A 72089-nucleotide genomic window follows, 5' to 3' on the forward strand; every position below is an offset into this window, starting at 1 on the left:
CTTGTTTTGGAATGAGCAGTGTAGAAGTGTGCCTGCTCAGGTGAATTTGGTGCAAGAAAAGGGGCCATCAGCCGTGGTGGCAGTGGATAGGCAATGTCTCCTAATATTATGCCTACTGGTTGGTGGGCATGGAGTCTTTTGTATAAAGCACTTTCCTTCAAGATACGTGCATCATGAAAATACCCAGGGCTCCTCATCAAAACAGTTTGTGATGAGGAGGTCAGGATCACCCACAAGTTGAATGTTTATGCTGTGTCTTCCCTTCCTGTTGATGTACTCCCACTCGCTCTCTCATGAGGGGCTTATAAACATACAAATGCAATTGATGACCCCAATCGTATTGGGTATGTTCCCCAAAAGTTAGAACCTGTGCTTGGTCTGGTTAAATCTGGTCATCCACAAGTCAAGACCCAGATGTATAGATTTATGCATAGAAGCATAGAGGCACAGACCATTGAGGACCTGTTGTTCCACAGACTGTGACTCCTTTTGGGTCTGCATTGAAACTCTGGCCTGACAAGGTCAAGAATGTATTTAATTTCAGCATTCCGAAAAAGACCATAAAGCTCCTAATTGGTTGTATTCTTCTAGTGGTTTATGCTCAATGTACACCCTTCTTATGTACAAAGAGAGGGGAACTGACCAACAAGAAGAAAAAAGATGTTTGGGCAGAAATCACACAGAATGTAAATGTCACAGAATTAGGCAGAAGAGGACCAATAATTAAAGCAACAAAGAACCAGGCAGAGCCAAAAAAAAAAAAACCCATACAGGCAACAAGCCCTTCAAAAGAAGTGAAAACATTGACTAGGTTCTTTCAGACCAAACTGCCCACGCTGAGGACTGACACCTGGTAAAACCTTCTGCCACTGTAGCTCATCTTCCTCTTTGCTGTCCTGTGCGTTCAAAAATAGAATTCTGCATACCTTGGTTAACAGTGATCATTTGAACTACTGTTGCCTTTCTGCCTTCTCAAACTGGTCTACACCATTTATTTCTAACCTCTGACACCAACCAGGCATTTTTATACACATACAGGTGCTTGCTGGATGTTTTTTCCTTTTCAGTAAACCTAAGGGATGTTTGCACGTTAAAATGAAAGCAGATGAGCAGTTTCTGAAATTCTCAGACCAGCCTGTCTGACACCAACAAAGATGCCATGTTCAAATTCACTCAAATGTCCATTCTGTTGCTTGGTTTGAACTACAGCAAGTCATTTTCATTATGTCTAGATGCCCAAATAAGGTTGATGACATGTTATCTCTGTTGGATTTAACAGACAACTGAACCAGTGTATCTCAAAATTGCCTGTGAAAGTGTATATATTTATTTATTCAAATTAAGTTATACACCTTGTTGAGAATTAAAATCATTTAATTTCATATATGTGTTTAGTTTACATGTGGGAACATTAAACTGAGATTTAACATGTGTGAGCCTTGAAGAGAGAAATCACAGGGTCACAGCAGGAGTCAGGATGGAACAAGGGTGAAACAGAGGTTAGGAAGTTCTCTGCAAGCAGTAAATGCTGGCTGTATGGACGATAAAGCAATAAATGTTGACTTTTGGGCATGGTATAGATAATAAACTACCCACACGGGGCTTGTCTGATTTACAGTGCCAGTCTGCATAAGGGGGAGGCACAGTCAGTAAGCTTTGAAGTAGATGGTATAAAGATGTTCTGGCAACTGTGATGAGGCAGACATCTGGGTAAAGACAGCCATGCTTTGCTGAAACCTGAGATCTCTCCGTAAGGCCTTACGTAATTTTCTTTCTTTGTGTTATTCTGTATGTATTCATTTTGCATTGGAAATCATTGGACTTATTGTCTTCCAAATTAAATTTGTGTTAATCTTAATTTCCTGCTCTTCATCTGTTCTTTCTCACGACATCCGGACTGGGTGATGTTGAGGCCGCAAGAATATCAGTGATAGCATTATTTTACCTCAACAACCTTACCAGTTTATCATAAATCCCTTACATTATTATATTCTTAGTTTAATATTTAAGCACACATATTTTCAACACATAGCTTTAAGGATCTTTAATATAAAGAATGCATAAAATACAAGCTTTAAATGTCTCTTAAGGTTTTTTATCATAGTGTTTCCTGAGAAAGTAGGTTTACAGTCATAATATTAGCACCTGATCAGATGACCACAGGCAACTTAAACTCATCAGAAGACATATGTAGCCTTACACAGTAAAGCAACATTATTAAGTACTGCTTAAGAACTACAACTTCTAAATCGTACATACAGTGACTTTACTGTAAAGACAAACTCATTAACAACACATTTTGGAGCATTCTTATTCCACATGGTTAAATCTATGTGGTTCAATATAAATGATTAAGCCATGATTTAAATACAGTGCCTTGTGAAAGTATTCGGCCCCTTGAACTGGTCAACCTCTTGCCACATTTCAGGCTTCAAACATAAAGATATAAAATTATAATTTTTTGTGAAGAATCAACAACAAGTGGGACACAATCGTGAAGTGGAATGAAATGTATTGGATGTGTCAATCTTTTTTAACAAATAAAAAACTGAAAACGTGCAATATTATTCAGCCCCTTTACTTTCAGTGCAGCTAACTCACTCCAGAAGTTCAGTGAGGATCTCTGAATGATCCAATGTTGTCCCAAATGACTGATGATGATAAATAGAATCCACCTGTGTGTAATCAAGTCTCCGTATAAATGCACCTGCTCTGTGATAGTCTCAGGGTTCTGTTCAAAGCGCAGAGAGCATCGTGAAGACCAAGGAACACACCAGGCAGGTCCGAGATACTGTTGTGGAGAAGTTTAAAGCCAGATTTGGATAGAAAAATATTTCTCAAGCTTTAAACATCCCAAGGAGCACTGTGCAAGCAATCATATTGAAATGGAAGGAGAATCAGACCACTGCACATCTACCAAGACCCGGCCATCCCTCTAAACTTTCATCTCGAACAAGGAGAAGACTGATCAGAGATGCAGCCAAGAGGCTCATGATCACTATGGATGAACTGCAGAGATCTACAGCTGAGGTGGGAGAGTCTGTCCATAGGACAACAATCAGTCGTACACTGCACAAATCTGGCCTTTATGGAAGAGTGGCAAGAAGAAATCCATTTCTCAAAGATATCCATAAAAAGTCTCGTTTAAAGTTTGCCACAAGCCACCTGGGAGACACACCAAACATGTGGAAGAAGGTGCTCTGGTCAGATGAAACCAAAATCGAACTGTTTGGCTACAATGCAAAACGATATGTTTGGTGTAAAAGCAACACAGCTCATCACCCTGAACACACAATCCCCACTGTCAAACATGGTGGTGGCAGCATCATGGTTTGGGCCTGCTTTTCATCAGCAGGGACAGGGAAGATGGTCAAAATTGATGGGAAGATGGATGGGGCCAAATACAGGACCATTCTGGAAGAAAACCTGTTGGAGTCTGCAAGAGACCTGAGACTGGGACGGAGATTTATCTTCCAACAAGACAATGATCCAAAACATAAAGCCAAATCTACAATGGAATGGTTCACAAATAAACGTATCCAGGTGTTGGAATGGCCAAGTCAAAGTCCAGACCTGAATCCAATCGAGAATCTGTGGAAAGAGCTGAAGACTGCTGTTCACAAACGCTCTCCATCCAACCTCACTGAGCTCGAGCTGTTTTGCAAGGAAGAATGGGCAAGAATTTCAGTCTCTCGATGTGCAAAACTGATAGAGACATACCCCAAGTGACTTGCAGCTGTAAGTGCAGCAAAGGGTGGCGCTACAAAGTATTAACTCAAGGGGGCTGAATAATATTGCATGCCCCACTTTTCAGTTTTTTATTTGTTAAAAAAGTTTGACACATCCAATAAATTTCATTCCACTTCATGATTGTGTCCAACTTGTTGTTGATTCTTTGTAAAAAAATTGAATTTTATATCTTTATGTTTGAAGCCTGAAATGAAGCCTGGCAAGAGGTTGAAAAGTTCAAGGGGGCCGAGTACTTTCGCAAGACACTGTATGTTGTTATTTAGTATCAGATTTTTCCAGAGAAGGAGATGGGAAGAGCAATGTATATGCTGGGGGAACATCATTCGTCTGAGACAGAAAGTCTGCATTCAGGTCTGGAGCAGAAGGATTTGGATTGAAAGTGGGAGCTGAAGGAGACACAGAGGAAAAAGGTGGCTGGATCTGAAGGCCCGAAGGAGGCATGTAGAATGCTGGGGCAGCCGGTGGGGGATGAAGCACGGAAGAGGAGGATGAATATGGAGATCCATATGGAGGACATATGGATGTCCACAATTAAACTGTGGGTAATTTGGGTATACAGGGGGTGGTGCTGAAGGACTTTGGGTGCCTGGGTACCCATATGGACCTGAAGGTGGTGTGGCAGGATAAGGACCAATAGCCATAGCAGGGGGAGGGAAGTCGCTGTTAGTTGGACCACCAAAAGCCCCAACAGGATAAGGATCCCCGGCCCCTTTGTTTTGAGTACCAAACATGCATGCCTGATGAAAAGATAATGATTCACCTTTTTAAAACAGCATCAAAAGAACACCACACTTAAAACATACAAATGTTCCAGTAAAAATGCTTTAAATAAAAGGTTTTGTGGTTGTAACATTACATACCTTTAATTGGTGTGTCACTGAGATAATATCACAGTTTTCAATCGAAGCCATCTCATCAGTGGGGATCTTTATCTCACACTTGACCTCGTGCTTGGTGTAGGAACTGATTACCTTATCAACCACTTTGTGGACAATGTATCCCACTCTTTTGCTGTGTCCTTGGGCTCGAAAATAAAAAATCCTCGTCAAACTAAATTTAGGAGTCATGTCTCGAGAAGAAGCGTTGTTGACTTTTTCAAATATCTGCATAGTTTCACCTGTAAGAAAGAATATCTTAATATTTCAAATTCAATCATTACACAAAACCTAAGCCTAGAATTTTTGTCATATAAGAAATAGTAAATGGACTGAACTTATATAGCTCTTTTCCAGTCATGCAGACCACTCAAAGCAACTTGAGGTGAATTGCCTTGAACAGGGGCACATTGACATATGGCAGGACAAAGCTGGAATTGAACCCACAACCTTCTGATAGCAAGACAACTACGCTTCCTACTGAGCCACAGTCACCTCTAATAGTAATAGCCTCTAACAGTAACAAGCTTCATTAAATAGTACGAAATGTTAGCCTTTTATTGACCGCTGTTTTGAAAAATTCCGGCTGTGGCGACAATCACAAAATAAGTCTAGTCATCCTGCTGTTCTTAGAATAAGTCAACCATGATCCCAGGTATCAAATTTAATTCCAACTTAATTGTAGTCTTCCTTCAATTAATCATTTTTTAAGATTAAACTAGCGGTAACATCTGCCCTGCGATGGACTGGCGACCTGTCCAGGGTGTGCCCTCCCTCTCGCCCGTAGACTGCTGGAGATAGGCACCAGCTCACCCATGACCCACTATAGAATAAGCGGTTATAGAAAATGAATAAATGAATAGCAGGAACATTTTGATTGCTGTTAACCTACCTATAGGCCATGGCTTTAGCCAATAAGAAGAAATAGCAACCTGTCAGCTTTATATAACTCATATATGCCTTTTTCTCTTTTATGACAGGATGACAGGATGATCTCACAGTGCAGCACCTAGAACTGTAGCCTCACTGCAAGGTTTTTAGAAATGATCTCAGATTTGACCTTTCTCTGTGGAGTTTTTCCTATTTACCTACTATGTATTGGTACCGGTGTAGGTTTGTGCAAATGGTTAAACCTCTGATGTTATGGTGTGATTACCAACATTTTAACGATAACAGACACACTCATACAACACACAGTATAACTATTGGTGTATGCTCATTTATATTTTCACTAGTGAACACATTAGATTTAAATTTCTAAAACATCTTAGGACTTGTGAAAGACTGCTACATCTGTTATGTCTATTCTTTACTATGCCACATGCTCTTTAGCTTTCTAGCAGACACTTGAAGGAAAAACTGACAGATGGAACACTTCATAGCTTATCAACCTTGAGGAAAACCTCAGATACATCTGAAAAAAATAACCATGGAGCATGATACTGCCATCACTATTTTTCTCTGTGGTTGTGGTGTTCTTTTGTTGATGTGCAGTATCGTTTTTGCACCAAACATAGTATTCGGTATTATGGTCCAAAAGTTCGAGTTTGGTTTCATCAAAACATTCTGCCACAAGATTTCAGATTTTAGCCAGGTCTGAGGATCTTCTGACCCTACTCCTTAACCCAGACAGAGAATACAGCTGTTTTCATATGTAGAACACAAGTTCTTGTAAGAAAAACCTGCAGCTTGTTCTGTGTTGCTGTTGGCCTCCTGGCCAACCTGACCGGCCCTGTTTAAATCTCATCATTTTGGAGAAATGTTTTTAGTGTTGTCTCATATTTTCGTAGATTTTCCTTTGAAACAATTACATTTTTTTAATTCTTTGCAACTTCTCTGCAAGCTGAACTTTTTTTCTAGTTGAGCAGATTCACTATAATCGATGCCAGGTACTATACTCAAGAAGACCAAAGTCTAAAACTGAATTAAAGGCTGCTGTAGCAAACTATTAGCTTAAGGCTGTGCACCATTCAACCTGGTTAATGTGGCATTTTATGTATTAGAGTTTTTCTTTTATTAAACTTGTTTTCACCTAAATTGTAATGAATGTAATTGACATTTAAGATTGAAAAGCTTCATCATCATCCAATTTTTCTTACATCACAATCACTTTCAGGAGCAAATAAATGTCCTTATAACATATGTCATGCAATTTCTGTTTAAGTGAAAGATAACAAATCCATGCCAACCTCTATTCCGGCCAAAAATACTTTTAGCATTTGAACAATTAATAACTGAAAAGGAACCCGACTACCTGGGGCGTATGCCGTCTTGTTAACAGTGGCTTCCATATGCACTTGTCCTTTAGAGAAAAGCTTCATCTTCTTCTCTGTGGAATCAACCTGTTCTGACTGGAGGACAGAAAAAGAACACTAAGACAGTTGTAGCAAAAACAATGTTCTAATTTCAACAGCACAGCCTAAAATAGGGCCCCTGAGTTTTTATGAGAGAATACTCACTGAGGTATCACCTCAGTACCACTGTTAAAATACCACTGTTAAAACGGCATTCCATGTTTGGTTGATAGATGCATTTAAGGAAGGACTAAAGTTTTCCAAGGAAACAGCTGCAAAAATAAAGAGTATCCCTATAGTAAAAATCAAAGTGTCAAAATCCAAGTTTTATCAACAATGCAGCAGAACAAACATTTAAATGGTAGAGATACCTGCAGTCCTCCAGCTCCTGGAGGATTGATGCTCCTTTGAAAGACGATGGCATGTTTCTGTATAACAGAGAAATGATGATGAATGAATATTATGTCATATATTCATTGATATGCTCCAATCAGAGGTGGATAGAGTGGCCAAAAATGAAAGGAGTAGCTCTACTTCAATATACATTACTTCAGTAAAAAGTAGTCATCCAAAAAATTACTCGAGTAAAAAAGAACTGAGCATCCGCTTGATAATAACATCTGATTTAATTTGTGAAAATGACATTATCAGACAGACAAAAATATGAAGTAATGAGAAAATTCTGGTATTTTAAAGAATGAAATAAATATAAAAAAATAAACAACATTAGACAAAGTATGCCCTGGAGTGCAGCACATTATTTTCTCTCGCCCAATGACTGCTGATAAGCACCAGCCCCCTGCAACCCTGTGAGGATAAATGAGGAAAGAAAATAGATAGATGAGTAAAATAAAGTCAGACAGAAGAAACCCACATTTCCAAATTTCACTTTTCACAACATAAAGCTTGAGAAAAAAAAACAACAAGTCTCATTAATGTCGGAATCTCCGCCATGGTTACAAGATGAAACGCCAGTACGAACTTTCAAAATAAATTGCATTAACCTACTTCCAGCACAGCCAGGAACAGGGAATAACAGTGGACTTCCCGTGAAGTCACTGTCTGAATAAAAACCCCCTTTTGCAACAAACTGACCTCTTCCACGCAGGTCTCCATAGGAACTGGACGGAGGGACACAGCACGCTAATGTCGCTTTGCTGGCAAACTGACATAACTCTTCAAACTGGTTCCAAGAGTGTCAATCGATCACACGATCATATGCACTAAGTTAAGTAGGAATGACTTGCTGTTTGTGTATCCGGTATTCATTCATGAACAGGGGCAATTAAGGTACAAGCGCTTTCTGAGGTTGACAGAAGCAAACTGTGTTCCAGAGAGTTCCCAGCAGAGACTCTGTCTCTACAATGCCGAGGGGAGCAGTTTTCCCGGTCTGAAGGAAGGACAATGGGACCGCATCACCGTGGTTATAGCAGTAATGTGCAGTTTGGCCGGCCGACAGAACGAGCCGCCCCACCACCCACAACTATGGAGGTTAGCTGCAGTTAACCCTTTGTTCAGTGTGGATGCTTTCTTCAACTTCGTCTCCGGACAACTTTTCCTCAGCACGGTTCACGTAAAAGGTTGTGTTTTGGGCAGAGAGAAGTAGATTAGAATGAAATAATCTAAACATTTTTCGTTTTATGACGTTTGGATTTGTTTGTGTTGAAAACTCAGCCATCTTAGTGCTAGCAGATTATCTGCTAAGCACATGTGCTCAGTTTGTGTTCTGTGTTTGTATTCTTTTTTAAGTTAAGACAAACTTTATTTAAAGGTGATTTTAAACATAGAAGATCAGCCATAATGTGTGTGCCTTCCTTAATTTCCTTAATAATATTTCTTTAAATATTATTTTAATAAATAAAGGCAGCTAATTAAACACCGTTGAGAATTGATCATACAGAAAAAGTTGGTTTTATTCAGCAAATCATTCATTAAAATATTATTTTATCAAAATAATATTTTATCTGATCTTGAATTGTGATTGGTTGTTTAAAGACATGGGAATTATTGCCTAAGTTAGTTCCAAAACTAACTTAACTTCATTTCCAGATTCTTCAAGATAATTCTTGGTTCTCAAACATGAATAACATTGCATGGTAATGTTGCATCACTCTTTTAGTCATGGTTTTCAACCTTCTTTGATCAGGTTGTTTATATTGTACATAGCCCATTAGTCTTCCTTATTCTTTAATTCTGCTTGGTAGTTTAGTTGGATTGTTTTAGCATAGTAAAGAGTTTGTTGATAGAAATATGTTTGACTTGAAATTACTTATTTTTGTTAATAAATTCTTGTATTTTAAGAAATTGTGTGAATTTATTCCATATGTGTGCAGAGTGTTGCTGTTCAATAATGCCAGAGCTTGGCTCATCTCTTTCAATTTTGTCCTAATGCCATCCCCTTATTGGGCTGGTATTCACAGGACAACCCTTAACAGACTGAAATATAATTTAATAAAATATCAAAGTATTAACAATACATAATATATTTATATTCATAATTACAACATTAAGAAACATTGGTGTACGTCTGCTGCTTTTGTTGGTTAAACATTGTAATGTGGGTTATATTTCTAATTAATGGTTGAGGAGAAAAGGCAATAATATTCCACCGGAAGGTCAACATTTCACAACCACACAGGTACTGGAATTCCACAACACTTGCCGCCATTACAAAGTTATCTATGAACCGACCATCTGCTTTTCCTGAGACATCACCCAAAAGGAATGGGTTTTAACCATTAAACGTCTGATACTGGCTTTTACAGCTTCCTCCTCTATCACAGATGTTCTGAAGAAAGATAGGTAACCTAAAGGTCATACACTTTGGAACACCTTAGAGCACTTAATACAAGAATTTCCATTACAACTCCTTTCTTCTGATTACAAGGTAATCGCAATTAAAAGAAAAAAAAAATTTCTTCAAAACTATCACCCCTCTCAGCTAACAGATAATCCAAAGCCATTCTACTTTGCAAACTCATGTTCTAAGAGCTTGCTGCTCCTTGGTCAGAACAGTGAACCCTTCCTCTCTAATAATGGGCTGATTGAATAAGAAGTTGTGACTGTAAGTAGTAAAAGAGCTAGATAACATACTCCAGACCAATTAGCAGGCAGATACAGATATGATCTATTTCCACACATCCAAACCATGTTCTTAGGACATGAGTACCCATCTCTACTAGGAAAAGTAACAAAAACCCTGGTTAATTTACCTGCCAGGCCATACAACTTTACTTCCATTCGGTAAGGCTGTAAGATTAAGAGTTAACACAAAGGAATCTGGGACCAAAGATCCTGAAATGGTAGAAGCAGCAGTTCTGATAGGACATGACTCAAATTTATGTCTGTTGATTAAAGCACATTAAACAGATATAATAGTTTTGCAACCTTCAGTCTTTCCAAGGAAATAAGGTGTGTTTTCCTCCTGTGCGATACAAATATCTGTACCTATATCTGGATATCCAATTGATTCCTATTACTTATTCCTATGTGTTTCTCACTGTGATGTGTGTGCAGTGAGGCAAATGACCTTATGATTTCTAACTTTCAGGCAATGCGATGGCCTTAAATAGATTCTGAAATAACGTTGCACTGCCCAAGAGATTATTGTGCCCTTGTAAGAACAGTGTTCTTCAACCACCTCTTCAATCACGCGCCAGTGATCAGCTTACAGTTCTTTGTCTTGTGGTGGTCTGCTGTCCTCACACCTTTCAGGCCGTGGATGATCCAGTTGGAAGATGACTTTTGTCCTGGAAGCCAGATGAAGCTGGAGGAGCTGGAGCTTTCCTGCAGTTTTCCTGTGTGTCTAGTAGGATCTGACATGGGCAATTCCAGCGCCTGTGGCTTCCAATGTTTTCTCCTAGATTCTCTGACCAGAATCCAGTCGCCAGGAATAAAGGACTGGAGGGTGGAAGTGGCTGTTTCTGGTAATGCAGCCTTCACCGTCTGTGAAACATGAGAAAACACAGTGGACAGGTTTTGACAGTAAAACAACATCATACCTTCACACAAAGATGTGGAAGAAAATGATCTTGGCAATATCCCCATGCTACTTTATTCTGACATTCCCCTCTTCTGCGCAGGGTCCAACCCCTGCGACAATCCAGCAAAAGGTTTAAACAAGAATGTTCTAGTAACCAAGATCACATTACATAGAACCAAAGAAATGAATTCTGACATAACTATGTCTCACTATGAATTTAACGAAAACTAAAATCCAGATGTTTTTAACTGCAACTCAGTTCCACTAACAACAAAACACAAACTTCAGTTGTTGTACAGTTCATCAATATCTCACTTAGAAATAAGTCACATATCATCCTGATTTGTCTTGTATGAAGAGAAGTATTAGATTAATGGAAATCTAATGTAATTTTGATGCATACACTCTACAAATTTAATCTAATAAATAACTCACCAAATATGAAGTCATGACTCAAATTCTTTATCATTATAAAAAAACATGTTTTTAAGGCAACAATCACTACAAGCCTTTTGATTCTATTGTCTCTTAAACAGTGTTAAAACTCAGGAAGGGAGGTGCTGAGCGTTACCATGACAGCAAAGGCATGAACCAACCTGGTTGGTGGGCGGAGTCAGGCAGAACTAACCTCTGATTGGCAGCCTATGGGCGGACCCACAGTTTCTTCATTCCAACCCATCTTAGTGAACCTTAAACTGCAAAACTGTTAACATGCATCTACCTCAGAAACAAGCTGCTTCTTAACTCTCCTGAAAACTCAAGGTTTTAATCAATCTGGGATTTAGAAACATTATTCTAAACATGGATTATTTTGTCATGCAACATATAAACAAACATTCATTCCAACAAAACAAAGACAAAACATCAAAGACAGACAAATGGCCAAATTTGAAGCTTCAAGAATTCAAAAAAAATTTTAACAATCTCTTTTCAGAATATGTTTTCTCAGCCATATATTTTAATGCTGTAATTGATCAATTTTGTTATGACAATCTTCAAGATCCTTTTTAAGATGAGTACACATAGTCCAAAGAGATCTCAAACTAGTTAGAAGCACAGCAACAGTTTTCTCTTAAATTAATCCAATTGTACTGATGCTGAAACCTTTTGCCAATTCTTTGTACTGTAACTCTGTAATAATAATAACTACAATCCTGAGACATTTTGTTATAATTCTATTTTTGTTTGGCTCAATTTGATCGCAGCTGCATTCAAGAATTTCTCTGCTCAGGTTAAATGCAAAGAAGTATTTTAAGCCGGCATTGACATTTGTATGGTATACCCAAACAAAACAAAAACTGCAGTGTTTGACTTAATCAGAAATTAAGATAAGAAGCTTGACTCCAAACTGGACTTTGTTCCACATAGTGTTTCAAAGGGAGGACACATATAATTTTCCTTAATTTAGCTATTTAAATTTTGAGAGTTTGGGAGAAAATTATTACTAGAACCCCTCTTTAATAATCCAAATGCTGATAAATGTTCCAATATTTTATGATTTAGTAATCTGAAATTACCTTGTGTACCTTTGTACTCCTATGTATTCTTTTAATCTTTATACCCTAAGAAATCAAACAAGGAGACTGGAGTTTGAGCCGACCATCCTCTTTAGTGTTGAGAGAGCCTTTATTTCTTTTCTTTTCCTAAAATAAAGGATTTTACTTGTCTTTATTCCGTTATAAAAATCCTAACCTTGGTTCCAAAACAAATCTCTTCAACCCCAATCTGTGTTCCCCAGAGTAGAAATTTTAAGTATTATTGCATTTCAAAGCCACCAAATGACTGGAACCCATCATTGGCTTAGATCTGTTTTAATAGGTAATCGGTCTACCTTTAATTAAGTATTATAATTTTATGGACCCAAAATCTATGGCTTACGGGCTTCAGGAGTCCAGGAACCACAGGGTGAGTACTGCTGCATTGAACAATGATGTTAGCTCTCTGTAGAGATTGAAGGATTGGCTAAATATCCCCAGACCTGTTAGTATATTATTTCTGCTTGGACAATAATCAGATTTAAAAATCACTAGTTCACAGCTCCTAATTTACCTCAGATCATTTTTGCTCCTAACCCAGTTCATAAGATGCTTCAGACAACATTATGCTAAAAAGCCAAAAACAAAACAAAAACACGGATCTGTTTTAAAATAAAGAAAAAGCATGTTTAAAAAAATTGGTACCACGGTTCTAAAGGCCTTTCTCTGCAGAGTCTTTTAGGGAACATGAGATTAGTTTAATTTTTGTGTGGTACCACTGTCCAATCAGATTCTTTCTTACCTTCAAAAATAACCCAATTTTTCCCATTCTCATTTTAAAGATTTGTTTTACCAAGGAAAATGTGTTTAACAAAACCAATTACTCTCAAACGTTTAAAATGTTTTAGCTGGTGATATCTTAGAAAACAACAAGTGTTTCAATATTTCTGTGCAGCACAGAACTGATTAGGTTTCCTTTCCTTCCCCAAAGGGAGAAAAAAGAACCTGCAGAACCAAGACTTTCATAGTTTTTTGTCAGGACCTGATATAAGGTACAGTGTAAATCAACACACTGCATGAATCAGAAGAGGGAAGGAAAAAAAAACTAATATAACCTCTTCCCAGCAGCTGCTGTGAAAAACAATGAATTTGTACTTTCCATAAGCGTCAGTTAGCACTTGCGGACAAAAACTGCACCCCACTGTAAGTACTGTGTCAGAGACTGTATGAAGACCATCTGCAGTAAAACTAAGCCTGTTTTAATGAGGTTTCTACCCATTAGATTTATGGAATACAAACTCTGACAACAAAAAACAATGCCTGAAGGAGAAGCCCATCAGGTGTTACACATGCGCTGGGTTTCAAAAATGCTCCTTCATGAGATCTGTCCTGAGAATAACATAGAAACACATGGTTATTGCTGAGTTTTGGAAATGTAACTTCCACTGCTTTTTAATAACGTTTAATAACTAGAATAATTGACCCTGAATATTCCACGACGAAAGAGAGAACTTGTTTCTCTAAAAGAATTAACCGGAAAGTATCAAATGAGTTAAGTTATCACCCTTTTGACGATACTTTTCTAACCCTAAAATAATATTTTAACCTGCTATATCTGTCAACGTCAAGCAAGCGTGTCACATGAGCAGCGGTTATTAAGCGTTCTTCATTGCAGAAAATAGGAAAAGATTTATGCAATGTGTGTGTGTTTGTATGTTACCCCCATCTGTTTCTTAATCGCTCCAGAGTCAGACTGTCATGGCACACAGTCCTCTATCAGTCCAAAAACAACCCAGGCCCTTCTCAGGTCTGTTGGTGGGACATTCACTCCTTCTTTGTCCACTTTATGATCTCCAGGAGGGAGAAAGAACTTTGCTCCGGCCTGTTTCTCTTCTGCCCGCATAAGATGCGCTTTCAATATAAATCCAGTGTATCGCTGTTCTGGCTCTGGCAAACAGCATGGATCGTTGTCCATCTCAGTGGGTTTGGGGCCAGACATCTTCTGAGTTTCGTTCTGGTGGAAACTCACACTGTGATTTGCAGCAGACAGGCATGCAGGCGGGCTCCCTCTCTTTCAGGCTATGCTGAAGAAGCGTCTCTGGTGGAGTAGCCATGGGAAGGGCAGGTTTCTAAATCTAGACTCAAAAACGCAGATGTTGCACTCAAATCCCTTATATGTGTGTGTGTGTGTGAGAGAGGCAGAAGAAAAAGTTTAGTATAGGTTCAGATTTTGCACACAGAAATATTATCAGTCAGTCAGTTGTCCACCATAACATGCACTATACTCCTTTCTTTTCCGACTGATCGCAATATTTAAGACAAACGGAACTTCCTGCAGGAAAGTTTTAACTCTTTAACACATTAATTGATGCACTCTGTGCTTTTTAATCTTTTTCTTATGTTTTTTATTTTTCTCATCTCCATCTTTCAACTTGTTTTACTTGAAACTATTTAAACTATTTAACTTATTTACACTCAAACTTCCACTCTGTGAAAAACCAAACTTATCTTCCCAAATTAAAGCACATTTAACACAATCATCCCCACCTTTACCTTTCATTTTTTAGGAGATGATGGTTAATGTGTAATAAATAAAAAAAAATAATAATAATATACATTATATCATACAGAGCAACGTCTCACCCAGATAAATTTGTAGACAAATAGTTTGGATCCAATCGGCCAGAAGCAGCAGGCAGGCACTAGGACTCCCCTCCGTAAAATGGAGGTGGACTGAGAACAATGTCTCCAGGCTGGCCAGGCGTCCGTGTCCCCTCCTGCAGGTTTCCTCTGGCACGTTAGATCAATTATAGTATGAATGTCCCAGATAAAAGGTCACTGGCATGAGACCTATGGGGAGGACATTAATATGCCCTTCTACTGCGACTAGTTTGCAGCGGTGTTAATTTTCTGGAATGAAATCCGACCTGAATCCCCAAAGTCACCAGTACGTAGTTTTAATCTGGGCAAAAGAAAACACAGGACCAGCAGAATCTTGCTATGATTCTTCCAAAAATGCTTAGTCCTCCAAACACACACAACAGCACTCACACAGTTAGTATTTTGACATATGTATGTCCCTTCAGCAATATGTATGGTCGACCTAGCTTAGTTTATGAGCTCCCTTATTATGCAACATTTAATTTAATTTCCTTCCGGCAAAATGCTACCAACCAAATTATCCAGTTCCCTTGTGGCGGAAATACCTAGTCGTTTCTGATCTCCTTGCGGCGAGATCCTACCTAAATGTATCGCTATTTCCTTCCGGCGAAATAAAACCTATCCAATTGCGGTCTCCTTACGGCGAGACACTACCAACGACTTTTTCTTATCTTAGCGCTTATTCTATTTTAAAACTGTCTCACCTCGGAGTTGACTTCTTGGTGACTCTCTGGATCCTCTGAGAGTCACCGTTAAAGCAAAGAAAATAAGGTAATTGAAATCTCTCCGCTCGAAGGACCAAGTTAATGTTAGGTATTAATTAGTCAACTCAGAGGCAAGAACGATACAGAGTCAGTTTTACTTGCGGCACGGGTAGCTCACTTTGCAGTGCAGACTACAAAGTGTTGGCACCCTTCTCTCTTTATTTATACATGCTGGTTCACACACAGTTCAACAAACATTCAGGGTGTGTGTGTGTGTGTGTGTGTGTGTGTGTGTGTGTGTGTGCGTGGGGTCAGAAAGGTTAGGGTTCATGTGTCTTGATTTTAAACAGAGAGAGAGAGAGTGGGGACTTGGTACGAGCAGCCTGTAGATGCTGCTGATAAAAGCATAACTCACTCCTCTCCCCATCTCCCTTTCTGTGGGGCATGTGGGAGGGAAAAGCACTTAGAGCAGACATGAGTGATAAACAATACAAATGTTTTCAAACCCTAACACTTATATTCTATTTTCTTCAAAGTAGCCACCTTTTGCTTTGATTACTGCTCCACACACTCTTGGCATTCTGTTGATGAGCTTCAAGAGGTAGTCACCTGAAATGGTTTTCCAACAGTCTTGAAGGAGTTCCCAGAGATGCTTAGCCCTTGTTGGCCCTTTTGCCTTCACTCTGCGGTCCAGCTCACCCCAAACCATCTCGATTGGGTACAGGTCCGGTGACTGTGGAGGCCAGGTCATCTGGCGCAGCACCCCATCACTCTCCTTCTTGGTCAAATAGCCCTTACACAGCCTGGAGGTGTGTTTGGGGTCATTGTCCTGTTAAAAAATAATTGATAGTCCAACCAAATGCAAACCGGATGGAATAACATGCCGCTGCAAGATGCTGTGGTAGCCATGCTGGTTCAGTATGCCTTCAATTTTGAATAAATCCCCAACAGTGTCACCAGCAAAACACCCCCCACACCATCACACCATCACATGCTTCACGGTGGGAACCAGGCATGTAGAGTCCATCCGTTCACCTCTTCTGCGCCGCACAAAGACACAGTGGTTGGAACCAAAGATCTCAAACTTGGACTCATCAGACCAAAGAACAGATTTCCACTGGTCTGATGTCCATTCCTTGTGTTCTTTAGCCCAAACAAGTCTCTTCTGCTTGTTGCCTGTCCTCAGCAGTGGTTTCTTAGCAGCTATTTTACCATGAAGGCCTGATTCAAACAGTCTCCTCTTAACAGTTGTTCTAGAGATGTGTCTGCTGCTAGAACTCTGTGTGGCATTGACCTGTTCTCTAATCTGAGCTGCTGTTAACCTGCGATTTCTGAGGCTGGTGACTCGGATTAACTTATCGTCCGCATCAGAGGTGACTCTTGGTCTTCCTTTCCTGGGGCGGTCCTCATGTGAGCCAGTTTCTTTGTAGCGCTTGATGGTTTTTGCGACTGCACTTGGGGACACTTTCAAAGTTTTCCCAATTGTTCGCACTGACTGACCTTCATTTCTTAAAGTAATGATGGCCACTCGTTTTTCTTTACTTAGCTGCTTTTTCTTGCCATAATACAAATTCTAACAGTCTATTCAGTAGGACTATAAGCTGTGTACTGTATCCACCTCCTGCACAACACAACTGATGGTCCCAAGCCCATTTATAAGGCTTGAAATTCCACTTATTAAACCTGACAGGGAACACCTGTGAAATGAAAACCATTTCAGCTGACTACCTCTTGAAGCTCATCAACAGAATGCCAAGAGTGCGCGTAGCAGTAATCAAAGCAAAAGGTGGCTACTTTGAAGAACCTAGAATATAAGACATATTTTCAGTTGTTTCACACTTTTTTGTTCAGTATATAATTCCACATGTGTTAATTCATAGTTTTGATGCCTTCAGTGTGAAGCTACAATATTCATAGTCATGAAAATAAAGACAACTCTTTGAATGAGAAGGTGTGTCCAAACTTTTGGACTATACTGTATATACACATAAGTAATTAGCCTCCCTCCTTCAGTTGTCATGCATTAGCTCTGTTGGAAAATATTCACACTATGCTTATAGGATTGGTATGGCTATGCTTAAGTATGTTTAATAATGTGTGAAATAAAATGTATCGTGTAATTTAGAGGAGGTCTGCTAACAGGCTCCTGTGTGTGTTTGACTTAGATAACTTTTGCCCAGTGACAACAAGATATTTTTATATGCAAGACGTCTGCCCAGTGACAACAGATATTTTTTATATTTCTACATATGTAAATAAAGGTCAAAAGTAGAAAAACAGGAAGTGTCGAAAAGTCACTTCTCTTTCTCCTGAGCTCCAAAACGAGGGCGTCCAGGTGGATCCGTCTCCATCTCTAGATCATCTTCGACAATTCCACCGCAGATCTTCTGAGCTCCACTGCAGATCTTCTGAACTCCACCGCAGAGCTTATGGGCTCAACCACAGATCTTTCGGGCTCTGTCATGGGTTCCTCCAACACTCACTATGGCTTCTCCATGGTTTCCAGTGTCAATCCCCAGACCATCAAGGGTTTAACCGGTGCTCCCCAAGCCTCCGCCAAGGATTCCAGTGGTTTCTGCACCACTCTTTAAGGCTATGCCGAGGCTTCTCTCTGTGCTCCCTAAAGCTTCTCCATGGTTCCAAGTCTTCCAAACTCCTTCATGGTTCCAAGTGTCCCATGCACCTCCATGGTTTCAAGTCTCCCAAGCTCCTCTGCGGTTCCAAATCTCTCAGGCTCCTCCGTGGTTCAAAGTCTCTATCCCAACCTCTCAGCAGAATTCCTGTCGGGGTTCTTCGTGAAATATCTAGGTCCTCTAAGCTTCTCCATGGCCAACCTCCATTCAGGGTTCCAAGGGGGTCCTATACCCTATGCGGCCAACATCCAGACAGGTTTCTCAGATGGCCCTCTACGCTCTGCAGTCGACCTCCAGACAGGGTTCCCAGAAGGTCCACTACGTTTGGCCGACAACGTCCAAGGCACCTTCTCAGCCGCCATCGTGCTCCAAGGCACCTGCGCCTCTGCCACAGCCAGTCACCAGGATAATGCTATCAATAGTGCACACAACCAGTTTGCACTCTAATTTTTTTGTGTGTGTTTTCACAAATACAATACAGGATTCCTAAATCTTAAACTGTCTATTAATTAATCTTTGTTTAGTGTGCAGTAATCAATTTAAGACCTGTCTAGTCTAAATAGGCAACATGTTAAACTGGAGATGGTCACATGTAGTCAAGACTTTTTCAGAACATGGAAATGGCTTCACTGTCACTTTACTGGTGATGTCCAGCTATGGTGTACAGCAAGATTCTGTCATATGGTTTGTACTGTTACATAACAGGGCACACCTATTCCTACTGATCAAGCATAAAAATTATTTTCTGTGGACAGTTGACAGGGTAGAAAGCCATATTGTGCAAGTCAAAAACAACCACGTTAGGAATAACCTTTATTAATATGCTTATAGCTGTTTTTCCCATTTATACCATAGTGAAGTAAAGTATAAGTTCTAATGTTTCCCTTTTGTTACAATAGGATAAGAATGCTCATAGACATACAGTACAAGGATAAATGGCCCAAGGATTGTCATAAAATGACCTGAAGCTGGGGCACTGGGTTTGATAGTGGAGCAGCTGGTATAACTGGTTTGATTAGAAAGCTACAGCACACTTAGAGTAAGTATAGACACCCGTTACTACACAATCAAACAGATAGACACCACAATGGTGACACATAGTCGACCTTCTATTGAGGCTCTTTGTCGTGCTCTAGCAGACTGCGATGGTCCGAGACGGGAGCCTCAGCGCTGATCTCTGTAATCATTCCTCTGCCTTAATTTAAATTAAAGGAGCTAAAAGTTAGAAACTGTTTGAGAGTTGTTCCATTAATAGTCTTTAGATAGAGTGAGTGACTGTTTCCGGGGTTCCAAAGGACCGGAGGGGCTCCGAGGCGTCTGACCACCAGCAGGGTGTGGTAGCCAGGACAGACAGAAATGAGTGGATGGACGGAATAGGAGCTCTCACCTGACATGGTATGCATTGTATTTAATATCAGCATTCCCAAACCAAAACCAAGCATAAAGCTCCTCATCGGTGTATTCTTCTAGTGATTTTGTATGCTCCACGTACACCCTTTTTCTGTATCCGATCCTCCCAAAAGTAGTGGCGATGAATTATACCTGCCATATCAATGGCCCTGTCTTAGTTCTCTGAGAGAGACTGACTAAGATGGGTGTTTGACAAGCTGATTTGCTTCTCCTTGTTTTCTATCAATCAGTCCTGCCCTTGACTTATATAACTTATGTACAGCACACCAAACAGATGAATTCATGAACTCTAAAGGGTATAATTTCACAGCAGCAGAAGCCCATGCACTGCTGGAAGGTGTAAGATGTCATTTTGTCTCAATTGTACAATGTTTTAGTTCCACAAAAGGAGGAGAACTGACAAACAAGAAGAAAAAAGATGTTTGGGCAGAATTCACACAGAATGTAAATGTCACAGAATTGGGCAAGAAGAGGACCATTAATCAAGTGAACTTTGGATGCAAGAATCTAAAGGTTAAAACAACAAATAACCAAGCAGAGCCAAAAAAAACAAAAAAACCCATACAGGCAACAAGCCCTTCAAAAGAGGTGAAAACGTTGACTAGGTTCTTGCAGACCAAACTGCCCACGTTGAGGACTGACACCTGGTGAAGCCTTCTGCCGCTGCAGCTCATCTTCCTCTTTGCTGTCCTGTGCGTTCAGAGATAGATTTCTGCATACCTGGGTTAACAGTGATCATTTTAACTACTGGACGACTTTTTTTCAGTTAACCTAAGGGATGCTTGCATGTAAAAAGCCAAGCAGATTAGCAGTTTCTGAAATTCTCAGACCAACCTGACTGACACCAACTACCATGCCATGTTCAAAGTCAGTCAAATTCCTATTCTGATACTTGGTTTGAAGAATAGCAAGTCATCTTTATCATGTCTATATGCCTAAATGATAATGTTGATGACATGTTACCCATGATTGAGTTAGCAGACAACTGAACACGAGTACCTCAAAGTTGCCTGTGAAAGTGTATAGATTTATTTATTCAAATGACATTATATAGTTTACCAGTTCTTCATAAACCCCTTACATTACTATATCCTTAGTCTAATATTTAAAGAATATTTAAAGAAATACAGAAACAATTTATGGATAACAAATGCATAAAATACAAGCTTTAAATTTTCCTTAAGACGTTTTAATTGGAGTGTTTCCTGAGAAAGCAGGTTTACAGTCATAAGATTAGCACCTGATAAGATGACCACAGGCAACTTAAACTCATCAGAAAACATATGTAGCATTACACATCAAAGCAACATTTTTAGATGCGGTTTAAAGACCAATGTTTCTAATAGTGGACACAGTGGCTTTAATGTAAAGACACGCCCACAAACAATACATTTTAGAGGATTTTTATTCTACATGGTTAAATCTATGTGGTTTAATATAAATGTTTGAGCCATTATTTAAATATGTGATTATCATTAGATTGAATGTGGGAACTGAAGGAGACACAGAGGAAAAAGGTGGCTGGATCTGAGGGTCCGATGCTGGGACAGATGGTGGAGGTTGAAGCACCGAAGAGGATGAGGAGGATGAATATGGAGATCCATATGGAGAAGGCTCGTGTGGCACTGGGTTGTTGTAGCCCCTGTACATGGGAGGTGGCTGAGGAGGATAAGCACCTGGTGGATCACAAAAACTCTGGGTTATTTGGGTATGCGGAGGGTGGTGCTGAAGGACTTTGGGCGCATGGGTACCCATAAGGAACTGAAGGTGGTGGGGCAGGATAAGGACTAATAGCCATAGCAGGGGGAGGGAAGTCGCTGTTTGTTGGACCACCAAAAGCCCCAATAGAATAAGAACCCACAGTTCCACTGTTTTCAGCACCAAACATTAAAGTAGGTTATGAAATAACCACTGGGAAGATAATCCCTGGATCAAAGGCAAAGTTGATGTCCAGATACACCTATGAGAAAACATGCATGCCTGATGAGAAGATAATGATTCACCTTTTAAATGAGAACAGCATCAAAAGAACATCAAAGTTAAAAAATAAAAATGTTCCAGTAAAAATGCTTTTAAAAAATAGTTTTGATGTAACATAAAATATCTTTTATTGGTGTGTCACTGAGATGATATCACAATTCTTGATCGAAGGCATCTCGTCAGTGGGGATCTTTATCTCACACTTGACGCTGTGCTTGGTGTGGGAACTGATTACTTTATCAACCACTTTTTGAATAGTGTATTCCTCCTTTCTGCTTAGTCCTTGGGCTTGAAAATCAACAATCCACTTCAAACTAAATTTAGGAGTCACGTATCGAGAAGAAGCATTGTTGACCTTTGCAAATATCAGCATAGTTTCACCTGTGAGGAAGAATATCTTAGTATTTCAAATTCAATTGTTGCACAAAAGCTAAACCAAGAATCTTTGTCATATAAGAAAAAAAAAAAGTAATAAGGTGAATGGGAAAATGTGTGTCATATCATCTTCATGATATGACATAAAGATCATTGAATTGTGCCAAAGACAAAAAGAAAGCTGAAAGACAAAATCTATGAATTTTGTCTTTCAGAATTTATATGACATAAAGATCATTAAATAGTACAAAATGTTTGGCTTTTATTGACCACTGTTTTGCAAAATTCTGGCTGTGGCAACACTCATACAATAGGTCTAAGCTACCCTGCTGCTCTCAGAATAAGTCAACCATGATCCCAGATATGGAATGTCATTCTGTCATAATTGCGGTCTTCCTTCAATTAATAGTTTTTAAAGATCAAAGTAGCAGTATCATTTTGATTGCTGTTAACCTCCCTATACTGCATAGCCTTAGCCAATAAGAGCAAATAGCAACCTCTCAGCTTTATATTACTGATATATTGTTTTTTTTCTTTTCTTTTTTTAGGTCTATTGCAGTGACTTCCAGAGACAAACTACAAGCCCTTAGTGGCTGAGGTAGTGCCATTACTTGTCTGATGCGCTTGTAAAAAATGCCTTTCATTACTTATTATTATCAAAGAAAAACGAAAAACAACATAGAGTAACGTGTCCAAAAATATGACTTAAACACAAATCACAACGATCTTGATGGCGATCAACAAAGAATACAGCGGCCCACACACCCACTCTCTTTCCCTGACAATCCAACAGGTGGGTTAATATGCCCATTCACAAAATCTCTGCCTATATTTAGTTAACCAACATATTGATAAACAAACAATAAGAAAATGATAAAAATTCTAATTCCAAATAACTGAATATCTAAGAAATTACCTTAATTTCATTTATGGCTCCTACAAAGTCTAGATTCTCACAGTTCAGCACCTAGAACTGTAGCCTCACTGCAAGGTTCCTAGATAAGATCTCAGATTTGACCTTTCTCTGTAGAGTTTTTCCGATTTACCTACTATGTATGGGTACCGGTGTAAGTTTGTGCAAAGAGTTTAACCTCTGATGTTGTGGTGTGACTATCAGCATTTTAACGATAACAGATGCACTTATACAACACACAAAATAAGTATTAGTGTATGCTCATTTTTATTTTCACTAGTGAACACATTAGATTTAAAATTTTAAAACATCTTAAGACTTGTGAAAGACTACTACATCTCTTATGTGTTTACTATGCCTCTTGCTCTTTAGCTTTCTAGCAGACTCTTGAAGAAAAAACTGACAGATGGAACAATTCATAGCTTATCAACCTTGAAAAAAACCTCAGATACATTTGAAGAAAAAAAACCACAGAGCATGATACTATCATCACTATTTTTCACTGTGGGTATGGTGATATTTTCTTGATGTAAAGTATTTTTCATACCAAACATTGCATTCAGTATTATGGCCCAAAAGTTCAAATTTGGTTTCTTCAAAACATTCTGCCTCGAGATTTTAGATTTTAGCCAGATTTGAGGATCTATCAACCCTACTCCTTAACCCAGACGTACAGAGAATACAGCAGATTGTTTTCACAAGTAGAACACAAGTTTTTATTCCTGCAGCTTGTTCTGAGTTTGCTATTGGTCTCTTGGCCAACCTGACTTGACCTGTTTGAGTCTCATCTTTCAGGAATTTCGGACAAATATTTAGTGTTTTTACCCGTCATCTCATATTTTTTGTAGATTTTTAGACCAAAGTCTAAAACTGAATCAAAGGTTGCTGTAGCAAACTATTAGCTTAAGGCTGTGCAGCATTCAAACAGGTTAATGTAGCCAAGGATTTCTCATCATCTCAGGGGTGTGTGGACTTTCAGGAGCCCTTGTCCATGTAACATATGCCATGCAATTTCTATTTCAATCCTATAGAGACTCACAATAAGAAAACACAAAATGCGATTAGTGAAGTTACACGATGGATGTTTATTTGTTTGGCGCTCAGACCCGAGAGGAAGATATGAATGCTGATAATGCTTGAACTTGATGAACGTCTTAGAATTAGAATTGTCTTCCCTTGGATCTGGTACTGGTGATGGAGAGGAGACCTGATGGTAATGGAACTGAGAATCCGATGGAGGCGATGGGGTGGAGGAGAATCGAAGCTCGGCTGACAGCTGGGAGATCCATGAATGGGAGACTTTAAATGCGGAGCCTTGAAGGATCATTGGCTGAGGATTACTGCAGACTTGATGCTGATTGATTGGCATGGAGACGCACGGAGAAGCCATTGAATGAAGCTGGCGGAGGGGTGAGTCTCTCAGATTGAATTTTCATCATTGCTCAATTCAATTCAATTCAAAGATAATTTATTGATCCCCGAGGGGAAATTAGAACTCCAGTGCAACCCATCCAAACAGACATCATGACACAAGACAAGGGGGGGACGGGTCACCGAGGCTTTGCTGCCCACTCACAGGTGCTGCCGTTGCTAGATGAGAAAAGAGGCCACATTAGGAAAGTAGAGCGAAAAAAATCATATTTCACACTTTATCCTTAGCAGGATACAGTTTGAGATTGCAAAAAACCTCAGCACAAAGAAGCAACAAGTTTACAAAACAACATCATGCCGGGAACGGTGAAGGTGATGTGAGGGGTGCATATGTTTATCTCGAGCATGCGTGTGTGTGAAGGTGAGTGTGTGCAAGTAAGTCCATGAAGCACTGTCACAGAGGCCATTGTCCTTGATGGTACGTTGGAATGTTCATCAACCGGCCACAAAGTTCTGAGCAGGTCCACAGATGTCCTCAGGGAAGGGAGGGGGCAGAGGGAGCAGAGCATCATGTTTACATAACTTCCAGGAGAGGTTGAGGATAGCCGGCCATCAAGGCCATGCAGGGGAGCCAGATTCAGAAAAACAATAATTATTTGGTCAGGCTGACTCTTAATTTTCCGTCAGCCTTGAGAGTCTCGCTCGTGCTTCTCAAAGGCAAATCCAAACAGCCAAATTCCTGGTCTTTCGCCAGATCCGAGCGAACAACGTTCTCCAACATTTATCCCATTTCACCCCTGAGTCCAGGAACCGCAACCTGCCTGTGATCTTGTGTAAGGATCACATCCAGTCTGTGATTCAGCTCACGTAACATCTCAGTCTGAGTGCTGATCGCCCTGAAGATCCCATCATACATGCCAGGCAGCCTTACAATTGCCAGAACAGCTGCTGACACTCCGAATTTCTCGATATGCCAGGTAACCGCTGACTCCAAAAAGCAGAAATCCTGATATCAAACATCCAATTATATACACATCTTTCACATCCTCGACTGACATTATCGACAAACCCACAATCCCCCACTTCTGCCAGGAGTCCATTGTGTATCCAGAGAAAAACATCCAGTCCGGACAAGTTGGGCTCTCCTTCACCCTGTCTTCTCCTCGAGAAAATTTGATCAATTGCATTGAGAGACCAGCTGACCAAATCCATAACTAAGAATTTGGAAGATATGCAAGAAGAGGCTCCAAAGACAAGACACAGAGCTGAAGCAGGGCAGATATGGGAGGGGGTGGGAGACAGATAAAAAGCGTCCTCCTCCACCGAGAGCAGAAGGGGAGGAGTGAGTCTCCTGTAGAGACTCACAATAAGAAAACACAAAATGCGAATACAGAAGTTACACAATGGATGTTTGGCGCTCAGACCCCAAAGGAAGACATGAATGCTGATAATGCTTGAACTTGATGAACGTTTTAGAATTAGAATTGTTTTCCCCCAAAAGGCTGAGGCCAAACCGAGACTGAAATGTGATAGAATGGTTAAGAGATGACAGCAGGAGAGGAAAAGTAAAATACCAGAAATACCGGGCTTTGAAGTAGATATAGAATGATAAGCGAGAGAAACGAGTTAGATAAAGTAAGAATGGAACATGAGCCGCGTAGGCATGAATATAAAGAGCCACAAAGGCATGGAAATGACCAAGGGATGCACGTGAGTGAGCCTGCGTAGGCATGAGAATGGAACATGAGCCCTGTAGGTATGTATGTAATGAGCCACAAAGGCATGGAAATGATGAATGGATGCACATGAGTGAGCCTGCGTAGGCATAAGAATGGAACATGACCCCGTAGGTGATTATGAGAGTGCCCCAAAAATAAATAAAAGAAACATGAAAATGATGAATGAATGCTGGAGAGAGCACCTTCGTAGGCTTTCTCTGCGTAGGCTTGTGAGTGGTGTGAGCTTTCGAAAGCTTTCAGTGGTGCATGAGTGTTTGACAAACATGCGAATGATGAGCGAGCTGCATGAAATTGAATATAACCATTCGATGGAGGTTGTACCTGCTTGGGAGGAGAATGAAGAGATGACGAGGAGGTAAGAGAATGAATGAAAGGGATTGAAGATGCAGACAAAAACCTTGGGAAACAAATAATGAATGAGATGAATCATACCCGAGATGATAAAATGATTTAATAGGCCATCCACAACCAGTTATTGCATGAAATCCTACTTAGGAACTGAAAGACTGTTGAGCTGAAAACGAGAAGGAAGTCTGAACATATGATGCATATGATGAAGAAGATCAGAGGCGAGGTGTTGAAAGGAATCTGTAAAGATTCCTTGGGTAGATGCAGTAATTGCAGCCTCAATTTTAAGTGAATGCCAAGAAAATTGACTGGGCCTGGTTGCATTGAAGAGTCTGTCTAAAATGTGAAAAAACAGGAGGTAGACGTAGGGCTCCTGCGGAGTGTGAAAGAGAAGAATGATGGGAAATGTTTGAGTGCGAATTTGATCGTGGCTTAAAATTAGCTGAATGGGTCATTGAAGCGAAAATTAAAGATGAAACGTGGACTTGTGTTGGCATATAGAGATGAGGTTTGAAATATCAGGGTAAAACTAAAGTCTGAGAAGACTAAATATTTAGATGGAACGAAAGTTAATAAAGGAAGTAAAAACACTTAACCTGAAACCCGTAGGGGGCTTGAATGTCCTGGAGATAGGATTAGATATTTCACCCCCCCAAAACTGAGGCCAAGACTGAGCAAAAGTGATATGGATGGAGGACGAGGGTGGGGAGGAAATGATAAGAGCCTTGCAGGCGAAGAAGGGGAAGGACATGAATCTGGCCAAAGTCAAGGGAAAGGAAACATAACAAATTACTGAGTAAGAGCTAAGCTGAGCCTAATGAGTGAAGGAGAAAGATGAAGTAGACTGGCTGGAGAGGGAATGAAATAAATTGCTATGGCTGGAACGCGCCTGATGAGGCGTGGATGGGACATGATAAACCTGACTAAGCTTGGCGGATGCGAATGTGGGCAAGCCCAACAGGCAAAGGGAGAAAATAAGTGATAGCTGACGAACAGAAGGATGGAAACTTGGTAAACCTGACTATGCGGGCAGAGAGAAGGACTTGGTCGTGCCTGACGAACAAGTAGAGGAAGCAAGGATAAGTTAAAACTAAAAGGCCAACAGTCACTTGTTAATGCAAAAGCTGTACTACGAGCTGATAGATCGTCGAGCAGAGCACAGAATGGAGGTTTAGGCAGACATGTGCAAAGAATGCTGAAGTCGACCAGCGGCTGAGTTGTTGTAGGGAAGCTGTGGAAACTCCTTGAGCAGCTGTTGAAGTGGCTGCCCCAATTCTGAATGAGTGACCTGAGAACTGACTAGGGGAAAGGTTGCATAGAACTAAATTTGCCTCACAAATTGGGAAACCAGGAGGCGATCATGGGAACTCCTCCTGAAGCAACGAAAGAGGCATGAAGGGTGAGGTGATATGTAACATTAGAGAATAAAAGAGAACATGGGTTGGGAAGGAGAAAAACCGCCATTAAGGCGAGCTGTTAATTACTTAGTCTAAGTACGCCATAAAGGCAAGGAGGAAGGCGCTTGACAGAAGAGATTCAGAATAAGTAAAAAAAAATGATTGGAGCGAAGGATCATAAGGATACTCCCACAGCCTGGAGTCAGGCTGTGAAATGCAATGATTTGAAATGTCTTGAGAAGAAGTTAAATGGCGTGAAGAGAGAAAAGCTCAGAAAGATGATCTTTGATAAAATTGATGCCTGTTTATAGGCTGTGAATGTAGGGGAGCTTGAAACGGCAATGTCAAAACACTGAGATAATAAAAGCTAGAACTGACTAAATGAGTACGATGGTGAGTAAAGGGAAGGCAAAATTTACAAAGGTTTGCCGGCCGAAGAAATGGGTTTTGAAGTGGAAGGAGCTGGACCTGAGATACAACGATGTGAAACTGATAGCGACGGAGAGAGGAATAATCGGAGAAGGGTGAAAGTAGCTGATGAACAGAGACGGCAAAATACCTGGAAAATAGAACGAGACAAGCATCAGTGGCTGAATTGAATAACCTGGAACATGACAGGCCTACCTGGATACGATGGAGGAAAGAGCGACGTCCGTGATATTGACTGACATGAAATGTTCATAAGTTGATATACTGCTGCGGCAATAATGCAGTTAATGCTTGTATGTGAAAACACCAGTTCAGAAAGGTGCTGAAAATTGATTGACGCAGCTGAAGAGCAGCGCCGACCTGATCTGCCGAGAGAAAGTGTGCACCACAATAAAAACGGGAAAGGATCGTTATGATGTATTGAAACAGTAAATGATCCTTAGAGCCAGGATGATAAGGGAATGAGGTTGGTAGAAATGTTCGAATATGTAAATGAATAATAGATATTCTATGGAGCAAAAGTTGCTGTTATATTATAATTAGTTAAAATATTTTAAAAGCTAAGTAAAGTCGCAGACAATATATATATATATATAGCAATGATTTAATGCTACAGAGAAAATAAAGAAGGCAGAATTTACAAGTTTAATATGCGTGATAAATAGGGTAAAAGTACTCAAAGGAAAAAGGCAAAAAGTTAAAGCAGCATATTGTTAGAAATACGAAGGTCTTAGGTTCTGTATATTCTTAACTATAATGATGAGTTCACATACAAGTTTTGACAACAAAGGATTGTGAATCATCCGTTCGAGAGGCTGGTTTTTGGACCGGGACTAGAGACCGAAAACTGGAGCGAGTCAGCTGGGAGAACGACATCGCCGTAAAAGAAAGAAATACCATCCAGATCGAGAGGAAACTGGGACGGGAAGCCAGCAGCTTGAGTTGCTGGGCAGGAGTGCTGGGAGAAAGGAAGACGAGAACAAAGAATGCTCTGATGGCTAACGAGCCGCTGGAATCAGAGATGGTTTGCATCATGATATAACTTTCATTGACGAGAATGAACGGTTTAGCAGACTCCTGATTGCGTGAAAGAGGATGCTGCTTGATAGAGAAGGAATGTGATATAATAGAAAAATTGGGAAGCCATGTTTGAAATGAATGTCTATGACGAGGAACTGATGAGATCGAGCTTATTTAGGGTTAAGAGCAGAAGACGTCTGAAATACAGGGGTTGGACAATGAAACTGAAACACCTGGTTTTAGACCAAAATAATTTATTAGTATGGTGTAGGGCCTCCTTTTGTGGCCAATACAATGTCAATTCGTCTTGGGAATGACATATACAAGTCCTGCACAGTGGTCAGAGGGATTTTAAGCCATTCTTCTTGCAGGATAGTGGCCAGGTTACTACGTGATACTGGTGGAGGAAAACGTTTCCTGACTCGCTCCTCCAAAACACCCCAAAGTGGCTCAATAATATTTAGATCTGGTGACTGTGCAGGCCATGGGAGATGTTCAACTTCACTTTCATGTTCATCAAACCAATCTTTCACCAGTCTTGCTGTGTGTATTGGTGCATTGTCATCCTGATACACGGCACCACTTTCAGGATACAATTTTTGAACCATTGGATGCACATGGTCCTCAAGAATGATTCGGTAGTCCTTGTCAGTGACGCACCCATCTAGCACAAGTATTGGGCCAAGGGAATGCCATGATATGGCAGCCCAAACCATCACTGATCCACCCCCATGCTTCACTCTGGGCATGCAACAGTCTGGGTGGTAAGCTTCTTTGGGGCTTCCCCACACCGTAACTCCCGGATGTGGGGAAAACAGTAAATGTGGACTCATCAGAGAACAATACATGTTTCACATCGTCCACAGCCCAAAATTTGCACTCCTTGCACCATTGAAACCGTCGTTTGGCATTGGCATGAGTGACCAAATGTTCGGCTATAGCAGCCCGGCCGTGTATATTGACCCTGTGGAGCTCCCGACGGACAGTTCTGGTGGAAACAGGAGAGTTGAGGTGCACATTTAATTCTGCCGTGATTTGGGCAGATGTGGTTTTATCTCTTTTGGATACAATCTGGGTTAGCACCCGAACATCCCTTTCAGACAGCTTCCTCTTGCGTCCACAGTTAATCCTGTTGAATGTGGTTCGTCCTTCTTGGTGGTATGCTGACATTACCCTGGAAACCGTGGCTCTTGATACATCACAAAGACTTGCTGTCTTGGTCACAGATGCGCCAGCAAGACGTGCACCAACAATTTGTCCTCTTTTGAACTCTGGTATGTCACCCATAATGTTGTGTGCATTTCAATATTTTGAGCAAAACTGTGCTCTTACCCTGCTAATTGAACCTTCACGCTCTGCTCTTACTGGTGCAATGGGCAATCAATGAAGACTGGCTACCAGGCTGGTCCAATTTAGCCATGAAACCTCCCACACTAAAATGACAGGTGTTTCAGTTTCATTGTCCAACCCCTGTATTTAAGGGGGCACGAGCTCGCCAAAAGGGAGATTGTTAGAAGCGGAGATGAGATGATCCAAACTTAGCAGTACAGCCATCAGGGGAAGTGACACAGTGGTCGACCTCAGGAGATGGTAACAAGGAGAGAAACCAGATTAATGAGCTGCTCTTGAAAGATTTGGAGCAGAGCCTGAGTGAGATGATGAGAATGGAGTGGTACATCTCACCTTTAGAGATGAGCTAGGATGAGCGTTGCGATGGTAATGACAGTGGGAGGAGCCAAGGAACGGGTTGAGCGTTGGCAGAGCGGAGACAAGGAAGTGCTGATGAGGCAGAGATGGAAGTGAACTTCTGTAGAAGCTGAGTAATGGATGATAGTTTGAGCGCTGGAGAGAGTCCATGAACGGAATGAACGAAGCAGGGAGGATTGAGGGAGAACCAGAGTAGAAGAAGACGAGGAAACCTGGAGTGCCGGATGATCGCTCGAAAGGGAAGCTGCTGCCGGGGACGACCGGGTGAAGTTGTAGTAGGAGCTGGATTACAGGCAGGAGTATCTCGTTGATGCTTAGAAGGAGAATCGAAACCCGGCTGACAGCTGGGAGATCCATGAATGGGAGATTTTAAATGCGAAGCCTTGAAGGATAATTGGCGGAGGATTACTGCAGACTTGATGCTGATTGGTTGGTGCGGAAACGCACGGAGAAGCCACTGGATGAAGCTGGAAGAGGGTGAGTCTCCAAGATTGAATTTTCATCATTACTCCATTTAAGAGAAAGATAACAAATCCATGTCAACCTCTATTTTTGCCAAAAAGACTTTTAAACAGCCCAAGATTTGCGCTCCTTGCACCATTGCAACCGACGTTTGGCATTGGCATTGTTGGGTTTATGATTATTGATTGATTAATCTTGATCAATAATTGTAATTACAAATCATAATCTGACAAAATCAACTTCTTAACCAAACTCCTCATTTATGAATCGAGACCAGAGATGTTTCTGGTGTTGTAATTGCGGCTCAACGCCTTTGACAATTACAACCGTTAAATACTCCGTAATAATTAATAACTATTGGCGGAGATGTCACTGTTTAATCGACCGTTTCTGCCGAAACGTTGGAACGTTTTGACTGACGAATCACCTTTGCACACAATGAACACAAAACGCTCTCTCTTTATCTATGTGAATATTTATTAATCTTCACCTACTTAACATGCAAAATTCTACAAACACAGGGGTAACACATCTAACTAAGCAAAATTCAACAAACGGCAGTTGGTATGTATTGAATCAACCAGCAGTTTATGGCAAAAACAGAAGAAGGAATTAGAATATGAAGAGTGGTGTGGTGTAGAGTGGGGGGGGGTTGGAGCGCAGCTCCGATTGTACTCAGTGATCTCCTGATCATAAAACTTCCCCCCAACTCCTGAGCACAAAGCATTCTAACTTTTGGCAGCATGCTAGCACAGTGAGATTGAAGACAAAGGAAATGGAGAATTTTACCATGAGGTTGTTTAACAGTCCAGTCTTCCAACGCACCCGCGTTGACTCTCAGATAGTAAACACAAGCAGCTCTAGGACCGCGGCGGATCCCGATATCAAAATAACACATCAAAGTTTCAATAAGCAAGGTTACATGCACATATCATTCAGAACACATGAGATCCTAACCAGCGATTTTGATCGCTTCTACAACCTCTGACCCTGCCCAGGCCTTCTAATAAAGAAGTAAAAGATTAAATAAAAGATGGGTTTTACTTGGTGAAGTTTCCTTCTGGGTCCGCGAGTGAGAGGGAGAACGGGAGGGGGGTTGAAGCGTTGTGCGCGTCCGTAGTTACACTCCAAGAGAGCGGTCAGTCCCGTCCTTTGGTCTTCTTGACGAAAAGGAAAAAATAGGATCTGACCATCAGCAGTCGACTAGGGATGAAACACGATGGCGGTTCGTTTCCTTGAACTCCGTGTTTTTAGTTACGTGTTAAACTCACATCTTCGATCGGCAAAGTGAAATTTCTGGCCTTCCTAGTCCAGAAACCTCAGTTATGAATTGTTCGTTGGCCAACAAGAGAGAGAGAAATAAATGAAGACTCCACGTGGGATCTCTTTTACTTCCAAGGTCGCTCCAGTTGCGTGGCAACCCCATCAAGATTGCCAGCTGAAAGCGGGGTCTTCAACATGGAGGCCTCCATATATAGCGCCCCGTGACGTTAGACTTCGGGCCTGTCATATCAGCCGCCATGTCCTGGATACAAAATGGCCGAAAGCAGCAGGAGACCTGGTGTCTGTGCAAGTAGTCCAGTATTCAGCAACAAGTGGTCCAACATTCCCCCCTAGGTTCAAAGGGTGAGATGAATCGCAGTCTTTGAAGCTACTGGGACCATTCTGTCCTTTGCTGACCAATCAGTGATCCGTGGCGAAGCAGAACAAAACAAAACTGTCTCTGTGTTCCTCAAAACCTGTGCCTGGGCAGAGTAGAGGTCAGCCTGGGCAGGACTAAACTCTGACTAAACTCATTCCTTTCTACGTTGTTCAATGAGAAAATACAGGACAATACATTCATGTCATCATTACATTCCTTGGTCATCAGCTTTGGTAATCCTGAGACAAAATGAAACAATAAAAGATATCGTACATATATCTGTATATATATAAACAAAAAAAACAAATCATGATTCATAGCTTATTCGTCCAACTTCTATTAGGCACTGGACCCTGGCTGTGTCATTGGCAAAGGCGGTGCTATGAACCATGGGGGAATGAATGTAAGGGAATCAATCCTGACCTGTAAACGCTTAACTGCCTGTATGCGGTGTGTAATCTAAAAAAAAAATGAATGGTTAAAACAGGTTTAGGCTTAAACCATTAGCTCTTCCTGATGATGATGGGTTTTAATATAACTCCTGTCTCTAAACTATCTAGATGTGGAAAGAGGGAGAAAAAGAATAAATGAATTGCAGTGCTTAGGCTATAAGTCAGGTGTGTTTGTGGAAGTTGCAAGGTGTCTGCTGTGGTGGACTTAGGATTTCTCTACTAAGTTCAGCAGAACTGGGCCAGAGGGTATCTGTGCCTCGGTGGGACTGTCTACAGATGAACCAACTTCCTTTAACAAGATTTGCATGAAATCTCTGGCTGCATGGGTGTGTCCATTACATCATTGTTAAACACTTTTGTGAGGTCTGCTGTGCATGCAGAGTGTTATCGAAATTTATCGTGCCAACTTACAGTTTAAGACTGTGTCCTAGAAGGTAGTTATATGTTTAACTGTTTCTGTTGAAGAAAGTTGTTAGTGATTAGTGCATGTTAGTGTGAGTTCATGAAACATGCACCTATTTAACTAGTCCTACGCACTAGTCTCTCCTTTCCCGGATATTGAGACAAGCTCTGTTCTTGGGGAGGAGAGTTCGATGTAGGACTTCATCTGGTTCAGCCAAAGTGCAGCAGCTGGGATGATGGTGTCTACCTTTTCTGACAAGCATCCAACCCACTTGATGAAGTTGCATGTCACAGTTAGGAGGAATTTGTTACCTCCTGTTAATTTTGGAGCTGGTTCGACCCAGTTGGTCTGAAGGTGGAACCAAGGTAATGTAACCCCCCTTCGCTGAAGCGGAGGTTGACTGGTTGGCTGGGATGGCTGAAACTGGCGGCAGGTTAAACATCCTTTGATGTAGACCTGGGTGTCGTAAGACGTTGGAGGCCAGTGCGCCATCTGTTGGAGGGTGTGGAGTGTGGCTTTGTAGCTCCTATGGCACCCTACAGGAGAGTAATGGGCGTCGGATAACGTGACCCCCCTTTGGTCTGTTGGAACAATGTCCACAGCATGGGAAAGCTGTTTGATGCCAATCTGCACACTGGCTGTCTTGAGGAGAGGGCGGAGCCCGTCTACTAAAAGAAGTGTGTGGCTGTGTTGTGCCTCCGTTACAAGGGGGTCTTTTTGGTACGAACGGTCATACAGCTCTCTAATGGTTGATGGATGTCCCAGCCAGAATGCTAGTAGCACTTCTGGTATGAACATGGTTTCCAGGTGTACACCTTCCACCACTTTGGGGTTGTAAGTGTCCACACCTGGGTTCTTTAAAGAGCCAAGCAATGCATGACTGCATCTGGCAGGAGTTTCCTGGATGGCTGGTTGCAGCTGTGTCTCAGAGGTGCACATGACTGGCTCTGATGAGGGCCTGAGAGGTTCTTCGGGCTCCTCTAAGCTGGTGATCTGGTTGGCCACAAAGAGTGGTTTGCTGCTTAAACCCAGTGGGTTTTGCACCTCCGCCTGGACCCAGAGTTGGTCCTGGTGGCAGTCAATGAGTGGGGCCAGCCTGTCCAGCAGGTCCTGGCCACCAAGAAAAAGGTCTTTGTTTAATGTGCACATATAAATGGGGTGCACCAGAGCCGTGTCTTCGAGTGTGATGTCCAGCTCCGCCCAACTAGTGATGCATGATTGGTTTTGGGTGCGGCTGGTGATACTTAAATCACAAACTTCAGCCTGAAGTGGTTTACTGAGGGAGAGCATGGCTCTACTCACCTCCTCAAACGAGACCGAGAACATCAGGCTGATCTCTGATCCTGTTTTAAAATTGAACCTCAGTCTGCCAAGCTACTGCTCTGCACTTTCTATCACACCAATCATGTGGGTTTACTCTAGTCCATCTGTTACTTTATCTACTAACATAGGATATACTGAAACTGGTAACAATAAAGTAAGTAGAGCAATGAGTCCCCATACTTTTTGAATTAATCGATCAAACAATCTGTCGTCACCACACCACCACCAAATGTCTCCTCTAGAGACTGGTTTAAAATACTTATTTACTTTTACAATCGCAGTACACCATACTGCAGTGAGATTCCCCAATTTATTGCCTCTCTCTGTCATATTTATACATGTGTAGTTTCCAGTGGTGACCCGTTTATGGAATACTGGTTTGTTCTCATCTGCTCTAATTACAGGAAAAACAGAATCCCAGTGCTGACACATTTCATTAAGATTAGTTTGATTCATTACTTCCCTCACACAGGGTTGTGGTATCACAGCTGGAATTATTTGTAATAAAGCCTGGGACCCATACATACAACACAATCTCTTTTAGTCATGTTAGCCGCTTGCTCTACCATCCATAACCAGTTATTATTTGTTCCTGATACTCCAGTAATAACCTGGAACTAGTCATCTGTGGTTAAATTTCCTAACATAATTTTTACTCTCTTGCGCTTTGTTACCTGGATTGCATTATCAGCTTTATGGAGCTTAAACAACTTCTTTTGATGACTAGCATAAGCAGTGGTGCCCCACTCTGGTGTCCAATTGTTTCCTTCATCAGCTACCATCATGGACCATGAGGTGTCTCTTCTGTCATTAGTTAAGTACCATTTATAACTTCTATAATCCTGCCCTTTCCTTCCTCGTTTGGTCAAGCTAATGAGTGGGATCAGCACCACAGCTATGGTTTTAGATTTCACGCACACTTGAATGCCATAAGTATAAGAAGTTTGTTTAGTGCACATAGATAGGTTATCTTGCCTTCCTTGATTTAGGGCTACTTGTTTAATATGACTCATAGCAGGTGTTGTTACATTCTGATTCATCTTGACTGGTTCCCATAAATACCAGAAAAATAAAAAAATCAATATGAGGAAAAATATAAATACCCAGCAACGGAAAGCATTGCTCATCCATCTAAAAGTCATTTTGGCTGAAATTTTGACTCCTCTAAATGGTTCCAGTGTCTTAATCTTCTTCACTGACTTTCGGGTCTCTCCAGCCTCTAAATGTCTGGGTCCACCCTATCAGTCTCTAAATCACTTCCCTTGACGGAGCTTTCAACCGAAATGACCTTTTTACAATGTATATGGTGAATCCAAGTTGATCTCTCAGCTATTCTACTACTATAGGGTTGGTTAATAATACCTAATATGGGTCCTCCCACTTAGGTGAAATACCAATGTTTCTTCTTTACACTCCTTATTAACACCCAGTCTCCTGGTTCCACTAGTTGGTTTTCCTGCTGGGAAATAGAACATTCCTCATTAGTTTGAATTTGTTTCTGTTGCTTTTCCACTGTTGCTTTTCATACTCCTCATATAATCAGCTAGGTTAGCTTCTTCATCTAACTCCCACTTATTTTTAACTGTGGTAATCTGTATGGTCTTCCAAATAACGTTTCATAGGGTGTTAGCCCTGAGGTACTTGTAATGTTTAGTTGGAAATAGTTCTATCCGTTTAGAAAATGCATCTATAATGACTAAACAGAACTTTTTCCCTTCACTGTGGTTTAGCTCAATAAAATCCATATGAATTGTTTGAAAAGGTATTTTAGTTTTGGAAATTGTCCCCTTCGTGGTCTTAAATACCCTTGTGGATTATGTTTTGCACATGTTAAACATGTTTTACAAAATTTGTTTTAATAAGAATTAAGAATTAAATCCATGTTATATAATATTAATATATCTGTCCTACCATTCCTCCCTGTCGAGACATTGCGAAACACGATGGCTCAATATTGCCCCCCATTTATAGGTTCTTGGGTAGGACAGGTTTATTATCTATCTATCTATCTATCTATCTATCTATCTATCTATCTATCTATCTATCTATCTATCTATCTATCTATCTATCTATCTATCTATCTATCTATCTATCTATCTATCTATCTATCTATCTATCTATCTATCTATCTATCTATCTATCTATCTATCTATCTATCTATCTATCTATCTATCTATCTATCTATCTATCTATCTATCGACTTCTCCGAAACACTTTCACAGTTTAGCCTTCACAAACAGCCCCTGAGCTTTGGCTTCCTTCGATAACACCAGAACTGCTTGTCCCGTCACAGTATTAACCTCAGAAAACGTTCCTTCTTCATTCAGCGGGTCGTAGCAGCTAATTAAGCTCTTTACAGCAGTCATGCACAACGGGGAAGGAAGAGAAGAGACAAAACGAAGGCGTACAATCACTCGGGTAGCTCTTTTGGCAGTAACGGTCTACTTTCGTGAGAATGTTTTATTTGGGAAAAGATACGCCCAGAACAAGTGTATTTTCTTTTTTTATAATAGCCCTCTGTTACCCTCTGCTGTAGACACGAGATTTCCAATAAGCAAGAGCAGAGGTTTGAGGACAAAAATTGCCACCATCCAATAAAAAAAAAAAGAAATCCCATTATTTATTTGTAAATTAAAAAGTAATGAATAAATAATGTGTTTATAAATATTAAATGTGCCAATTTATTTAATACATTGCCACTATTGACGCTAACATCTGTCAGGTTAATCTGTACTGCAACTCTGCTGTACAGGTTGAGTTGCTTGCTTGTGATGGATGAAACAAATGTATGTTGTGCAATTTAATAAATACAGAAAATGATTAAATTTAATCAATTATATGTAATTATATGCTCAATAAATTAACCATTTAAATAGTCATATATTTTATTTTTATTTAATTTTATTGCCTGTCAAGCTGTTTTATTTGAGTGGTGACTGTGGAGTGCCACTGGAATATAGTAGGTTTGTGACATGGGACATTATTCTGCTGGGAGTGTACATCAGAACATTGGTACCCTGTGATGGTAAAGGGATGGACATGTTCAGCAGCGAGCTGTGTGCATTTAAACAATCCTCAACTGGTACCAAGGGGCCAAAACTGTGCCAAGAAAATATCCTCCAAACCATTATATTATTACCACCTGTCTGAAGTGTTGATACAGGGGCAGGATGGAACCATGCTTTCATGTTCTTTAAATTAAAACTTTTTTTTTTCTTGATAAATAATTTTATATGGTCAGGAGGTCTGAACCTGGAATTTCTTAAACTTTTCTACGAGAATACGTTTTTAGTAATTTATTTATGACTTATTATATATAGGTCTTAAATAATAAAATAAATATTTTACCTGTATGCACATAAGCCATGACTTGCAGAGGATGCTGTTGTTGATTTTTTACATTTTTTATGTCTTGATGAAAAATGTGTGCCTTACATTTCCTGTTTGTTGTTTTTCTGTTTTTCTAACCCTATGTAAATGGTTACTGTTATGTGTTTACTCACTGAGCAAAATTTCCACACTGGAACAATACATTTTCTATCTAAATTCTCATCCTACCATCTAAATGTTGAAGCGGAAATTAAGACTCCTGCATAAATTTTAGCCCTAGTTTCCTGTTCTTAGCTGACAGGATTGACACCTGGTGGAGCCCTCTGCCCCTATTGCCTGTGTTGTTTACTGAATATTTGAACTACTGTTGCCTTTCTGCTAACCTTTAACAAGAACAAGGCATTTTAATCCGGATAATCGTTGCTTACTGGATATATTGTCTTTTTTGGACAATTCTCTGTAAACCTAAGATGCGTTTGTGTGTGAAAATTCCAGCAGATCAGCAGTTGCTGAAATTCTCAGACCGGCCCATCCGGCACCAACAACCATGCCACATTCGAAGTCCCACAAATCCCCATTCTGATGCTTGGTTAGAGCTACAGTAAGTCAACCGTACCATGTTTAGATTCCCAAATGATTAGGTTAGTTGTTTCACCGCTGTTTTGAGCTAGCAGACAACTGAACAGGTCTATCACGTACCTAAAAGTTGCCGTTCATTCATTCATCTTCTATACCGCTTTTTCCATAGTGGGTCACGGGGTAGCTGGTGCCTGTCTCCAGTAGTCTATGGGCGAGAGGCAGGGTACACCCCAGGCTGCGATAGATTGGCAACACCAGTCCATTTCATAGGTATATATTTAAATCTATATACCTATGAAAGTATATATACATTTATTTATTTATTTCAATGATGTTTAAATGCATTAGCAGTTTATCATAACTCACATTACTAAATCCTTAATGTAATATTTAAAGAAACACAGAAACTGTTTAAGGATCTTTATTCTAATATAGCAAATTCATAAGAAACAACCTTTTAACATGCTTTAGACAGTACTGATATAGAGGTAGACAGGTATAAATTCATTCTCTGAACGAAGGACACTTTAAATGTTACTTAAGGTGTTCTATCGGAGTGTATCCTGAGGATGTAGGTTAACAGTCATAATATAAGCACCTGATAAAGAGACCACAGGCAACTTAAACCTATCTGTACCATTGCACAACTAAAAAACATTTTTAGTTAATGCATGCAGTGGATTTATTATAAAGTCACACTCATAAACAGTGCATGTTTCTATGTAATTTACTATATACGTTTTAGCCATGATTTAAATATGTGATTATTTAGTATCAGATTTTTCCAGAGAAGGAGATGGGAAGAGCAATGTATATGCCGGAGGAGCATCATTCGTCTGAGACAAGAAGTCTGTATTCAGGTCTGGAGCAGAAGGCATTGGATTGAAAGTGGGAGCTGAAGGAGACACAGAAGAAAAAGGTGGCTGGACCTGAAGGCCCGAAGGAGGCATGTGGAATGCTGGGGCAGCCGGTGGGGGATGAAGCACGGAAGAGGAGGATGAATATGAAGATCCACATGGAGAAGGCCCCTGTGGCACTGGGTTGTTGTAGCTCCCGTGCATGGGAGGTGGCTGAGGTGGATAAGCACCTGGTGGACCACAATAAATCTGTGGGTTATTTGGGTATGCAGAGGGTGGTGCAGAAAGACTTTGGGTGCATGGGTACCCATAAGGACCTGAAGGTGGCGGGGCAGGATAAGGACCAATAGCCATAGCAGGGGGAGGGAAGTCGCTGTTCGTTGGACCACCAAAAGCCCCAGGACCCACATTTCCACTGTTTTGAGCACCAAACATTAAAGTAGGTTGTGAAATAACCACTGGGAAGATAATCTCTGGATCAAAGGCAAAGCTGATGTCCAGATACACCTAAGAGAAAACATGCAAGCCTGGTGAAAAGATAATGATTCACCTTTTTAAAAAAACAGCAAGAACAGAATTAAAAGATTGAATTGTTCCAGTAAACATGCTTTAAAATAAAAGGTTTTGTGGTTGTAACATTACATACCTTTAATTGGTGTGTCACTGAGATAATATCACAGTTCTCGATCGAAGGCATCTCATCAGTGGGGACCCTCATCTCACACTTGACCTCGTGCTGGGTGTAGGAACTGATTACCTTATCAACCACTTTTTGGACAGTGTATTCCTCATTTTTCCTGTCTCCTTGGGCTCGAAACTCAACACTCCGTGTCAAACTAAATTTGGGAGTCATATCTCGAGAAGAAGCATTGTTGACTTTTGCAAATATCAGCATACTTTCACCTGTGAGAAAAAACATCTTACATCATTTACATTTCTGAAAATTCAAACTTCAGACAAGATGACCTCACACTACAGCAGATGGGACTGTAGCCTCACTGCAAGGTTCCTAGATAAAATCTAGGATTTGACCGTAGGAGTTTTTCCTATTTATCTACTGTGTTTGGGTACTGGTGTGAGTTTGTGCAAAGGGTTTTATCTCTGATGTTATGGTGTGATTATCAACATTCTAATGATAACAGTCTGATACAAAATGCACAATACATACCTGTGCTGTTAATTATAAATTTTCCTAAAGTACCTTCTGAATGCTTGGAATGCTGCTATAGGTACTATCTTTTTTCAGAATCAATGCATCTTTTTATAGGTTTTAGCTTCAGCAGGAAATTCCTACTCTGTTAGATTTGCTCTGTTAGAAAATGCTGCAAAATTAAAAACATCTATTAGTGTACGCTGATTTATATTTTCACTAGTGAACACATTGACATTTTTAAAACATCTTAAGACTTGTGAAAGACTGCTACATCTGTCATGGCTATTCTTTACTATCCTTCTTGCCCTTTAGCTTTCTAGCAGACACTTGAGGGAAAAACTGACAGATGGGACAATTAGCTTATCAACCTTGAAGAAAACCTCAGATACATCTGAAGAAAACTAACCACAGAGCATGATACTGCCATCAATTTTTCTCACTATGGGTGTGGTGATCTTTTGTTGATTTACAGTATTGTTTTTGTACCAATTTTCAATGTCATTTTAACAGGTGTGTGTACACTGTCCCTATAACATATGCCATGCAATTTCTATTTAAGAGAAAGATAAAAATAAAAAAAAACATGTCAACCTCTATATCTGCCAAAAAGACTTTAAACAATTTATGAAACCAATCTGACTACCTGGGGCGTAAGCAGTCTTGTTAACAGTGGCTTCCATGTGCACTTGTCCCCTAGAGAAAATTCCCATCTTCTTCTCTGTGGTACCAACTTGTTGCGACTGGATGACAGAAAAAGAACACAAAGGCAGCTGTAAATCATGAAAACAATGTTCAAAAGTCAACAACACCGTTTAAAATAGGGCCTCTGAGGAGTTTTTATGTGAGAATACTTGCAATCTAGGATACGGATATCACCTCAGTAAATCTTCAAAGCACCACTGTTTTAAAGGCATTTCCATGTTAATTACATTTTAATAGTAAGAAGTAAACATTTACGAGTAAAAGGCCAAAACTTTATGACTAAAGTTTTAATCTAGACGTCAAAGGTTTTATCAACAATCCAACATTACAAACATTTAAATGCTAGAGATACCTGCAGTAATGAACAGTTAATTATCCTTTCTGTTACTTTATATCTCCACTAAAGTCTTCAACCATTATTTTATTGTTTTACCTAATGCGTGGCCAAAGTGTCTGAATGTACAAAATGCTGTAAAATAAATTGCGATTGTGGCTATGGTTAGCCTAGTTACTTATTCTCCACTCAGAGCTGGTACTAACATGCGTTTCTGGCTGATTCGGATATAACTGGACAATACTAACAATGACCAGTCACACCAGGGATTAAAATCCATCCTGAGTGATCGAGCCACAATTTGCCACTCTAAATGCAAAGAAACACTTAGCCAGGTCAGATTGTGGGCTTTCAACTGTGCAAATAAAATGGAATATATATGTCTACTGATGTAACTGAAACCTTGCAGATGCAATGTCTTGACCTACATTATTATTCAGACATCAACACAGTGATGAGTTATTTTGGCTACAAACTCTGTAGAAGCCTAGTTGTTTAGTTTAATACTTAACACAAGAAAAAAAAGGGAGAATAAATAATCATGGACTGTGTTTAGTGTCAGAGCACGTTCACTAAAGACTTTAACTTATAAAATAACACCACAGTAAAACAGCTGATGGCTTTCACAAAGCCTTATTTGTTTACACAAATTTCTCTGGTTAAAAGTGAATGAACATGTCACATATAGTAAGATTTTGTGCTTTGTATGAGTCACTTTATAATGCAGACCAACTCTGAAGAGTGTCTGAAGAAACACATCCTCAATGCATCTTGAGTCCATTCACATCTTTAGATAGCACTGTCTAGGCCTAATCAGATCACTCAAGGCACGTTAGTGCCAGATATTAACTGGGTCTGGGGACACCAACTACAAAATCAAATGGTTTTCCAACAGGCAACTGAACTGCAGTTCAGTTGGGTCCAATGTCAGTCTCAGATCAAAGTTGTGGCTTTAGATGTAAATACAATACACTACAAATAGTTGTTAGTTCATTGACATCCAACTTAGTTTTTATTTTGGGTTTTTATCTTCATTAATTAATTAGCCTACCTCTCAGTTTAGAATGATAACTATTTTGTAAATATTTGATACCTAAATTTGTACCACTAAAGGCAGCCCAAGTATTATCAGAGGTACAGTTTAGGAACCATGGATTTAGAGGTTCTGTCTTGAGTTTCAACTTGCTGTTTGTCCTTGCAGCCTGTTGATTTACTCTTCTGGCTTATTAATGCTTTTCATACAGTTTTCATGGTTGTAATTTTACTTTTGCAGGTAAAACCTGTAATGCATAAATTAAACTGTTCATTAGATCCAAAAAAAGTATTAAAGAACTACATGTGTGGGTGCAATGAGCAATACCTTACTGTAAATAGAATATGCATCACAAAAATCGAAATGATAGAACAGTAAAAAAGTAGGATGTGAGGTGACTTATATATAAACATGCTGCAATATTAAACGCACTAAAAGACTGCTGAAGTTTGAAAAGGACTTGGAGACAAAGTTGAGCTCCTTTTCTGCAGTGGAATTCATCCTCCAGCTCCTGGACAGCTTGGCCACCAGTTTGTAGACAATTTGTCCATGATTTCCTTTGAAAGATGATGGCATGTTTCTGTATAACAGAGAGATGATGGTTATGTGATGATAGGTGGATGAATATCATGTCATATATTCATTGATATGCCCCAATCAGAGGTGAATAGAGTAGCCAAAAATTACTCAAGTACGAGTAAAAGAGTATTCTGTAAAAAAGCTGCTCAAGTATGAGTAACTGATCATAACATCTGATTTAATTTGTAAAAATGAGGTAATCAGGCAAACAAAAATATGATGTTATATGCAAATCCTGGCATTGAGAAAAAAACGAGTAAAAATAAATAACATAATCAGAAAATAATGTCCTGTACTTGCCCAATGACTGCTTATAAGAACCAGCCCCCTGCAACCCTGCAAGGATACTCGTGTAAAGAAAATTGATGGATGGGTAAAATAAAAAAGTCAAAGGAAACCCACATTTCCAAATCTCACTTTCACAATATAAAGCTTGTGAAAACAGTAAGTATCAGTTCATCATAAACTGTAAGAATGTATGTATGTTTGGTGCTTTTTTCAGTTCAAACATGTTTGTTCCTCCTTTAGTTAAGTAAATAGAGGAGGGTAGAGTAGCCAGAAAATTTACTGAAGTAAGAGCAGCATCAAAATAATATTACATAAGTAAATGTAAAGGTATGTCGCAGCACAACTACTCCTAGAAGTATATTTCAAAGTTACCCAAGTAAATATAAGAAATTACTACCCATCTCTAGCTCCAATATTTTGGAGCCTTTTAAGACTATCTGCTCATATTTGTGAGAAGAACTTAAAATGTGGGAGTCTGAACATAATATTTTTTCGTCAACTTCTGTTTTTGCAATACTCACTCAGATGGGATCCTAAAGCTGAATTTGAAGACATGGTTCCCTTCAGGCAAAACAGCTTCGGGAAATGAAGATAAAGAATTTGATTTAGTTAAATTGATTATAAAGTGATTCTGATCACATACAGTGCCTTGCGAAAGTATTCACCCCCCTTGAACTTTCCAACCTTTTGCCACATTTCAGGCTTCAATTCAAATTTTTTGTGAAGTATCAACAACAAGTTGGACACAATCGTGAAGTTAAATTTATTGGATGTGTCAAACTTTTTTAACAAATAAAAAACTGAAAGTGCTGCGTGCAATATTATTCGGCCTCTTTACTTTCAGTGCAGCAAACTCACTCCAGAAGTTCAGTGAGGATCTCTGAATGATCCAATGTTGTCCCAAATGACTGATGATGATAAATAGAATCCACCTGTGTGTAATCAAGTCTCCGTATAAATGCACCTGCTCTGTGATAGTCTCAGGGTTCTGTTCAAAGCGCAGAGAGCATCATGAAGACCAAGGAGCACACCAGGCAGGTCCGAGATACTGTTGTGGAAAAGTTTAAAGACGGATTTGGATACAAAAATATTTCCCAAGCTTTAAACATCCCAAGGAGCACTGTGCAAGCAATCCTATTGAAATGGAAGGAGTATCAGACCACTTCAAATCTACCAAGACCCGGCCGTCCCTCTAAACTCTCATCTCGAACAAGGAGAAGACTGATCAGAGATGCAGCCAAGAGATCCATGATCACTCTGGATGAACTGCAAAGTTCTACAGCTGAGGTGGAAGAGTCTGTCCATAGGACAACAATCAGTCGTACACTGCACAAATCTGGCCTTTATGGAAGAGTGGCAAGAAGAAAGCCATTACTCAAAGATATCCATAAAAAGTCTTGTTTAAAGTTTGCCACAAGCCACCTGGGAGACACACCAAACATATGGAAGAAGGTGCTCTGGTCAGATGAAACCAAAATCGAACTATTTGGCCACAATGCAAAACGATATGTTTGGTGTAAAAGCAACACAGCTCATCACCCTGAACACACCATCCCCACTGTCAAACATGGTGGTGGCAGCATCATGGTTTGGGCCTGCTTTTCGTCAGCAGGGACAGGGAAGATGGTCAAAATTGATGGGAAGATAGATGAGGCCAAATACAGGACCATTCTGGAAGAAAACCTGTTGGAGTCTGCAAGAGACCTGAGACTGGGACGGAGATTTATCTTCCAACAAGACAATGATCCAAAACATAAAGCCAAATCTACAATGGAATGGTTCACAAATAAACGTATCCAGGTGTTGGCCAAGTCAAAGTCCAGACCTGAATCCAATCAAGAATCTGTGGAAAGAGCTGAAGACTGCTGTTCACAAACGCTCTCCATCCAACCTCACTGAGCTCCAGCTGTTTTGCAAGGAAGAATGGGCAAGAATTTCAGTCTCTTGATGTGCAAAACTGATAGAGACATACCCCAAGCGACTTGCAGCTGTAAGTGCAGCAAAGGGTGGCGCTACAAAGTATTAACTCAAGGGGGCTGAATAATATTGCACGCCCCAATTTTCAGTTTTTTATTTGTTAAAAAAGTTTGACACATCCAATAAATTTCATTCCACTTCACGATTGTGTCCCACTTGTTGTTGATTCTTCACAAAAAATTTGAATTTTATATCTTTATGTTTGAAGCCTGAAATGTGGCAAGAGGTTGACCAGTTCAAGGAGGCCGAGTACTTATGCAAGGCACTGTATTTTAAAGAATAAACTATTTCACAGTAAAGTAGTTTTTTCCATTACATTGACGTGGAAACTGTAATATGCTTTATTAGGTATTTCTAGTATGCAGTGGTACTACAAGCATAAATGGGACCCTGGGTAAGCACCCTCTTCTACTGCCCAACACACAGTCAAACATACTACAACTCACCCTAAAAAACACATTCTGCATACAAAACAAACAAACAAATCATGAAACATGGACTAAATATAAGGATCTTAAATTAATTCAATTCAATTCAGTTTATTTATATATATAGCACCAATTCACAACACATGTCGTCTCAAGGCACTTCACAACAGTCAGGTACATACATTCCAATTAATCGTAATCATTGAACAGTGCAGTCAGATTCAGATATTTATTCAAATTGGATAAAAGTTTTTCTATCTAAGGAAACCCAGCAGATTGCATTGAGTCAGAGATTTGCAGCATTCCCTCCTCCGGGATGAGCATGTAGAGACAGTGGACAATCACTGGCATTGACTTTGCAGCAATCCCTCAGACTTAGCATGCATGTAGCGACAGTGGAGAGGAAAAACTCCCTTTTAACAGGAAGAAACCTCCAGCAGAACCAGGCTCAGTGTGAGCGGCCATCTGCCACGACCGACTGGAGGTTAGAGAGAACAGAGCAGAGACACAAAGAGAACAAAGAAGCACTGATCCAGGAGTCCTTTCTATGGGAAGGAAAAGTAAATGTTAGTGGATGTAGCTCCTTTAGTTGTTTCATCTAGAAAGAAAGAACAGATAAACTTTGAGACAGTTTACAAGGTTAGAGTCTGAAAGAGAGCACAGAGTTAGTTACAGTAAAAGCTCAGTCAATTGCTATATCTAGGAGAAAGAAAGGGTTAAACACTGAAAGACAGGGCCAAGTGGATCATCTGTAGAAGGTGAGCATTAAGTTGTTGCCAGCAGACACTTGGACGATGCCCCTCTCCAGAAAGGTGTCACAGGTAGACACAGAGTCAGGTCAGGTGTAGCTTCTAGGAAGAGAAAAGAGAGAACAAGGTTAAAAGCTGAAATAACAGCAAATAATACAAAATTGGAGAGTAGTGTGAGAATGTAGTGAAGAGGGTGAAAGTGGTCATTATGTCCTCCAGCAGCCTAAGCCTATAGCAGCATAACTACAAAGATAGCTCAGGATAACCTAAGCCACTCTAACTATAAGCTTTATCAAACAGGAAGGTTTTAAGCCTAGCCTTAAAAGTAGACAGTTTGTCCATCTAGAGCCCACTGATGGCCATTGTTATACTAAAAACCACAACGACTGGGATACCTCTCTGTCAGATTGGCCATAACCATTGGAAAAGAGAAGGGGTCATACAGGTAGCAGAAATGGAGGGTGTGTTTGCACCTCAACCATAACTACGCCGGTTTAGGCTAAACCTGACTCCCCCTTACTCCATCCAACAGGGAGGGAAGAAGACAGAAGTAAAAATAAGGAAGATAGCTCAGGATAACCTAAGCCACTCTAACTATAAGCTTTATCAAAAAGGAAAGTTTTAAGCCTAGCCTTAAAAGTAGACAGGGTGTCTGCCTCACGGACCAAAACCGGGAGCTGGTTCCACAGGAGAGGAGCCTGATAATTAAAGGATCTGCCTCCCATTCTACTTCTAGAGACTCTAAATTAACTGATCTGTATAGCTAGACAAGATTTAAAGCATCTTCAGTCAGTATTCAAAGTGGTCCTGATACCAAGACAACATTGAAAATACTCTCTTTTATGTGTGTTTTCATAATACAATACATGCCTCCTAAATCCCTTTTTTTTTTTTTTTTTTATTAACACATCGTTGTTTACTGTACAATAGTGAATTGAAGACATGTCCAGTCTAAATGTGCAACATTTTAAACAAGAGATGGTCACATGTAGTCCGGACTTTTAAAGAACACCGAATTAGCTTCAGTGTCACTATACTGGCGGTGGCCGACTGTGGTGTACAGCAAAATTCTGACATAGTTCTCGTACTGTTCACACATTACTACTGATAAGACATGTAAGTGACCATGACGTTTCTTTTCTGTGAACAATTGACATAACTATTTTGTTGATTTGACCCCGGTCTCCTGCTACCCTGAGCAGAAAGCCATATTATGCAACTCAAAAACCACAACAGAAATAACTGGGTGGACTGCCAACTTTTACCTAACATTAAAACTTGCATCATAACAATACAACACTGAATTTCTAGTGCTTTGTATATTAAAATGTTTTAGAACTGATTATGTTAACAACAAAACTGCATGTGAGCATTCAGATGAAGGGAATCCACAACATGCTGTACTTTCTAAATGAATGATGCTACAGGTAAACCTACCCTCCGAGTCTTCTGGGATTAAAAACTGTTTCAGTTTAAAATATCTTTGGAGCGCAGAGTACGTATGCGTGCGATCGCCACTCTTCTCCGTCCAATGCACGTTTGCGTCTCCTTTAGCCTTCACAAACAGTCCCTGAGCTTTGGTTTCCTTCGATAAGGATAGAACTGCTTGTCCCGTCACAACGTCTCCTTGAGAAAACGTCCCTTTCTCATTCAGCGCGTCGTAGCTGATAGTTAAACTTTTTACAGCAGGCATCGCTGCGCAACGGGGAAAGAAATTAAGAGAAACAAAACAAAAGCGTGCAAACACTCAGGTAGCTCTTTTTCACTACGTGACACTGTAATGTGTGGAAAACGATACGCCCATAACAGCAAGCGATTGTTTTAATAGCCCTCTGCTGCCTTCTGCTGTAGACACGAGATTTCCAGGAAGCGAGAGTAGGTTTATGGAGGACCAAACGTGCAAAGACTCGATAAAAAATACATATTTTCCAAAAAATTTAAATGAAAACAAATATATATCAAATGAAACATATATTGTTTATATTCAACTGAATGTGAATTAAACATGAACAAAATTGTAGGATAAGTCATATGCAGGTATTTTAACAGTTATGTAAATATTTCAGATTTCCAAAATTATTCAAACTATGGCTATAAAAATAATAGAATAATAGAAATAAGAATTTCTAACTCACCATTGACCCTAACATCTCATTTGTTAACCTGTACCAACCCACTGACAAGTGTAGGTAAGCCAGATGAATGAAACAAATTCATAATGTGCTGCAATATAGAAATATGAATCTATTAAATAAATACCGAAAAGGTCTTACCATATATTTAACCCAGATTTTAATAAACTATTTCCACATTTCATTACATGCTCAATAAATGAACAGTTTAAATAGTCATATGTTTATTTATTTATTTATTTTATGGCCCTTGATCAGATTCACAATGCAGATGTTAATTTTATAAATCATAGCCTCCTGCAAGTTACTTAATAAAAAGTTTTGACACACCAAACTGGGCTATTATATGATTTTATTTCTTTATTTTTGAGCTCAGTCTGTTTTTTAGTACAACATTGGAACAATAAAATACATAAATAAATATACATTAAAAAGATACAATTTATAAATACTAATAAACACTAATCTTAGCATCATTTTTAGGCTCTTAAGTTATTCCTAAAACCAGTACTTTGAATGGTTAATTGTAAAAAAAAATCAGATTGTCCACAGGTATCTGAGCAGTGAAGAGGGACATTAGTTCTAAATAGTGTCTTGAAGCATAGCCGTGGAACATCTGAACTACAACAAAAAATAAAAACAACAAAAACCAACAATTTTACCACAGTTAAGCCCATGTTCTTTTAAACATGTTACATTGTTATTAAGTTTGGGAGTCTTTTAAATTTAGTGTGGTCTATTAACAGTATGTAATGGAATAAAAAAATAATCCTCACTTACCTCCACAGAATCACAATTTTCTTGTCATTTATTCTTTAAGCCAACTTCATTCCACTGAAATCTGGCCACAAAACGTCAACATTTAAAAGATGGGGGGAAACGTTACTGGTCTCTCTTCCAATACATTAAATACATAAAACTACAACACCAGAAAAGAGGAGAGGAGAAAAAGCTCCATGATCTTGATTAAAACCCTGAGTTTTGGTAGTAACTTGTGATTACCTCGTAAGAGTTTACACTGCTAAGCTTCAAAGACAGAGGAAGGTTGCAACAATTACTAATATTTAAATAGCAATGGGAATGAACGAATGTATAATTAATAATGTTTTACAACATTGCTCAAGCCTATCATAAACTGGAAGATGCTGGAGCATGAGTATCACTGTCCACAGTGGGGTGTTTATTATAGCATTTACTGAATGGGGTGCTGTCCAAGTTAAAAGTTTTCGCTCCAAAATTAACATCTCCAAACATAAATAAATTCACATGGATAAAGTTAATTCTTTTCTGAATACAATGTTTTATAGTAATATGAGTTAAAAACGTATTCAAATTTTGTTCAAATTCTTTAACTTTACCTAAAATAAGCGTGTAGATGATAATCAATTACAATGATCCCAAACACAAACCAAATACATTTTCAAAATTGAAACAGGAGTCGCACAGTTATTTAGTGGTTCTTCTGCAAAATTATGTCCCGGCTGGCAACACCATTTGCACCTGTCCGCAGTCCATATGTGCTTGGCCTGCCATCAAGATCTAGGAATCCAGTCACAATTAACCAATCAGAATTTCCACAAGCTGTTTCTCAACAAGTGGTCACTTCTGTCAACTCCTACTAATTATTTAAATTTTCACATTCCTCGAAACACTGGGCGAGGATGAGGAGTAGCAACCATCTTTCAGTCCGATTTATTGACTAGCCACAGACCAATCAATAGCTACAACTCTTTTGAATATTTAATCCTTAGTTTTCCTCATCCAAATTGCAAAGCACTAAAACCACTTCTGTTTGTTGTTTTGTATTGCCCACCAGGCCCTTACTCTCAATTTTTATATCAGTTTTCAGACCTTTTATCTGATTTAGTGTTTAATACAGATAAGGTTATTATAATGGGGGATTTTAACATTCATGTTGACACTGAAAGTGATAGCTTAAATATAGCCTTTAATGCTATCTTAGACTCAATTGGCTTTGCTCAAAACATTAAAATACCCAAAAATTGTCATCTTTGGACAGGAGTCTTTAAAAAAGAAACCGCTTAGTCAATCACTTAACCTGGATGGTATTAAATTGACCTCCAATAATAAAGTAAAAAACCTTGGTGTTATTTTTGACCAGGAGATGTCATTTAAATCCCATATTAAACAGGTTTCTAGGGTTTCCTTTTTTCATCTCTGGAATATTGCCAAAATTAGAAATATCCCGTCCAGGAGTGACGCTGAAAAACTAGTTCATGCATTTGTTACTTCAAGGCTGGACTATTGTAATTCTTTACTATCAGGATGTCCACAAAATGCAGTTAAAAGCCTTCAGCTGATTCAAAATGCTGCAGCAAAAGTTCTGATGAAAATTAAAAAGAGAGATCATATTTCTCCTATTTTAGCTTCCCTTCATTGGCTCCCTGTTAAATCCAGAATATAATTTAAAATTCTTCTCCTCACATATAAAGCCCTTAATGATCTAGCTCCATCATACATCAGAGACCTGATTGTTCCATATGTTCCTAACAGAGCACTTCGTTCTCAGAATGCAGGTTTACTGGTGGTTCCTAAAGTCTCTAGAAGTAGAATGGGAGGCAGATCCTTTAGTTATCGAGCTCCCCTCCTGTGGAACCAGCTCACAGTTTTAGTCCATGAGGCAGACACCCTGTCTACTTTTAAGGCTAGGCTTAAAACTTTCCTTTTTGATAAAGCCTGTAGTTTGAGTGGCTTAGGTTATCCTGAGCTATCTTCCTTATTTTTTACCTCCATCTTCTTCCCTCCCTGATGGATGGAGTAAGGGGGAGTCAGGTTTAGCCTAAACTGGCTCAGTTATGGTTGAGGTGCAAACACACCCTCCATTTCTGCTACCTATATGACCCCCTCTCTTTTCCAATGGTTATGGTCAATCTGACAGAGAGAGGTATCCCAATCGTTGTGGTTTTTAGTACAGGTCCTTCTCAAAATATTAGCATATTGTGATAAAGTTCATTATTTTCCATAATGTCATGATGAAAATTTAACATTCATATATTTTAGATTCATTGCACACTAACTGAAATATTTCAGGTCTTTTATTGTCTTAATACAGATGATTTTGGCATACAGCTCATGAAAACCCAAAATTCCTATCTCACAAAATTAGCATATTTCATCCGACCAATAAAAGAAAAGTGTTTTTAATACAAAAAACGTCAACCTTCAAATAATCATGTACAGTTATGCACTCAATACTTGGTCGGGAATCCTTTGGCAGAAATGACTGCTTCAATGCGGCGTGGCATGGAGGCAATCAGCCTGTGGCACTGCTGAGGTCTTATGGAGGCCCAGGATGCTTCGATAGCGGCCTTTAGCTCATCCAGAGTGTTGGGTCTTGAGTCTCTCAACGTTCTCTTCACAATATCCCACAGATTCTCTATGGGGTTCAGGTCAGGAGAGTTGGCAGGCCAATTGAGCACAGTGATACCATGGTCAGTAAACCATTTACCAGTGGTTTTGGCACTGTGAGCAGGTGCCAGGTCGTGCTGAAAAATGAAATCTTCATCTCCATAAAGCTTTTCAGCAGATGGAAGCATGAAGTGCTCCAAAATCTCCTGATAGCTAGCTGCATTGACCCTGCCCTTGATAAAACACAGTGGACCAACACCAGCAGCTGACACGGCACCCCAGACCATCACTGACTGTGGGTACTTGACACTGGTCTTCTGGCATTTTGGCATTTCCTTCTCCCCAGTCTTCCTCCAGACTCTGGCACCTTGATTTCCGAATGACATGCAGAATTTGCTTTCATCCGAAAAAAGTACTTTGGACCACTGAGCAACAGTCCAGTGCTGCTTCTCTGTAGCCCAGGTCAGGCGCTTTTGCCGCTGTTTCTGGTTCAAAAGTGGCTTGACTTGGGGAATGCGGCACCTGTAGCCCATTTCCTGCACACGCCTGTGCACGGTGGCTCTGGATGTTTCTACTCCAGACTCAGTCCACTGCTTCCGCAGGTCCCCCAAGGTCTGGAATCGGCCCTTCTCCACAATCTTCCTCAGGGTCCGGTCACCTCTTCTTGTTGTGCAGCGTTTTCTGCCACACTTTTTCCTTCCCACAGACTTCCCACTGAGGTGCCTTGATACAGCACTCTGGGAACAGCCTATTCGTTCAGAAATTTCTTTCTGTGTCTTACCCTCTTGCTTGAGGGTGTCAATAGTGGCCTTCTGGACAGCAGTCAGGTCGGCAGTCTTACTCATGATTGGGGTTTTGAGTGATGAACCAGGCTGGGAATTTTAAAGGCCTCAGGAATCTTTTGCAGGTGTTTAGAGTTAAATTGTTGATTCAGATGATTAGGTTCATAGCTCGTTTAGAGACCCTTTTAATGATATGCTAATTTTGTGAGTTAGGAATTTTGGGTTTTCATGAGCTGTATGCCAAAATCATCTGTATTAAGACAATAAAAGACCTGAAATATTTCAGTTAGTGTGCAATGAATCTAAAATATATGAATGTTAAATTTTCATCATGACATTATGGAAAATAATGAACTTTATCACAATATGCTAATATTTTGAGAAGGACCTGTATAACAATGATCATCAGTGGGCTCTAGATGGACAAACTGTCTACTTTTGAGGCTAGGCTTAAAACTTTCCTGTTTGATAAAGCTTATAGTTAGAGTGGCTTAGGTTATCCTGAGCTATCTTTGTAGTTATGCTGCTATAGGCTTAGGCTGCTGGAGGACATAATGACCACTTCACTACATTCTCACACTACTCTCTAATTCTGCATTATTTTCTGTTATTTCAGCTTTTAACTTTGTTCTCTCTTTTATCTTCCTAGAAGCTACACCTGGCCTGACTCTGTGTCTACCTGTGACACCTTTCTGGAGAGGGGCATCGTCCAAGTTTCTGCTGGCAACAACTTAATGCTCACCTTCTACAGATGATCCACTTGGCCCTGTCTTTCAGTGTTTAACCCTTTCTCTCTCCTAGATATAGCAATTGACTGAGCTTTTACTGTAACTAACTCTATGTGCTCTCTTTCAGACTCTAACCTTGTAAACTGTCTCAAAGTTTATCTGTTCTGTCTTTCTAGGTGAAATGACTAAAGGAGCTACATCCACTAAAATTTACTTTTCCTTCCCATAGAAAGGACTCCTGGATCAGTGCTTCTTTGTTCTCTTTGTGTCTCTGCTCTGTTCTCTCAAACCCCCAGTCGGTCGTGGCAGATGGCTGCTCACACTGAGCCTGGTTTTGCTTGAGGTTTCTTCCTGTTAAAAGGGAGTTTTTCCTCTCCGCTGTCGCTACATGCATGCTCAGTATGAGGGATTGCTGTAAAGTAATTGCCAGTGACTGTCCACTGTCTCTACATGCTCATCCAGGAGGAGGGAATGCTGCAAGTCTCTGACTCAATGCTATCTGCTGGGTTTCCTTAGACAGAAAAACTTTTTATCCAATTTGAATAAATAACTGAATCTGACTGCACTGTTCAATGATTACGATTAATTGGAATGTATGTACCTGACTTTTGTGAAGTGCCTTGAGACGACATGTGTTGTGAATTGGCACTATATAATTAAACTGAATTGAATTGAAATTGAATTCTGTCGCTCACAGATGACTGACAAGGTCCTCAGTTCTCTCTGGTCAATGCACATATGAAGATTCCGCCTCAGAAAAATTGTAAAAAAAAAAGACTAACCTACACGTGTCAACCTCAAGTCTATAGAAGAGCTGACATGCACTCTAGTTGACACTCTACATATTACAACTTAAATTACATGTATGGGTTTATTAGCCCAACGTTTCATGTGGGCTATATAATGAATTACATATTTAATGCATACTGTCGCATGTACAATTCACTAGCAGTAAACATTATGCTAGTACCATGTTGGGCCATCCTCCATTTTGTCATATAAACAGGCTGTTACTACACCTTCCAGCATGCATTGCAGCTCTAATGTCACTGTCAGACGTGATAAATAGCAGCTGAAGCTAATGTTAGTCATCTTTCCAGCCGGTCGACACGCAAGGAGGCAATCTTTGGAGAAGCAAAAGCTTGCGGGCGGGTTTATTTCCCTTCTCTACACTAGTATCAATCATTAATGACAATAACTAATTGTAATTATTCTTCCAATAATTACAACCCCAGGGTGTATCTCTGAAATCTGTTCGTAGGACATGATTTTGGTAAGAGCTTATTACTTCTGTATTAAGATTTTTATTTACAATGTTGGTAAATAATTATAATCAATAATCATAAATGCTTACAACCAGTATTGGAACAAAGGAAGTAAGACAAGTGTAGGCCTTTAAAGTTAGCTATGTAAGGCTTTTGATAGACCAGTTACATTCTAGAGATGTGGTGACAGCAGTTGCACAGGAAGAGCGTTATTAGATTTTTTGTCATGGGGTCCAAAATTGCTGCCAGCGCTTCTGGATGAACGTATTTCATAAAAGCTCAAGCATGATGTCCTGGCTAACTGTCTTACTTTGTATTTCTCACCCTGGCAATAAGGTGAAGCAGAATTTATAATTATGGAGCCCTTCAGGTAGAACAGTAACTAGAACAGCAGATGAAACGTTTGGTATTTAAGCAGCAGTAAAAAGAGTAGCTTTTTTTTCTTAATGTCATTTACAATGTCAGAATGAGTTATTTACTGTGTAGGTCTTTTTATCCGCAACATCAACCTGGTGGTTAATATCAAGTCCTAACCAAATAACAAGAACCTACTTGAACCTTACAGCAATTCTGGTATTCTTTTTTGCAAATGAGGTTAAAAACATGTTTAATTGTGAAAACATTCTTTATGGCGAACTGACTGTTTGGCATTAGACTCCGTTTCAGGCAGTCAGACATGAAAGGACATCAGGGTGCTGCTCTTTTAAACTGAACTGATTTGTGAATGTTGTCACCTGTAAGCCTACCCTCTATGTCTGGCCTTTGGAGTGGGTATCAACGGAAAGAAAAAAAACAAGCGTTCAATCAGTCGACAAGCTTATTTATAAACATTTATTATTGAGGCACCATAGCAAATGGAATAAGCAAGAGAAGCACTATAAAAGAAAGACGTTTTCTAAAGGAACTCTTCTGCCGCTCGCTGTAAACACACGAAAAGAGGATGATCAGCAACAGCACTCCAGTAACATGTATGAGCTTCTGTTTGAGCCAAAAATCATTTGAACATGTTCATGCTAAAATGTCTGTACTCCCCATTAGTGTTTACTTATTTGGAAGTTGAAGCCTTCTGCTTGCATTGAAAATGTAAAAAAAATATTTTACATCTTAAATAATTCGTTAAAGTGGTACTTTTAAAAGTACTTAGTTACTATATCAAACCTCCCCTTCATCAGTAAGATTATTGAAAAAGCTGTGTTTCAGCAGTTAAATAACTTCCTAACCACGACCAACCGCTTCGATGTCATCCAGTCAGGCTTCCGTGCTCACCACAGTACAGTGTGCTCTTGTCAAGGTGTTCAATGACATCCGTATAAATGCAGACTGTGGAAGAACCACAGTGCTGGTATTATTGGACCTTAGTGCAGCATTCGACACTGTTGATCACTCCATTTTATTAGAGTGCCTGGAAAACTGGGTCGGCCTTTCTGGTACAGCACTCAACTGGTTTAAATCCTACTTGAAGGACAGGGACTTTTTTGTGTCAGTAGGTAACTTTACATCAGTGAGCACAAAAATCACATGTGGCGTTCCCCAAGGGTCCATCTTAGGGCCCCTCCTATTCAATATCTACATGCTCCCCCTAACTCAGATTTTAATAAACAACATCGTAAGTTATCAAAACTATGCAGACGACACACAGCTATACGTTACGATGTCACCAGGTGACTATGAACCCATTCAAGCGCTGGGTAAATGCTTAGAAGAAATCAATGCATGGGTGGGCCTAAATTTTCTTCAGCTGAATCAAAACAAAACTGAAGTAATAATCTTTGGACCAAAGGAAGAGCGTTTAAAAGTTAGCACACAGCTTCAGTTAATACAGCTAGAAACCACCAGTCAGGCTCGAAACCTGGGTGTAGTGATGGACTCAGACCTGAACCTTCAGAGGCACAAAAAGGTAGTAACTAGGTCGGCCTTCTATCACCTAAAGAACATCTCCAGGATTAAAGGACTAATGTCTCAGCTGGACCTTGAAAAACTAATTCATGCGTTCATCTTTAGTAGAATTGATTACTGCAACAGTGTCTTCACAGGTCTGCCTAAAAAGTCGCTCAGACAGCTGCAGTTGATCCAGAACGCTGCTGCCCACGTCCTCACTAGAACTAAGAAAGTGGAGCACATCACCCTGGTTCTAAAGTCCCTACACTGGCTCCTTGTAGCTCAGAGAATAGACTTTAAAATACTTCGGTTAGTCTATAAATCACTGAATGGCTTAGCACCAAAATACATTACAGACTTGTTGTCAGTGTGTCAACCACCCAGACCTCTCAGGTCATCTCGCTCAAATCTACTCTGCTTACCCAAAACCAGAACTAAACATGGAGAAGCAGCTTTTAGTTCTTATGCTCCACTAATCTGGAATAAACTGCCAGAAAACTGTAAAAGTGCCAAAACCCTAAATTGCTTTAAATCAAGATTAAAAACGTATTTGTTTAGAGTGGCCTTTGACTAAACTTACCTTACCTTACCTTACCTTAGTTCATTAGAATTATTATGAATTATTTCTTATGAAAAATCAGAATGTGCTTGAAAGATTTATTTTTTATTTTTTATCCTTTGATAAGTTCTAAAAAAGGAGCTTTTGAACATTTTGAGCTCTTGAGCTGGCATAATGGTATCTTTGATGAGGTGTTGCATGGGCAGGTCTCTAAAGTTAGATGCAAAACAAATTTTGAGAAGGAGTACTCTTGCATATCTACCTAAAAAGGGAGAAAACGGAAAAGAAACAATTCCATGTTCAATTGTTCCTATTTCAACATAATTAATCAAGCAACATGGAACATATTAACATTTGCCTTCTTTTTAATTTTTATTAAATTAAATCATCATAGCAAGTTTGCAATACCATATTTGAATAACAACAGCTGCATGCCAGTTGAATGGTTTGCATTTTTGTTCTACTCCACACACTGCACTATCACCTAACCATAAATTTCCCTTAATCCTTTGATCTGTGTGTGTGTGTTTGTGTGTGTGTTCATGTATAGCCAGCGTTATGAGGACCAAGAACCTGACGACCACTGTTGTGTGGACAATTCAGCATTGTGAGGACATTTTGCCAGGTCCTCACAATGACAACTGGGTTAATGCTTAGATTTAGGGCTAAGGTGTGTATTGAGTTTAGGTTAGGTTTAGGATTAGGGCATATAAATCAGTGGAAAATTAATAGAAGTCAATGCAACATCCTTACAACGATAGTTAGACATTACTGTGTGTGTGTGTGTCTGTGCGTGTGTGCGTGTTTGTGTGTGTATTTTCCTTTGGCCAATTGGTGTCCTAATTTCACACTTATGTGATGGCATTTTGTCAAAAACAAAACATTTCCTACCTATTTACTTAACACTTGCATATCAGTATGTGAATAATTTTATATTACTCTTAACTGATTTGAGTTCTGATCCCGCTATATGAAGTATGTCAGACTAAGAATAGACCAAAAGAAATGTGAGTGTCCTTGTGCTGGTACCCATTTATTTGAGTAACATAAGCAGCAGACTATGAGCATACTTCATGGCATAGGTTGTCAAGGTGGGTATGAGATAATGCATAGACAATACAAAATGTCCAATTGTAGATAATTCTCTTTTTGTCCCAAAGAAATGTGTACAAAAAGATAAAAACTGTCAAAGTACAAACCGTTTAAAACAAAATTAGCTGCACCATTACTGTTGAAGAAAAAAACAGTAAGACAAGGAAACCGTTTATTTCCACCAAACTTACTTTCTGCTTATTTGTTTTTTATTCTCAATATCTCAGTGAGTTTAAAGGTCAGTTCTGTGAAACCTGGCCAGGATGTGCTTTTTATTTTTAATATTTAATTATCCTTTTGATTGCAAGGTATGTAGAAAAAGAGCTATACATTTTGCATCGAGGTGCATCTTCTGTGAGAATAGACATTTCTCCAGGAGACTAATGCAGCTAATTCTGCATGAATCATCAAGAAAGCAGAGACAGTGCATCTTCACTTAGGTCCTGTGTGGAACCAGCGTGCCAAAAGTGGAGTATGCAAAACACACTTTACCGTAATCTGTGATTTATGCTTTAGGTCATGAATGCATGGCAAAAGTTCTAAATAGGAATGAAAAAGAAATAAAAAGCTTAATATCTGTGGTTAAGTCTTAAGTCTGTATTGAAAATATTCCTATATCGCTTCTTCTATGGTGGGATGTGGCAAAGCTGGTACCTATCTCCAGCTGTCTATGGGCGGGAGGCAGGGTACACCCTGGACAGTTGCCCAGTCTATCACAGAGCCACACACAAACAGCCAAGCACACACTCATTCACACACCTAAGGGCAATTTAGAGAGACCAATTAACCTAACAGGCATGTCTTTGGACTGTGGGATCGATGCATGCATGCACGGGGAGAACATGCAGAAAGACCCCCGGCCAGGAGTCGAACCCAAAATAATAATGCTTGCTCCAATAATAATAATCCAATAAAATCAATATTGTTATCAATTTTTAAGTCAAGGCTGTATCACCCACATCCAAAATATTTCACTTTAATGTTTATGTTTTGAAAAAAGTTACATATTGTTTGGTACAAAAGGGTCATAAAATAAATTTTAAAATATGTCAAACTTTATATTTATATTTATGGATAGGATATATATTTATATTTATGGATAGGTCTGAAGCTGTTGAAAAGATGTGATGCAGTGAAAGTGAAAAAATGCTTTAAATAGTACATTTTAATCACACTTTCAGAATTTCCCATTTTGGGCCATAAGGGTAAAAAGTGTAAGTTCTTGCATTAAACTCTCATTGCTCCAAAAATGGTGATGCATCAAATCAGTATTGTTATCAATTGTTTGATCAAGTCAAGGCTGCAACACCAAAATCCAAAATAGTCTACTTTGATGTTTATTTTTGGAAAATATTGCATATTTTGTGTTTTTCCCCTTCAAAAAAAAATCTGCGTTTTTTTGCACAAATAGGGCATAAAAACATATAAAAGGTTTAAAGGATAGGAAAAACATTCTATCTATGGATGGGTCTGAAGTTGTTGAAAAGACCTGATGCAGTGCCATAAGGGTAAAGTGCATGTTTAATATAAAGGTACCTCAGTGGTTAACCAGTGGTTCATGTTTAACAGCTATCAAGCCTGGGTAACCAGTTTGCAGCAAGCCAATATGTTGATCTATTGCATATTTTTAATTGATAAGGCAAAAGTGGAATTTGTTCTTTACTAGCATTACTACATTAGTAGAGCTCAAACTGGATTTTATTTGTCTCTTTTCTGTGTGTGCAGTAAAGGTTGTGACCATCTTCACTGCAACGTTTTGCCAAATTAAACAAGTGAACTGCAGTTTTAAGATGATTAAAAAGTTTAGGATGCAATATTGACTGGAGGCCTGTTTTTACATTTAAATGTTCGTCACACCCTGCAGACAAGAGGCTGAAATACAATTGGCTTCCTCTGTAGGATAGCTGGACTCAGCCTCAAAGTAGAACCGCTGCTTCTCTGCAATGTGTCAAATGGATGGACAGTTAATCATATTTATGTATAAAAATATATTCAGTAACCTAACAGGTGAGTAGTAAACAGCATTGATGATTAAATTGTGTCTTTCAGTTTATGGCTGTTAAATAGAAAACTACGTCAATCACCTAGTCTTTTCAAACACTGTTAATAATGTCACACTGTTGTGACATTATTTGTTTTTCTTAGTCTATTTGGTCACCTAAGCTTTCCATGTGTAGCTCATAGGTTAGGTATAATTCTAAAAACTGGACATATAGAGAATATATATATATATATATATATATATATATATATATATATGGTAGAATAACACCTAATAGTCCTATTCTCTTTGTTTTTGTCAACTTTATGGCATAAAATAGTAACATTTAATAGTATTTTGGAATATGATCAGGCTTCTTTGATTGAATTTTATCTGTTACTCTGGAGGTCTTGGGGTTAATTCAAATGCAGTTTTGTAAACCTAAGCCATATGCCTGTATGAGAAAAGATGTTTTCTCCTGGTGAGCAAATTAAACTCTGCTTAGGTTCTTTGTCAGGAAGAGGTAAGTTCTCAATGTTTTCAAACAATCTACATTAGTGAGAGATGAAACTGGAGGCAGTGAATGAAAGCTTATGACCGCTATAGACAACACAGCATCATCTGTACCATAATAGATGCAGTTTAATTTCACTTAAGAATTCAGAATTTATTGCTCATTGTTTTGTTTCTCTAGAGATTTTCAGCTGTGCAAGTAGTTGTGATTTTAAAAACATTCTGTGAAAACAATGAAAACCTGAGCCCAGTTATAAAATATTTTACCATTGTAATTGATCTATTATTGGCAAAGACTTAAATCACATCCCTCATTAATCTATTTGGGATTGGTGATCCTTGATGTGTAGGTTGTATCCCTGCGCTGGGAGAAAGTGGGCCTTGGTCAAGTCCAGTCTTTATTAAGATTAATGAACAGTTTGACATTTTTAGTCCTTTTTCTGAATCGATAATTTTAATACTCATGAGGGCCAATAGGGATGTGAGATTGTGGAACACACTCTGGCCACAGGGTGCATGTTAAATGCCCAAGTGGTAATCAATGCAAAGAAATTAAGTATTGATTTCTTATAGTTTTGTAATAGGTTATCTATTGGTTTGCTCTTTCGGAAAATTCCAATATCTGTCGGATGGAAGTGTGCTGGAAATATTGCTTTGGGGAATATGTGTGTGTGTGTTTGAATGCACAAACACTCTCCTTTCAGTGTGTGTTTGCATGTGTGTGCAGGGTCACATTCTTTTCAGCGCAGAGGGCAGAGTGTAAATAAATAAACATGTTGAGCAGCACATTGGTGATGCACAGTTTATTGCAAATAAGGCCAAGAACGTCTGATTGGTTTTATTTAGTTTCAGTGCTTTATGGAGGAGTCATTTTATTAAATATCTCAAAGATTTTGCACTATCTATTACATAATATAAATCATTTGCAAGCTGGCCAGGTGAGATTTTGAGTATAAATACCTAATAAGATTAGAACACCATTTGGCATTAAAAGCTAAGACACATTGGTCCAAGATTTTTATTTAAAAACGGCTTCCAAAGGTGCAGTTGAATAATGCAAAGCTGCTGGCATCTGGATCAAGTCATCTCATTGTAATTAAGATAATAAATGTGGTTTTTTTTTTATATTAAAAATGTTAAAATTATTTTTAAAATATTTTTATTCTTAATATTTGATGATAACCGATCTGCTTAAACATAAAACAAATTCCAAATGGTTTTTACTTGAACAGGTCATACATTAAGAATGGAAGGCACACATTCTCCATCAAGACACATTCTCATGTATTGTTTTGTTGTTTTCTCATAAGTCTATGGAAATAGCCAGTGTCAAACAATCTGCTTGAACTCTATGATGTTCTTCATCCCTGACCACACATCGCTGACATTGTTCTGCTGTTGTGCTATTTGAAAATGTATTGACAGTATGGTGATACTTGGGAAAATGTGTGTGTAATAAAAAGTGAAGTGTTACTTATCATCAATCCAGTTCAATTTTATTTAGCCAAACAAACTGTCGTGTCAGGCATCTTAGGGTACAAACAATTGGTCTGAATTAAGTCAAATTACATTTACTTTAACTGATCTCAACTTGATTTCAGCCACAACTGTTAGATTCACATTGTTGTATTCCAATGTGATTCCAAAGTGATCTAATTAAAGAGCAATTTCAAACAATCAGATTGAAAATTTTATTACCAAATAATATATCTTGCTGAATTTGCAAACCACAGGCTACTATTGGAAATGTATGAGCTACATTGCAATATAATAAAATAAGATTTTGAAACCAGGTTTACCTGGTCGAACACAAAGATAGGCGTTAGGGTTTTACACAAAAATGTTATTTCCTGCCTTACCCATGAGATAATATGACCTATTTATTTGCCAATTTGATAGAAACCCATATGACAAGAAGAGTGGAATCTCCTTTAATACATTAGCTGGCAGTAGACATAAGTCAACAGACTAGATAAGTCTTTTAGATTATCCCAACACAAGGATCCTATAACTCTACGTCATTACAGGGAAAAAGGTGACATTTTTGATTGATTAAAGTGGAGCAGACTAGCTTAGGCTAAATCACGTTAAGTGATGTGACATTGCAGTTTCACATATCATATTTCTGCCAAGACAATGATGGTGGAAGGCATTGTCAAGGCATGATATCTGACAACAGCAGTCATCTGGAGGCTAGGGGAGATTTATGGGAAGGTTTTAGTGGTCTAAGAGAGACAAGAGGGAGTAAAAAAGTGGTGGTTTTTTGTGCACTGTCACCTCCAGAGAGACTGTAAATTTTACTCCTGTGCTGTTAGGAATTGGAGACATTTACACATGCTGACAAATGGCCTGTTATAAAAGTATTTATTGGTCCTGTCCTCCTTTTATTCTTGGCCAAGTCACAAACATGTAACCCCTCTAAGACAAAGAAATATTTATCCACAGCACATTTATGTAGAACACATTTATTCAGTGCACTACAGCTAAAGCACTAGATATGTTGTAAGAGTGTTATGGTGATAATACAGGCCTTCCTGTTAATGCTTTAAAAGGAGGTCTTGAGTTGGCTATAATGGATTTATGCCAGCTGCACTGTCTCCAAATGCAAGCCATTTAGACCACTCAGGTCCGTGAAAGTCTTGTCTATAGAAAATTAGCTTTCAAAAGAAATGGAGAAGCTGCACAAATCAACTTGTATAACCAGTTGTGAGGGAAACTATCACTCCATCATTCTAAGATGTGCAGTTAAAAGACTCTGCTATGTCACCTTAGGTGCTATCAATACATTGCCTTGCTAAAGTATTAATGCGCCTTGAACGTTTAAAATATCAACATTTTATTAGAATAAAAACTTTTTTAATAGATAGAAATCTGAGACCCCTTTGCTTTCATACCTCTAAATAAATTCCAGCACAACCAATCAAAAATCATCCAATTAGTAAATAGGGTCCAGCTGTGTATAATTTAATGTTGGTATAAATCAAGCCATCCTACGAAGGTCTTAGAGGTCTGTTACAGAAAATGAGTTGATAAACAGCTTTATGAAGATCAAGAAACACATCAGATGGGGTCAGGGAACAAGTTGAAGAGTGTAGTGCTAGCGGTATGATTCTCGCTTGGTGAGAGAGTTCCCGGGTTCATATCCCAGACAAGCCCCCATTTATGTTACAATCCAGCTCACCCAGGGGAGGAAAAAGGGAGGTAACATTAAAGCAGAGAAATACGTTTTTACAAAACGTATGTATTGTAAGATTTTAATAAAAATGCAGAAAAAGAAGGGTACCGACATCGGTACTAAGGTACTGCAACAAGTACTGCTTTCAAGGTAAACAGGAATGTACAAAGGTAACAAGCTGCTTCAAGTGTCTAAAAAAATAAATAAAATGGTTAAGATTGCCAGGGTTTTTGGGCAACCAGCAAATAACAAATCAACAAACCATGATTAAACATTCAATGTGGACAAAGCATCTAGTTTGAAAACTAATTTCAAACAAACAACAAGAGAGAAAAAAGTGAGTTAGACTTAACAAACATTTAGCCCAACAGGTAGAAACAGGTGTAAACACAAGCAAAGTTTCACAAGGGCGAGGGGGGAGCAGCTGAATTTAAATCACAGCCGCGCTTAGTGACAGGTGCGGAGAGTTTAAATAGGCTGGTCGGGTCTGTGATTGGAGGAGCAGAATATTTAACAGTCCAGTATAAGTTCCAGGGGATGTCAAGCAGGATGAGTTCTGAGCTCCCAGAAAATCAAAGTTTAACAGGAGTTGTGGATAAGAGAATGAACAGTCCATTGCATTCTCAGGGGGATTTCCAGCAGAAGGTAACGCACATGGCTGCCGGTGTAACAAGCAGAATTAGGTTTTAAACCCATACCTTAACATTTGAACAACTCATGGAGAACTCCTTGTATGGCACAACTGCAACCAGATATAGCTTGAGCTATATGGCTCCACCTAAACTGACTGGCCAAGCAGAGAGGGCATTAATAAAAGAAGCAGCCAAGAGGCCCATGGTAACTGTAGAGGAGCTGCAACGATCCACAGTTTAGGTGGGAGAATTTGCCACTCCTAAAATTCTGTCTTTATTCAGGAGTGGCAAGATTACTGAATTGTTTAAATAAAGCCATAAGAATTCCCATTCGTAAATTGCCACATGGGAATAATTCACACATTCAGGCATTCAAACTTTCTGGCTGGCATGAAATACAATAGCATCACCCTACTTTTGCAAGGTACTGCAGACTCATTTCTTAGTTTTAAAAACTGCAAATTATTGGTTATTATAATAATGGATATAATTTATGTTTAGAGTATGTAAATATGTTTACTGTTTTTTTTCTTTGCATTAAGATTAATAAGTTCATGATTGTTTACTTGCATTTCTGACACGTTTTAATGTTATAGCAGTTTTGTTTGTTTTCTTGTATATCCAGTGCAGGTTATGAAATGTAAATTGTCATTTTAATTGTAGCTTCTGGATCATAGTTATAAAGTTTAAAAGAAAACATTGACTTTTTATTATTTATTTTATTTACTTACTTATTTGTTAAAGGTTTTCTTATTTTCAAAAAAAGGTGTTAAAATATATTTCCACTTGGTGGTGCTGTAAGACTACCATTGATACAAAGTAGGAAGCTGGGGAGAATGTGAAAGGTGTAAAGGTGCGAAAGAGGAGGCCCACACTTACCTCACACTCAGACAGAGCTATAATTTACTAATAGTGTGGGAGCTGCTGCCGCTGTTATCTTTTAATAGATTTGTACGGGGAAAGCAGGTGTCTGTTGTTAATGTGTCCAATTGCCCAAGTTGCCTACAGAATTTAGAGCATCCATCACTGTCGTCTGTGGTGACACCCTGTCGTTCTACTTCATGCGGCGGGCCGGCCGGGTTGGGTTGGTAACAGATGAGGCTTCTCTCTCCTCCAGACGCCCACAGTCACACAGAGACAACCACCATGCTTGCCTGCACTTCAACACACACACACAACAAAACACCTAGCTGCATATGACTCCTAGAGGACAAATAAAACTCATGCATAGTTAAACTAGAGATATAATATTTCTTATTAAATTAGGTTTTCTGCTAGTTTTCACACCAAAGGATCTCATTTATGAAGTCAGGTAATATATGTTTTGGTTTATTTTTTGTGATCTTTTTTTTTTTGCTGGTAGGAGCTTGCAAAATAAATGATTCATTCAGTTGGTATCTGACTTGCTGCTTTTGATATTGATTAGTTTCCATGGATCAGAACAGTTGACATGTAGTTGAGACAAAGGAATACCAGGCCAGAGATTATGCGTGATGGTAGACTGGTCTCACCTTATTATGGAGTAATGACTGCATATAAGGATGAACAAATTCCCACATTTGCAACTAGACAAAAGTGAAATCAAAATATAACAAATTCATGACTCTCACACTCTGCCGTAACTTGACTGACAGCTGGGCTGGTTTGGAAGCTGAGTAATCAGTTGAGCTGTGATGGAAAGGTAAATGATTCATTTCAAAGGACATCTCAGCTTCTTGACATACACCACAACGATTTGTTTGAAAAGCTAACTGTAATGAAGCGGAATCACAAGTGTATAAAGCCCTAATGTTATAAATTATCTTTCAGATTTGAAAAGTGAGAACGAGGTGATTGATTGCATAATTTGCTGTTGATTAATGGTTTAATGTCTTTCTATTTGCTTTAAATAAGCCTGACTTTCTTGTAATGCTTTAAAGCAGTCTAAGTAAATCATGCTGAAGTTCTTAAAATTGTTTTTTCCACTATTTCAGTCATGTTTACTCCAGTTCTGTAGCTGACCAAATACAGAGGAATGTTGCCCCTTTTTACAAAGCAATGTGAAGCTTTTACCAACTAAAAATGAAACCTACCTTGACGAACAGAGTAGTGATAAGTCTACACATCTTAGCAAAGGTCTAGTTATACAATTTTTGACCATTGATAGCTTTGTTAGTTGTAGACTATTGGAAAACTAATTATTCCTTTGTCCATATTGCTTTTTCTAATTCTGAAAAAAGTTTGTTATTCAGTTAACTTTATTTATATAGCACTAATTTACAACAAATATCTCAAGGCACTTTACAAGATAATCCAATTTACATCCAGAATTATATATAATCAAATTAGTCCAATCATATAGTCAAATTCCTATTCAGATTCAATCTATAATTGAGCCAACTTCAGTTAATTATGCCAATTAGTGAAAAGTTATTAATTTAAGGAAGCCGAGTTGATTGCATTGAGTTGTTAACTTTGCACCAATAGCATGTTAACAACCCTTATAACGAAAGAACTGGTGGAGATGAAGCCGATTCATCTGACAGGAATGTGCTTAAGAAACTGGCAAACATCTACCTGACACTGAGCCTAAGAGGTGTATCATCCTTCAATTTAGCCATGTAGGATTGTAGGATTAATTGGAATGTATGAACTTGACTGTTGTGAAGTGCCTTGAGACAACATGTGTTGTGAATTGGCGCTATATAAATAAAACTGAATTGAATTGAATGTGCTGTTGGCCAACAAGTGATAAACTACAATCCAAATTAAAAGCAATGTATTGTTTATTTAATATTATTTAGTATTTTTATAACATAATAGCTTAGGAAGTCAATTGTGTGACAGCTGCCAACAATTTCAGATATTTCTTTAAACAGAAACAAATCTGTATCCCCATAGTCTCTGGGATTCTAATTAAACACCCTGTAATATCTGGTCTGTGTCAGCGGGTGGTGACAACTTCAAGGGCAAATACATGAAAATTCAAAATAAAATGCTAAGTTTGCCTAAAACAGTGCCAAGCTATAGATTCAAGATATTCTTCCAAAATTATTGAGTTTCTTTGATACTGTTTACCTCTCTTCTCAGTGGTGAACTAATTTAGATCGTGTTTAAAGTGTAATTGGCATAAAGTCTGAAAAATGTAAAACAGATGTGAAAAAAAAACAAAAACACAAACATGACTCCACTATTGTTGTTTTCTAAACTAGAAAGCAATAGTGGATGTTCCTGAGGGGGCCTCTATGTCTTAATTGCACATTCAAAATAAAAAATAAAAATTAAATCCTGGGAATTTACAGGTTTTCCTGATATGGAATAATTTGAAACTTTTAAGTTTTATATTTTTAACCTTTCTGCGGTAAACTATAAGATGCTATTTCAATGAAACTAAGTGCAACTAAAAATGCTGCTATTCTTTTCTTGGAATTCATGATCCTGCTTCACCATTGAGCTTAGACGGGGGCACCCCGTTGCGGATGGGTTTGCCCTCCACCCTGGAAAACTCTGTGAGCAGCTGTGTTTCTTTAGACCCAGACTGATAGTTGAGGGTATACAGAGGTGCCTGCTAATACCTTGTTAGGCTGTTAAACCAGATCTTGGTGGGGTTCCTGTCAATACTACTTCAGTTCAAGGCCCTTGAACTGCTGCATGCTGGATAAAGCAAAGTACCAGTGTGCCTGCTGTTAATTCCCTGCAATATTATTATTATTATTTTTATTTTCACTTGGGACATTACTCCTGCAACAGCCGTATATTCTAATCAGTAAGATATCTTTAATCAGGAAATACTTATTTTAATTTAGATTTTTATTCTAAGTAAATGTGAAAACGTAGTGAATTTGATGCTTTCAATCAAAAGTTACAAAAGACTTGTTAACTGTTTTGAATTAGTCTTTCTTTATCCTCCTTGATTATTTTGTTCTTATCTTTTTCTAAATGAGTCAAGCTTGTTAATGCAGTTTTTTTTGTAAAGCACACTGGTGTTAACAGCATATGGAGGCTGTGAATCAGACTCCTAACCCTCTCTGACATCGCTCCTGACATAAAACAGAGCCTCCTCTTTCATACAGTGTTTGCAGATTTTTCCAGCATGTTTCTGCTGTATGCTGTTTATGAGCATCAAACCAGTTTTATGCGCTCCTCAGATGGTCTCCTCATTGCTCAACTCATCACGTACATTCTCTTTCAACCTGACTTAAAAAGAAAAAAAAACATAACGCAATGTGATCATGTGCATAGTGGTTATAAAGAATTTTTTATAGAGCAGTTTATTATACAACCTAATGTGTCCTCTGTTTTCCAAGTCATCATAAATCCTAGAAATTACTGCAAACATGAAGACACCAGTCTTTTAAAATCAGTTTAGTGATGTACAGTGTGTATATCTGGGATACCTAGCTCTGAAATATTTCAGATTTTGTGAAACCAAATACGTGAAGAAAAGCCATTATCCTTTGCTGTGCTCTACCAATCAGCTGGCTGAAAGTAGGCTTCTACATTTTTCTCTCGCTTACAAGTGATGCACATTTGGCTCTAGGGAAGCAATTCTGGCCCAGAAAAACATTCAAGGTGTGCAATCTAAAGGAGCACCCCGGTTACTCTTATTAAGGTAACACTAGTTCAAAACTAAAGTTGGCGAGCTGTGAGCATATCTGTCAAACAGGCACTACTTGAGATGGCCCGACTAATTAACCAGTTCATATTTTCTCTTTACTCTTGTGTTGCTTTACACTCAGCAGAAAAGCAAACACTATACTACTCTGTACAATAAGCACTTAAAAATACAAATACATTTGACAGGTGTTTATTTAAAACATTTTCTATGGATCAACATAAAACAAAATAATAAAAAAGAAATGTTATATCTTTTCAGTAGTTGTAGAAATTATTTCAGCTTTTCCGTGTTGCATGATAGACAATTAGATCACATCATACATTTTTGTTTTATCTTTGGTATTTTGACTTAAGGTTATCATGCTGTCTGAATCTCATACCATCCCATGTCTACACTACTTGAAGTATGTAAATTAGTTGGACTATGAGTAATGTGTAAGTCTATTTTTAGATTTATTTACTCCCTGTGTTCCTCCCCAGCCCTCTGTCCTTGTTTTCATATACCCCTTTGCCTGTATCTTGTTTAATGCTTGTCAAAATCTGCAATACTAATAATAGTTCTGGAAAGGTATTGGGCGTTTTATCTATGTGTCCTTTGGTATTTTTTTGTTGGGCCAAATGAAAGAGGACATTTAGGAAAATATTCTGTTTATGTTATTTTTAGAAATGGTGAAAGGGCACAAAAAGAAGAAAAAGAAATCTTATTTTGTGTATGTTTTCTTTTCTACCTATATCTTTCTAATCCTTACACTAAGTTAGCTAGAAGTTTAGAACTTTTTGTTCTGGTCTACAACAGATTACAATATTACATTTATGAAATATTAACATAAAAATAAAATTGTTAATGTTGCTCTAATGTGGAATAACTCTTTTGTCAGATTTTGGAGCACTTGAAATATTTAGTGAGTCCTTCTGCTGCCTCCATTTTTTCCTTTTTTCCCCTTCTATTTGAGTTCCCTCTTAAAAATATAACACAAGTCGAACAAAAGAGATGGGAAAGTCTTGCCAGTTAGCCGCTAATGAGACAAGCTTGTGAGGATATCCAAATCCTCAACGTGTTAACGTTTAAAAAAACCCCTCCCCATCTCTCTACTCCCTGAACCTCTGCCTCCCCCATCTGCCCTTGGACCCAGCCTTTTTGTAAAATGGCGAGGGCACCGCTGAGGCCCTCTGTGTGATTATTCACACATGGCTATGGCCCTGGTGCTTTGAGAGCAGCCCGAGTAGGAGAGCAAGAAAGAAAAGGCCTCGTGTATGGATAATGTAAAAACGCTCCAACTGACACTTAGCTAAGGCTTTCTTCTTCTTATTATTATTAATATTATTATTTCTTTTATTTTTTTTTTACCCATCCATTTTACCCTCAAACAGACGTCTAATCCATTAAAAGTGCATACCTACATTCAAGTAGACACTTTGTCCTTTACCATCCGCTCTCAATTTACCCTCAGATAGTAAAGCGAGGCAATGGGTGGGTAGGTCTTATTTGGGAATTTGGTAAGAAAAACGCATCTGATAAGTGAAAAACAATATGGCAAGAGAAAAACCAGCAATCTCAGTTCCCTTTGTCATGCTTTTTTTAGAGAGATGTCTGCCTTGGAAGGGAGAATAAAATATGCTTTTGTAATAGATCTTTGGACAGCCTTGAATCATTTGCCACTAGAGTTATTTTCCGGACTCATTTTCTCCAGGGTGTGTACTGGAAATGTGCTCGGAATCTCAGCAGGGGGAAATTAAATGTTAAGCTGGCCTGGATGTGTTGCCGTAAACAGCGAGAAAAGCAAATGCTGGCCAGATCAGGGAATTTCATTCAGTGTGACGTTTGGACTGAAAAAAGCTGAGGCGGGTAATGGAACAGTGCAAATTCTACTCTCCAAAGGGACGTCTAATTGATTCTGTGCTACATTACTAGTTTTCACAGAAATATATGGACATCTCACTTCAGTATGTGGCAGTTTCTGTGGTGCAGTTCTCGCAAAATCTTGTTGATTGCCTTATTTCTTAGTTTATTTCTCAAATTGTTAGATTTTTTT

General features: G+C 39.1%; 1 protein-coding gene and 1 pseudogene across 2 annotated transcripts; both read right to left on the reverse strand.

The window, feature by feature from the left end:
* Positions 1–4005: 4005 nt before the first annotated feature.
* Positions 4006–31420, reverse strand: LOC124877907 (annotated as a pseudogene).
* Positions 31421–39659: 8239 nt separating this feature from the next.
* On the reverse strand, positions 39660–49256 carry si:dkey-172m14.1 (uncharacterized protein LOC567451 homolog). Of its 2 annotated transcripts, XM_047380303.1 has the most exons (7): positions 48792–49256; positions 44722–44776; positions 43766–43913; positions 41908–42004; positions 40758–41014; positions 40429–40618; positions 39660–40341 (listed from the first exon to the last, which is right to left on the reverse strand). In XM_047380303.1, exons 1-7 carry the CDS (start codon positions 49045–49047, stop codon positions 40019–40021), a joined length of 1326 nt encoding a protein of 441 aa, XP_047236259.1. In that variant the 5' UTR covers positions 49048–49256; the 3' UTR covers positions 39660–40018. The 2 variants fall into 2 exon arrangements, with proteins under 2 accessions (XP_047236259.1, XP_047236258.1); XM_047380302.1 differs by having other exon boundaries at positions 39660–40618; positions 48792–49254.
* Positions 49257–72089: the final 22833 nt, after the last annotated feature.

This window comes from Girardinichthys multiradiatus, chromosome 12 (genome assembly GCF_021462225.1).
Source record: "Girardinichthys multiradiatus isolate DD_20200921_A chromosome 12, DD_fGirMul_XY1, whole genome shotgun sequence".
NCBI lineage: Eukaryota > Metazoa > Chordata > Actinopteri > Cyprinodontiformes > Goodeidae > Girardinichthys > Girardinichthys multiradiatus.

Excerpts from the sequence above, each read along its gene's own strand:
- si:dkey-172m14.1 (XM_047380302.1), bottom strand. The coding sequence starts at position 49,047 with ATGCCTGCTGTAAAAAGTTTAACTATCAGCTACGACGCGCTGAATGAG. Across the intron at positions 44,777-48,791 it reads AATCCCAGAAGACTCGGAGG|CTGTTTTGCCTGAAGGGAAC; the intron begins GTAGGTTTACCT and ends CATTTCCCGAAG. Across the intron at positions 40,619-40,757 it reads CAGTGACACACCAATTAAAG|GTGTATCTGGACATCAGCTT; the intron begins GTATGTAATGTT and ends GTTTTCTCTTAG.